At 40.7% G+C, this 55783-nt stretch overlaps 3 protein-coding genes across 3 annotated transcripts; all 3 read left to right on the top strand.

The window, feature by feature from the left end:
• Positions 1-1802: 1802 nt before the first annotated feature.
• Positions 1803-21534, top strand: LOC308105430 (ATP-dependent RNA helicase DHX8). The gene is made up of 23 exons (XM_080456150.1): positions 1803-1996; positions 3638-3723; positions 3810-3882; positions 4412-4506; positions 4866-4972; positions 5947-6330; positions 7048-7192; positions 7567-7764; positions 8586-8673; positions 9691-9788; positions 10636-10783; positions 11206-11387; positions 12454-12648; positions 14482-14667; positions 15310-15520; positions 15976-16157; positions 16908-17048; positions 18243-18398; positions 18682-18819; positions 19002-19130; positions 19240-19436; positions 19608-19787; positions 19958-21534. Exons 1-23 carry the CDS (start codon positions 1888-1890, stop codon positions 20175-20177), a joined length of 3648 nt encoding a protein of 1215 aa, XP_080312276.1. The 5' UTR covers positions 1803-1887; the 3' UTR covers positions 20178-21534.
• A 1397-nt stretch (positions 21535-22931) lies between these two features.
• Positions 22932-47670, top strand: LOC308105431 (ATP-dependent RNA helicase DHX8-like). The gene is made up of 23 exons (XM_080456151.1): positions 22932-23064; positions 24272-24357; positions 24440-24500; positions 24862-24956; positions 25706-25812; positions 26088-26393; positions 27109-27253; positions 28151-28345; positions 28508-28595; positions 28714-28811; positions 29447-29594; positions 32205-32392; positions 33117-33311; positions 38485-38670; positions 39092-39302; positions 40293-40474; positions 40786-40926; positions 41797-41952; positions 42385-42522; positions 44405-44533; positions 44797-44993; positions 45337-45516; positions 46226-47670. The coding sequence occupies exons 1-23, from the start codon at positions 22962-22964 to the stop codon at positions 46443-46445; spliced, it is 3555 nt and encodes a 1184-aa protein (XP_080312277.1). The 5' UTR covers positions 22932-22961; the 3' UTR covers positions 46446-47670.
• On the top strand, positions 36008-37087 carry LOC308105433 (calcium homeostasis modulator protein 5-like). Its single transcript, XM_080456154.1, has 2 exons — positions 36008-36481; positions 36659-37087. Exons 1-2 carry the CDS (start codon positions 36146-36148, stop codon positions 37010-37012), a joined length of 690 nt encoding a protein of 229 aa, XP_080312280.1. The 5' UTR covers positions 36008-36145; the 3' UTR covers positions 37013-37087.
• Positions 47671-55783: the final 8113 nt, after the last annotated feature.

Genomic DNA, 55783 nt, shown 5'->3' with positions numbered 1-55783 from the left:
TGTTATCCAGTTGGTGCTCAACACATTAAGGGGGAGTTCTCATGACTCACAGGGGCTATTTGACCTAGTTTGCCGGGTTCATGTCTCAAGGAAATGGCGTATGCCTATTTACCGCCTGAGCACAACATCCCTCCACATTTCACATCTAAGAGCCATGTAAGAATTTCAATAAATTCTTCATTACACCACATCAAATTATATAGGCCGCCTGATGAGGCTAGACAGAATTTCGCTTTTGTTATGCATGCTCTTGGATCTTCACAGACATTATATTAAATAAAACATCAAATGAATTTGCATATTTGCATGCTTCTGTATTTGGTGTTGCATCTCGGGTACATTTCCATCACAGCCTTTTATGGGTCTAGATTATTAAATATTAACATAGTTATAAAACAAGCGTTCAGGATACTCATAAAAGATAACATTTCCCCTATCATACATTAGTTGCAATGGGCCTGGTCTGGGCCTGGTCTACAAGATGCACTACACCACAAAGACACCCATGTACTTGTCAAACTACTTAAAAAACGTCAAAGATGTCCACAATCACAACAACAGAGGGAGCTCCACAAATCACGTTCAACCCAGATTTGGCTCAAACAAGGGGTTACATTTGTTCTACTATGCCACCAAAATGTGGAATGCCCTACCAACAGTCATAAAAAAAGTGTGAATCCTTAATCTCCTTCAAAACCGCTCTAAAAGAGTACTTACAGGTGGCTGCAATTCGGAACTGGCCCCTGTAAAAAGTCAAAGCCTTGATTACTACAATTTTTTATGATGTTTTTGCATGGTATTGTATATCTGTCTGTCATTAAATGTTTCGATGAATTGAGTACGCAGGGCCCCAATGGAAACAAGCCACATCGCTTTCTTGGGTATAATCCTCTTAGCAGACCTTTTATTGAACTGTACTTCCCTGTGCTTTTTTTTGCAAACTGCTAATAAAGTATTCAATCAATCAATTAGTTATAACTTTTAAATAATGATAATCTGCTTCATAAAGTGATGGTGGTCCAGGAAATGATCTGCGATTATGTTGAGTGGAATACTACATTTTGGAAAAATAAATAAAGGCTTTGAATGTACAAACAATGTTTGAAAACAAAACCCCCCCCCAAAAAATCCATATGTCCACAAGTCGACTGTGATTTTTGTTTTTTGGACCAAGAGTTTGGCGCCATCTTGTGGCGAGACTGACGACCTGACCAAGGTATATAAAAAGAAGGTACAGACATATAATAATTTTTCGTCGGCTGGGAGCCAAACTGCAATACATTGGAGTCTATGAGAGCCATATGGTGGACCAGCTCAGTAGAACAAACACTATTTCTGAACGACTGCGGCCTGAAATATTCGGCCCAGGAAAATAATAGAAACCATATTACACATTGTTTTCTGCTGTGTAGCTTTTCGATGTGTACATGTACAAGTTTATTGAGCTATATGACCCATAACAGACGACGTCACACTGGTTGCAAGCGTCATACTGGTTACAAATGAAACCCATTCTGTCAGGTTTCGCTAGGGCACGCACGCAGCACTAGCCAACACACAAGAGGGGGTTGGGGTTGGAGTGCGCTGAAACCAGCGCACCCGAAACAACAGGTTGAGAATTGATTGCATGAAACAATCACCTGTGTATCCAGTCTCAATGTTGGTAAACAAATAATTGGTCTATCGGAGGCATTTGAAAATTGTGTGTGGCAAGTGGCAACAGTCTGGCCACGCGAGACTACCTTGAACCTGACGCAGGCTGAGGCACTTCCGTAATTGGGAGGAAGCGGAAGTGGCCCGTTGACGACGTTGCTCAACAAACATGGAGGCCGTTGTCTGAAGACTGTTCACAGTGTTCAGAACAAAACAACAACTCGTGGAGACAGAATGGCAGACGTCGGAGTGGACGAGCTGCAGCAGCTCGAGTACCTGTCCCTGGTGTCCAAGGTGTGCACGGAGCTCGACAACCATCTCGGAATAAGTGACAAAGACCTCGGTAAAGGACTTTTACTTTAATGTAATAGAAAATAAACACATTGTAGTCGTCGTAGCTTAGCCACACAAAGCTAGCACGTTAGCCACTGCTAAAGAGGCACAATGATACAACTAACCTTGTTAGCAGTCTAGTAATGCACCATATGAAAACTTTATGAATAGCCATGTCCCGTTATTCATGTCCCTTTGTATTTACTGTAAATATTAAATAAACATAAACACGCAGTAGTTTAGCCACATAAAGCTAGCACGTTAGCCACTGCCGCAGTTAAACAACTAACCTGGTAGCAGTCTATTAATGGACCTGAACACTTTATCAATGTTCATGTCCCTTTTGTATTTTATGTAAATAAACGCATAAACATAAACACGTTTAGCCACAAAGCTAGTAGGTTAGCCACTACAACTAACGTCAGAGAGTAGTCTAGTTCAATGGTTCTCAAAGTGGGGTCCGGGGACCCCCAGGGGTCCTTGGGAGGGTTCCAGGGGGTCCCCAGCAAAATGATGGATAGTTAGGAATCAAATGGACCCTTATGGGTCTGTAACTCTTGAGAGTGTATGGACCCGTCAGTTCAAATCAAATTAACACTGATTTTTACAATATAAATTGTGGTTTTAGAGATTGAAATGACATTAAATGGGCGTCCGTAGCCTTAACGCATGTCAAACTGGGAACTGGGGGTCCTTGAAATAAAAATGGTTGAAAAACCACTGCTAGAGCCGTAAAAATCTTCTCTTATGGGCGTCCTTGGCATATCTTTTCAAATGGGGGTCCGTGGGCTAATAAGTCGTGTCAATTTGGGAGTCCTTGACATGAAAAAGTTTGAGAACCACTGGTCTAGTTCAATGAACGATATGAAAGCGATTTAAAGTGATTTAAAACAAAAAAAGAGAGGATATATTTCAACAGTGTAACGTTAACCCAACACCGTTCTGCCTGTCTTTTACCTGGTGTTCAGAGGTGCGGGGGGGGGGGGGGGGGTTGTTGAAAACCATTGGTGGAAAAAGTATTCAAATGTTTTACTTAAGAAAAAGTATCAATACTGCATTGTAGAAATACTCTGTTACAAATAAAAGCCTGATAATTGTAATTTACTTAGTAAAAGTACAAAAGTAATGGCATCAAAATATACTTTCAAGTACCAAAAGTAAAAGTACACATTATGCAGAATGTCCAGTGACACAAAGCATATGTATAAAATGTATTGCAATCTTTTGAAAATAACAGATCTAGAAGCTTGTAGATCAGCTATTTTCAAATAGCCAAAGTTTGAATGGGGCTAAAGAGGTTCATGTATGTTTTGTAATAATAATAATTAAAATCTACAAAACGTTTCCAAATAATTGTAGTGGAGTAAAAGTATTGAAAATGGGAAATACTCCAGTAAAGTAAAAAATACCTCAAAATTGTACTTAAGTACAGTACTTGAGTAAATGTACTTAGTTACTTTACATCACTGCAAAATAACTACAATGCAACTAACGCCAGAGAGTAGCCTAGTTTAATGAGCGACATGAAAGCTTTCTTAAAGGTAATATTCATGTCCCTGATAATATTTCAACAGAGTAATGTTAGTCTTATTTACCTGGTGTTCAGAGTGTTGGTTGAAAAGTTATCAATGAATGTCATTATTGTTTTCAGCTGAATTTGTCATCAGTCTTGCGGAAAAACAACCGACATTTGATGGCTTCAAATCTCTTCTGCTCAAAAATGGAGCGGAATTCACTGTAAGTGAAATGCTAGTAAACACAGTTATTATCTCTTTATGTCTGTCACATATAACTGAGGAACATTATGCTCTGATCATTTTTAGGATTCTCTCGTCGGCAATTTGCTTCGACTCATCCAAACTATGCGACCCCCTTCCAAAGAATCTATCAGCAAAGGTGAAGTATTAACTATTAATTAATTATTATTATTATGCATTATGCCCTGCTTATAAGAACTGAAACGGCATAAAGGGTCCAGCAAGCTACCTAAAAAAAATATATTTTCTGCATATCAATCCCCCATTGTCAAAACGAGGATAATAATTTAAAAAAAAATGGCAAGACTTTATAATGACCAAAAAGGCAAATATTTGATTGCATTAAAGTAGACAAGACAGTTCTTTAGGCATCCGGATGGCGCAGCAGTAAAGTTCTTGCCCACCACCATAGAGACTGAGGTTTATGTCCTCCATGGTGCCTCCCGCTCCGGCTTGACAATGACCGGGCACAAACACGTACAACAAACACAACTGATCGTTGGCGGTCATATGGAAGGGGAGGTTGATCTCTGTTGCAGTATTAGCAACTCCTACAGGTCTTTGTCATTGATTTATGTGTTGCTTATACTCGTTTGTAACGCCGTTTGTTATTTGTATATGTATTTTCATTTCTAAGAGTAAAATAATTTTCTGATGTATTCTTCCAGCATATTCTGAGGAGGAGTTCAAACCAAAATCGGAGAAGGACAAGTTAAAGGAGTTGTTTCCTGGACTGTGCAGACCAGACGATCCAGCCCCTAAGGTAAGTTACTCTTAACACTGTCTGATCATTCATATTGGACTTATTACACTGCTTTGTTAAGTTGAATACTCCGTTGTGATTGGGCAATCAACGTATTTTGCGGACAGTTTTGTCCTGGTACCAGACCGTTTTCCTCATGAACAGACTGATGTTGTCTCTGTCACCATGTCTGTAGGGCTGTCACGATTATGACATTTTGCCATACATTATTTTGCTCAGTAAACTGCATAAATAGCCTTTGTGGAGTTAAAAACAAATCAAGCGGACGGTAATACTGTTCAACAGAACAAAGCGTTAAAACTTCAAAAGCACAATTAATTGTCACAATTAATACCCTTTTCTCTCTTTGAATCTCACAGAAGCTACTGGATGAAGATGATGTGAAAGTAGCAGCAGATTGCATGAAAGAGTTGGAGATGTTTATGCCCAGTGTCAGTGCGTCAGACTCCAAAAGCAGCAAGAGCAGGTAGCAAGATGTTCAAGTCTTCATTTACAGTTGCTTGAGAAATTGGTTCTGTCGTAGCTGTCGAAAGTTATCAGTAATAGTAGGTAATCACGGCCTAGTAATAGGTCGGTGTTGGCCTTAATATGTTCGGTATGAAAGTTCAAGAGATGGCCTGCACAGTATTTTCTACTCCACAGACACCTTTGAAGCAACCAATGCTTCGATCTTGTCAAGTATCTGACAGAACATTGTCTTTTTTTGGGGTGTTTGTGGAGTATTGTATTGTCTATCGCTCTCTTTCAACCCAAGAATGTTGTACTTGTTGGAGATCGAGAAGAGTGGAGTTATTGTTGTGGTTATTTACCGTCTTGATATTTTGTATGGTCATCTGTTGTAATTAAGGACAGTGGGGATGGTGTGATGGGGTCAACGCAACCTGTTGTATTTAGAAGAACTAGACCTGGGCCGGACCGCTGGCGTAGCGGTCCGGGCACCTAGGCTCGAACCTAGGCTCGAACCTGACAGTGTGTCGCAGGTTCGAGTCCCGACAGCCATTGCTGCGTGTCACTCCCCATCACTCTCCCCAAATCCTGTCAACCTACTATAATATCAATAAAGGCATAAAAAAGACCAAAAATACATCTGGACCAGATTTTAACTAACCAGTCACTCTGGTGTATAAAAAATGAGGAGCCAACTTCCTGCATTTAAAAATGTTCATACTTGTCTGTGATACTGCCTAAAGCACTACGTTTTTTTGAAGGCGGTGCAGCCGTTTATATACGTTTGGGGTGTGTGCGCACGCTCGCTTGTTGTGTGGATGTGTGTGCGTCCATAGCATGCATCCAATTTACATTTCTCCATCAAAGAGCATTTCATCTCATTCTACTCTCCCGTAGGTGAAATGAACCATAATCAGCCTCATGTGAACTCATGCGTCTCAAAACGTCAAAACATCCAGAGGCCTGATATTTCTCATGTCATTTGCCTCCCAGGTCAGACAAGAAGAGGCGACACAGCAGGAGTCGTAGCAGAAGCCGAGACCGGGATAGAGACCGAGAGCGTAGAAGACGTCACCGTTCACGGTCCCGCTCCAGATCGGGGTCTCGCTCCAGGGACCGTGACCGTCACCGAGGTGACAGGGAGCGAGACAGCGATAGAGACCGCAGCAAGAGGCGAGAGCGGTCGTCCCGGTGGACTGAGCGATCTCCAAGTCCCCGCAAAGAGAAGGACCGAGAAGTGGACAAAGACTCTAGCCACTGGAAGGACAAACACGTGGACCGGCCTCCACCAGAGGAGCCCTCCGTGGGGGACATCTACAACGGCAAGATCACCAGCATCATGCAGTTTGGCTGCTTCGTCCAGCTGGAGGGACTCAGGTCAGCGCCTATACATACAATGTGGTCATTATGGAATGGCTCTGTAACAGTGTGGGAGGAGGCTGATGCATAATGCATCAATATCGATAAGCCTTCGCAGAATACAGTGAGCGTCTATTGAGGGTGTAACACGTGTACGCTGAGAATTTCAAACGGTCTCCCAGCTTCTTTAACGTTCTAGATTGTTTGAAAACAGCATTACTAGACTGAGTATAATAGGGCTGCTGCAGTTCATTGATTATGTGGATGTGTCGTGCACCAGTGGGCAATCCCAGTGGCAGACCTCCGACCTGCCCACTTTGAATCAGCAGTGAGAAGATGTCTTCTCAATCAAAACAAAAGGCCATAACGGGGTAAACACTATTGTTTAGAGGGAGGTTATGGACTGTTAGACCAGGAACCAATTTTATACACTTGAATATCTATGTGTAACTGTGTGTCCCAAAGACATGTTATCCTGGAAAAGTTAGCTTACTTAACTTACATCCAGTAATTGAAAGGAATTACGTTTTCTAAGAAAGAACAACCAGTATCTTAATTATGTCAAAAGGAAACCTCTCCAGGTAAGGTGTTACAGATATATATACTGTAGAAGAAGTTTGCTGAAGAGGGATTTACACATAGCGTAGCAGCATGTGCACCTTTGTCTTTTCCATATTATTTTCCCCTGGCTTTGGAACTACTAGGGAACTCAATCGAGTGTTGTTCTATTTCTAGGAAACGATGGGAGGGTTTGGTCCACATTTCAGAGCTGCGTAGAGAGGGTCGCGTGGCCAACGTGGCTGATGTAGTCACCAAAGGCCAGAGAGTCAAGATCAAGGTGCTGTCATTCACCGGCTCCAAGACCAGCCTCAGCATGAAGGTAAGACAGCCAAACTGACTATAAAGCAACGTTTTTTACTATGAGAAGGTGACCACTACATGATTAAAATACCACTTTAACTCAATATACTTGACCGGGCTCCCCCAGGGTTTTGTACTTGCTCATGTACTTTTTCCATCTACACTAAAATTCTTCACCATAAATAGCCTATATAAATTGTCACTTTAGACAATTTGTGCAGATACCATGTATATACTTATACTGTATGTTTGTTTGTTTACTGTTGAGTGAGAAAACAATGTTGCACATTAAGCAACTCATCTGGGGACCCCCCAAAATAATGTAATAATAAATGACCTAGAGCATACCTTTACTGTTGCCTGCTAACCTCCAAATTCTCACCTCCCATTCAGGACGTGGACCAGGAGACGGGCGAGGACCTGAACCCCAACCGGCGGAAGAACACGGAGCCTGAGGAGACCTCCATGAGGAATCCTGACCGGCCCACCAACCTCAACCTGGGCCAGGTGCCCGAGCAGGAGCAGGACGACACCCTGGAGCGCAAGAGACTCACCAAGATCTCTGACCCTGAGAAGTGGGAGATAAAGCAGGTGGGATAGCACAGCGCTGGCTTCATTCATCAGCTGCTCTTTGGTGGTGGTGTGTGTAAATAATATTGGTCCACCAATATGTGCGTGTGTGGTCAATAAAGCCAGAAGCCTGTAATTACAAAATGGTCTCATCAGTTGTGCTGAGAACAACCCACAGTGGCACTCAGTGTGCTACAGTGACATAACGACCAATCGGCAGACGGGGACATTTATACAGTTAAGTGGCTGTTCTAATGCTTTTGTGTCCTCAGTGGGTTTGTAGATCGATCGGAAGTAGATTGAACCAGATTTTTAACTTATCCCAAATGTAAGCTGTTCCACAGCCTATGGATGTGTAGTGGCAGTTGTGGTCTCAAGTATGCACATTAGTTCAATGGGGTGCATACATGCATCACTGGGTATGGACTAGTCCTGCTTTAATACACAACTCAATGATGTCTCCCCTTGTTGGGCGTCTCTGTGAAATCAGATTTCTGCATAATGCAGGTTAGAGAGCGGAAGCAATTGAGCGTTTCGATAATGAATTTCTAACCACCTCAACCCTATACTTGACCAGAGTCCCCCAGAGCTCTATACTAGGCGCCTTCTTGTTTTTGCTCTACACTAAATATCTTCGCAGATCTACAAGCTCATACCAGGACACGTCGTGAGCTTGTAGATCTGCTATTTATTTTAACGATCGCCCCCCAGAATAGGGATGCTGGTCTTCTATACTTACCCTACTCGCATATTGTGCTTCACCCTCTTAGCTGTTTCTTTTACAAATGAACGCGTAACATGTTAACGCTAGTTAAATGTGCCTGTTTGTCTTGTGTCCTCAGATGATTGCAGCCAACGTCCTTTCCAAAGAGGAGTTCCCCGATTTTGATGATGAGACAGGCATCCTTCCCAAAGTGGACGATGAAGAGGGTAAAACATTGAATTGGAGCTTTGAATCTCTTGTTGTTTTGTTTTTCTTCAGCGAAGCAAACTAAGATTTCTTCTCTATAATAAATATTGATTCGATCTGGTATTGAATCTTTTTTGAGAGTGGTTGTGGGTTAGAGCCGATATATATCGACCATCAGCACCTGCAATAGACCCCACCCCAATAGTGATTGTCCAATGCTAGCTTTGCAACAGCAATAGATGGAGACAGTGACTTCCAAAATGAGTCTTGAGCTAAATTCCAATACCCCAACTTTCACACTCGCGTCCTTCACTCACGCCTTAGCCCCGAGCCCCGAATTCAACACACCAGAATAATGGAGCTACGTACTTACCTACTACTATACTATTTGTAGTTTTACTTAACCTGCGGTACATGAACACTCCGGGGATAATGTTGTTAATGTAGTTGATTGATATTAGATGCGGTTTCTCCCTCTTTCTTTGAGAGTGATAAACTTTTGACTGTATTTTGTTTGTTGAAATAGCAATGTCATGCGCATATTTGTCCAGTGCATACTGCAGGCCTGATGATATAAAAAGCAAATCCTTTATATCCTTTTATATCCCAATGCAAACCAACATGAGTGCTGGCCAAACGAAGGCTGTTAGTCCAACCTAGGGGGTGGAGCGGTGGGGGGCAGAGCTTAGTGAAAGGTCTATTATGCAGCCGATGTGTTCTAATTTGTAACCACTGTCTACCTGGTGTTCCCATATGGTCATGTCATTATAGGCAAAAATGTTCAAAAGTTTCAAAAATAGCAGATCTACATAACACATCGGCTATTAATGAATCTTATATTTTTTGAAATTCTCTGATCAGTAACAATTGTTTATTTATTTTAACAAAATATCGGTCAAAACATATGTAATTGGTGGTCTAGGACTCTCCAAAAACAGATCGCTATCAGACCCACAAATCTGGCGTCGGTCGGGCTATAGTAATGACTATATTTGTTAGAGTTGTGATACTGATTGACTTTGCTGTCTGTTGTTCAGATGAAGATATGGAGATTGAGCTGGTGGAAGAGGAGCCTCCATTCCTGAGGGGACACACCAAACAGAGCATGGACATGAGCCCTGTCAAGATTGTCAAGGTACTGTACTGGCCAATGTACAGGTACACTGTGTGGAAAATATTGTGTTCACGTCACATGATGCATTCTAATCAGGGAAATTGTTTGTAGGGGTGTGTGTGGTGTGCTGTTTTAAAGAGGTGGCCTGAATTGTGATTGGCCATTGCTAATTACACCCCCCTTGTGTATAGTAGTAGACCACCACCTGTCTCAGTGCACCACCTGAAAGTGAGGAGTTTTACCCGGGAGGGCGTAACTGATGGAGGCACATGCTGTCCCTCTCAGTTGCCTGCTGAACAGGCGCCCAACAAACATGAAAACTCGTTGTTAAAAACCTATGTGATCAGTGTTAAAACTAAACTACATCAATAAAATTAATATTAAAACATCTAAACTACATGAAAGTGCATAACAGTATCGGTCAATGTTGCAGCATATATGGCTTCAAGTGCAAAATAGCATAACAGTATAGATTAGCATACGTAAGTCAATCATTGCCTTTCATAGGCCCGTTTTCAGTAGCCACAGGCCACATATAGTCCGTGTATTATCTCAGTGCTTGTTCATAAGCCTGATGGCAGCCAAGTAGAAAGTACTCCCCAGTCAACATCGCCCTCCCTAACTGCTTCCAAACTGCGAATATGGCTAGTTGTATTTGTTGGCGGCGACCGTGGATAAATGGAACCCGAGTCTTCACTTTGGTGGGCATGGCAGGAACTTTACCCCTGCAGCCCCCCCCCCCCCCCACCTGCATGACACTTGACGCTATTTTAGTAGAGTATGTCTCATCTCTAGGCTGTTAACCAGTCAAAACGTCACACAACCCTGTATAACATACATATACCTATATCCCTTTCCTGTCATATAGAATCCAGACGGCTCCCTGTCCCAGGCGGCCATGATGCAGAGTGCCCTGGCTAAGGAGAGGAGAGAGCTGAAGCAGGCAGCTCGAGAGGCAGAAATGGACTCCATCCCCATGGGGCTCAACAAACACTGGGTGGATCCACTGCCAGACAGTAAGTCCCTTTTTAAACATCAGCTTGATGCTCATTTGAGCCTCTTGTCTAAATTATTATTTTTTGTTATTGTTTTTTTCTAAATCTTATTGTCATTTCTGTGTTCTTTATCTAAAACACCACAGTTCAGCTTTATGTGTGTGACATTAGACTTCCTCAGCAGTGGCAGGTCTGTGGCCCTGAGGGGGGACCAGTGCTGGAGATATCCATCTGTGTCTTCCTGTAGCCCTCTAGTGAGCCGGATGCAGCAGTATGTGCCATAGCGCTGTGTGTGCCCACCATGGCCTGACAGGACCCCATCATCCTGCCAGACCCGGCTCTGACTCAGCTGCTCAGTGGGTTGATAGAATGATAGGAGGGGGGGAACACTTAGTCAATGGTTTTCATTTTTATCAAGCGAATTTCCTCTCTCTGTTATACAGCTGATGGAAGGCAGATTGCGGCCAACATGAGAGGCATCGGCATGATGCCCAACGACATCCCAGAGTGGAAGAAGCACGCCTTCGGGGGCAACAAGGCCTCCTACGGAAAGAAGACCCAGATGTCCATTCTGGAGCAGAGAGAGAGCCTGCCCATCTATAGGCTTAAAGAACAGCTCATTCAGGTCAGTAGTGAATTAAAGCATTGAATTAAACATAATGAACCCTAGCATCCCTATTCTGGGCATGGCATAATAGATGAACATTATGTTCATGTAGATCGGCTATTTACGGCGAAGAGTTTTGGTGTATAGTGAAAGGGGGGTGTGGGGGGAGTATAGAGCAGTGGTTCTCAAACTTTTTCATGTCAAGGACCCCTAAAATGATATGTATTAGGCCGCGGACCCCCATCTCAAACATTTTGTTCCAGGGACCCACAGAGGCAAATATTTGAGTTAAAAATGTTGTCTTAAATAAAATCACACCCTGTGTGAAGTGGGCGGTGTCTTCCTAGCTAACCACAATACTGAATGGAGTCAACCAATATATATGCTTTGATCTGAAAGAGCCACTTAGTGTCAGCATGTGTCTTGCTAGCTAATCACAATACTGAATGGAGTCGATCAATCATGTACAAAAGATAAATACATTTATACATTTACAAAAGATAAATACATTTATCTTTTGTAAAACACACTTTTTAATCTACAAAACCATAACTTAAAAAAAACAATAATTTGTTTTTTTTAAGTTATGGTTGCTTATATAGGGCTATGCACATGTGTCATGTGACACTGGCCAATCACATAGGGCTATGCACATGTGTCATGTGACACTGGCCAATCACAGTCCTGAATAGATTGTGATTGGCCAATCACAGCGCAGGATAATTGTACAAACTTTTAGGGCCGGTTTCACTGCCCAAGATATTTGTACATTTTTCCAAATCTCACTTATAGGGGCGGTTTCACCGCCCAAAAATATATATATCCCAAGGTTTGCACAAATGTTGAAGATTTAAATAAAATTATTGTGACGCTATATTAACACATTTTGCTGGGGACCCCCTGGAACCCCCTCAAGTACCCCTGGGGGTCCCCGGACCCCACTTTGAGAACCAATGGTATAGAGAACCCGGAGATATAGAGTTTAAGTGGTTAAACAGAAATGTTATCGAGAGAATGCTTGCTTCAGTAAGAGTATATGTTGGGTTTTTTACACGAAGGCTGCTTCCTTGTCCTTCCCTTCCAGGCTGTCCATGACAACCAGATCCTGATTGTGATCGGAGAGACGGGCTCCGGCAAGACCACCCAGATCACCCAGTACCTGGCTGAGGCCGGCTACACCACCAGGGGCAAGATCGGCTGCACTCAGCCCCGCCGTGTGGCCGCCATGTCTGTGGCCAAGAGAGTCTCTGAAGAGTACGGTTGCTGTCTGGGACAGGAGGTGAGGGAACCTCTCTCTGTATATCATACATAGAACTAAGGCTGAACGATTAATCGTTTTCAAACCGAAATCGCGATTTGAAACCACGCGATTAGCTAATCGCAAAGGCCGCGATTTTTTTATTTTTTATTTTATCATAATAAATCATTTTAATATTCATATTAATCCCAGAGCACCCGCGGGACTTGTGTCCTTCTCTCCAGAGTGGCTGCCTGCCTCTCTCAACAGGGAGCGAGAGGGCAGCGAGCCCCCCACCCCCTCTCGCTCTGTCCCTTTCTTAGGTCTCCGTCGGAACGGCCGTGTTGCGCAAATCCCTGATGCCGCGCGTAGCGGTAAAACATTATTTTCGGTGCGACACAAGTAGTGTAGTAGTAGTGTTGCTCCTATCTATGTTTGTTTCTGTAAGTGTAACTTATATTTTTCCCATCATTATTAAACATTACTGTTGGATTCTGTGATTCAATGTAAACAATACGATAGAAAGCACTTCCTGGTCAGTGTTGCCAGGTTTTGAGAGAGAAATAAGCAAGCAACCCTGTCTATGAAAACAAGCCCAAAAGAAGCGACTATGAACTGAATCTTTGTCACTTATGTTATGTACAGTGGTGGAAAAAGTACTCAAATGTTGTACTTAAGTAAAAGTATCAATACTGCAATGTAGAAGTACTCTGTTACAAGTAAAAATTGAAAATGTACTTGAATAAAAGTACAAAAGTATTGGTATCAAAATGTACTTAAAGTACCAAAAGTAAAAGTACTAATGTTTGAAAATAGCAGATCTACAAGCTCACAACGCGTCGCATCACGGCGCGTTGTGAGCTTGTAGATCTGCTATTTTCAAATAACCTAGGTATAAAATAGGGCCAAAGTGGTTAATGTAGGTTTTACAATATTATAATTTATATCTGAAAAGTAACTAGTCACTAAAGTTTTCAAATAATTGTAGTGGAGTAAAAGTACAATATTTGCCTCTGAGATGTAGTGGAGTAGAAGTTAAAGTATTGGAAATTAGAAATACTCAAGTAAAGTACAAATACAGTACTTAAGTAAATGTACTTAGTTACTTTCCACCACTGCGTTATGTATTCGAGTTTTTCACTTCCAAGTAGTAGTAGTAATACAATGTACAGTAGGAGAGGACTTTGCCTTGTGAGACAAAAAAGTGTTACATTTTAGTTGAATGTTAATCTACATAAGCTAAATACTGGATATCAGTAAATATGCTTCTTTAGCCATAAGTGAAATACCTACTTATTTCACTGCTGTGAATTGTTAACACAAAAAAGGTAATTATTTGTTTAATTTTATTTGTATTTATTGAACTTCATTTCAGAAAAAGCTTCTCTTCTTGAGCCATAAGTTAATAACTTAACAAGTTCAATGTTGGGTTATTTACAAAAATAAGCTATTTCTATTCCAGCTAAATGTTTAAATATATACATGGGAAAAAAAGTACTTGGAAGATACATGTTGGAAGCAATGAAGCAATTCATATCTTTTACTTCTCATCCTTATTTATTAGGATCTAGAACAGTAAATAAATATAAAATATAAATAGTATGCCATTTGGTAATGTTCCATTACTTCCAATTACTTTTTAAACGTACACAGTGAATACTAAACTGAAGCTTGACTTAAAAAAATGTTAAAGAATTTTTTTTTTTTTAAAGAAAATTTTAAAAATCGCAATCAAATCGCAATATCAGTCAGAAAAATCGCAATTAGATTTTTTCCCAAAATCGTTCAGCCCTACATAGAACTATATTTGTCTTTCGCTGTTGTGTGGCAAAAGAAAGTGCAATAGATGGCTGATGAGTGGTCTTTGTTCTCCAGGTGGGATACACCATTCGTTTTGAGGACTGCACCAGCCCCGAGACGGTGATCAAGTACATGACGGACGGTATGCTGCTCCGAGAGTGTCTGATCGACTCCGAGCTGGGACAGTACGCCATCATCATGTTGGACGAAGCCCATGAGAGGACCATCCATACTGACGTGCTCTTTGGTCTGCTCAAGAAGGTACGCAAGGTGTTCTACAGTATCATTTCTGCAACAGCAGAAGTATATCGGGGACTGAAATCCATTTTTCAAAATGGTGTGAATTCCCCACTAAGATGCATTAACCTTAGGCTACACTCTAGGTTTTACATTGTCGCTCTACTCCAATTTAAAGGAGGTGTGTGTGTCTGAGAGAGAGCGAGAGGACAGGAAATGAGAGATGGACCGAAACTGTTGTAGCCTACAGTTTCGATATTGATTTTAAAGGTCAGTAGAAGTGAGTAGGTCTACTAATAAACATAGCAAACGGAGAGGGGAGGGGTGCTCGTAGAGAGAGGCAGACAGACGCTCTGGAGAGAGCGCCAGCCAGTACAGAGTCCTGCATTCTCCTCGGCTCTTATTACTGTATATAACACATACACTTAATTTGCGGTAATCCATTAAAATATGCGCAATTCTCGCAATCCCATGCCAAAATGCAGGCCCTGAATATGACTGGAAAGTGTTTCAAATATTTTCAATGGTTTCGTGAGATACATTGACAAATGTGTCTCACGAATAACAGCCAAGTATTTCAACTGCTTTTGTATTCATTCTGTACATTCTTAGGAGATGGAGATATTATAGTAGATTTTTTAAAATTACAATATTTCCCCCTCTCAGACAGTACTGAAGCGCCCAGACATGAAGCTGATCGTCACTTCAGCCACCCTGGACGCCGTCAAGTTCTCCCAGTACTTCTACGAAGCGCCCATCTTCACCATCCCTGGAAGGACATACCCGGTGGAGGTCCTCTACACCAAAGAACCCGAGACAGATTATCTGGACGCCAGCCTCATCACCGTCATGCAGATCCACCTGACTGAACCTCCAGGTACCATCTACACATCCTGGAAACAGGAGAGGTGGAAAGCACACTTGTATAGTACATATACACGTACATATCAAAGCACATAACCGCTTAAACCCTAGTGTCCCTATTCTGGCATGTCATAATGGGTGAACATTCTGTGAAAATGGTAGATCTACAAGCTCACAATGTGACGCAATTGTGTGCTTGAGCAATGGGAGCAAGATATTTGGTGTAGAGAGAAAAGAGGAAGGGAGCCCAGTATAGACCCCTGGGGGATCCCGGTCAACAAAGTACATAGGGTTTAAGTGGTTAATCCTTTGGAACATCTCATTTAAAGTTACATTCTGACAACAAATCTCACACACACAAAATATCCAACTTGCAGTCTTGACTTTGCTACAACTCCATATCACTTGAAATTTTTGCTGCTTATCAGTCTTTCACTGTCAAACCTTCACTCTGTCTCCTGTATCCAGGTGATGTCCTGGTGTTTCTGACTGGTCAGGAGGAGATTGACACGGCCTGTGAGATCCTGTATGAACGGATGAAGTCTCTGGGACCTGATGTTCCTGAACTCATCATCCTGCCCGTATACTCCGCCCTGCCCAGCGAGATGCAGACAAGGATCTTTGACCCTGCTCCTCCAGGCAGCAGAAAGGTAAGCTGCGTCTTGTCCAACCATACGGATTTTCATCACAAAACATTATTTAGTTGCGTTTTCTTTTCTCAATAGTAGATGGAAGGTAATCAGGCCAACTTGGTAGTGATGGGCTTGTCATGCTTTGGTGATACGTGGCTTGTTGTACCTGTGTTATAGAAAAATAGCATTTTGACCTTTCTTTGCTTATTTTTTGTGGCACCTAGAGCAAATTGGAACTCACAAAATATATTTACTGAAGCATTTCAGTTCCAGTTGTATATCTTGAGGTACTGATTTTTCAATGTCCCTTAGTTCTTTTAACTAAACCTCGGGTTCCAGTGTAACCAAGTTCAAAATCTAGTGAATGTTTATGTTGTACTATGTAGCTGCTGACTAGCTATGGTAAATTGACTGCATTTATATTGTCAATACTCATATGCACTTTACAATGTACTTTACATTCACACATTCACACACACCGCAATGGTGGAACTCTTACACATTACGTTTTACATGCGGTACACATTCACACACTGACCGAAGAGGCAACCATACCAATCACCAACCCGCTCATTGCTTGCAGTGCAGTTAAGGGTTCGGTGTCATGCTCAAGGACATGCAGTGAGGAACTGGGGATCAAACCAGGAACCTTCCGGCTCCCAGACAGCACCACTGGCTGAGCCACTGCCGCCCAGCTATAGATTTTGTATTCATGTATCACTGTTTAACTGGAAATCAAACACTGAAGGACCATTGATTTTTCTTCAGGTGGTCATTGCTACCAACATCGCAGAGACCTCTCTGACTATTGATGGGATCTACTATGTGGTGGACCCTGGCTTTGTCAAGCAGAAGGTGTACAACTCCAAGACTGGCATTGATCAACTGGTGGTGACTCCAATCTCACAGGTAGGAATCAGTCAGCGCAACATGTTCACCCGAACATCCTCTTAGGCTATGGCATCACAACTGCTGGCGCTACATAAAGAGGGCAATGTGTATCAGTTGTTTTAATAATCTAAACGTGTTTTATTTGATTGATGAATGGCCCAAACAACACAGTTTACAGAGAGCACCCCACCCCAATCTGACAACGTTGTCAGCGGTCTGTCTGATACAATAACCTAGTTAAATTATTAGATCATTAGAAACTGCAGCCGCAATGATCAAAGCTCAGGTCAGGATTATATTACATAAAAATGTATAGATTAATAAGAATTAAATTTGCTATGTCTCTGAAACAGTAAACTTTATAACAAAAATAAATTACAACTACTAGGCTTTTAATAAAAACTGCTGTTTTAAATAACATATTCAACTCTTTGAACACAGTTAGATGTTGGATTGTTTGTGCCTGTAAGAGTGCATGAATAAATCCACTAGTGAGCTTTAGATGTGATAGGCACCTTAACACATTGGGTGCCAAAACCGTATATATACGGTTTTGGCCGTACTAACGTTTTCCCTTCACAGTACCAGGAGATATCATTGTTCGAAGATTCAGACTCCAATCCACTTCCTGGTTAACTTATGACTTCAAAAGCCTGTATCTCGGCTCCTGTGTACTTTTTTTTTTTACAATGTTAATTTAACTATTTTCAACTGGCTGCAACTATGGAACGGATTACCGAATGTTTTTAATTTGTTGATTGTACGAGACCTGTATGTGTGTAATGAGGGGATCACCGTGAGGACGGTGATCACTGAAAATATTTTGTGACTACTTGAAAAAGGTTCAAAAATGGTAAAAAATCCCGGCACTCAACGTATAATATTTTAATAAACCTCTGGCACCCCAAGTGTTAATTTAACTCTTGAGTTTAATATATATATTTTTGTTAATGTTTAGTAAGATGCAAGAGTCATGACGGTACTTTTCAAGGGTTTTAGCTTGCCACAAGCTGGTATAGTGTGTCATTTCTTGTTTTAATACAAAGCATGAGCTATAAATGCCTTGTATTTGTTTTGTGTATCCGTCTAAAGTTTTGCTGAGCAATCATTGAGCTTATTTGATCCGGGGTGAAGACAGTCTTGCTGGTTCCTGAGACTGTATTGATTGAACATGGCTCTTACTACAGTCTCATTTAATCCTACCTTTCTCAGGCCCAAGCCAAGCAGAGGGCAGGCAGAGCCGGCAGAACAGGGCCTGGGAAGACTTACAGACTGTACACTGAAAGAGCCTACAGGGACGAGATGCTGACCACCAACGTGCCTGAGATTCAGAGGACTAACTTGGCCAGCACTGTGCTGTCTCTCAAGGTGAGTGCACTCTGTCTACTGCTTTGCGTTTTAACTTGACTAAATAATTTTGTTCACAAATTTGATATTTAGATTTCTCTAAGTACATTACTTTACCAGCCTAGGAAATACTGCAAGCAACTTTAGCCGTAATTATGTAAATCTGTCTTTATCATGTCTTAGATTTTTCTACTGCATTTTGTGAGGTTGCCTTCTTATCTATGCCCCACTATTTGTCACAATGTCTGAATTTACTCTCTGGGATCAGTAAAGGTTTTAATCACTTCCTGGTTTTGTCCACCAGGCCATGGGCATCAACGACCTACTGTCGTTTGACTTCATGGACGCTCCTCCCATGGAGACACTGATCACAGCCATGGAGCAGCTCTACACACTGGGAGCTCTGGACGATGAAGGTCTGCTCACAAGGCTGGGGAGAAGGGTAAGGAACACGCATCACATGGAAAAAGCAGCCAAATGGCAAAATAAGTTGGAAATTAATATGTCCGTAAAATGTACATCACTTGATATTGCATTTCTAGGATTGATCAATTTTGAGTTCCCAATGTGTTAATGGCCACATTTGTTTTGTTTTGTCTTCTTTCTCCCCCATCTGTCTTCAAGATGGCTGAGTTCCCCCTGGAGCCCATGCTGTGTAAGATGTTAATCATGTCTGTCCATTTGGGCTGCAGCGAAGAGATGCTCACCATCGTCTCCATGCTGTCTGTACAGAATGTCTTCTACAGACCCAAGGTACACATGCCAGGGAATGTCACAGTCTCGATGAGAGATGCGGGTATAGAAATCCATAAGTAATTGATTTGTAGGTTGATAAAACATTTTGTTACTCTTTGTGATTCAGGACAAGCAGGCCTTGGCTGACCAGAAGAAGGCCAAGTTCCACCAGGCTGAGGGAGACCATCTCACCTTGCTGGCCGTCTACAACTCCTGGAAAAACAACAAGTTCTCCAACCCCTGGTGCTACGAGAACTTCATCCAGGCACGCTCCCTGCGTAGATCCCAAGACATCCGCAAACAGATGTTGGGCATCATGGACAGGTACAGAAGCTCTTAAATCATCATTATGGAGAGTGATTTCTTGTCTTTAACAACATACCCAAGATATTTTTTCTTCTTCTTACAAATGTTTGTTCGCAGAAGTAAGAATGTCAAAAGTGGATAATTATTTTCCAGCTCTTAGAAACAATTCCCCATTCCTCTCCTCCACAGGCACAAACTGGATGTGGTTTCATGTGGGAAAGCCACCGTCCGGGTTCAGAAAGCCATCTGCAGTGGTTTCTTCAGGAACGCAGCCAAGAAAGACCCGCAGGAGGGCTACCGTACCCTGATCGATCAGCAAGTGGTCTACATCCACCCCTCCAGTGCCCTGTTCAACAGACAACCTGAGTGGTACAGCAATTCATCATGAACCTTTTTTTGCAAGAGAATATGTATGCAAGTTGTAGCTGTAAAAAAATAAATGGGAGTAACATTTTGTCACTGAGAGAAGCAAGCCTCTATAAGTAAAGACGGCACTTCTAAATGTCATTCTAATTTCCGAAATGATTTATTTTCCACAGGGTTGTGTACCATGAGTTGGTGCTGACCACTAAGGAGTACATGCGGGAGGTGACCACCATTGACGCTCGCTGGCTGGTGGAGTTTGCACCGGCCTTCTTCAAAGTGTCCGACCCGACGCGCCTCAGCAAGCAGAAGAAACAGCAGCGCCTGGAACCACTGTACAACCGATACGAGGAGCCCAACGCCTGGAGAATCTCCCGCGCCTTCAGACGGCGTTAAAGCGCTGGACATGATGAGCGCCGGTGGCTAGAAAGACATGGACACAATCCTATACGTGCTACTATGTCAAAGACAGCAGGATACCACCCCGTACCTGCTATTACTTTAAAGACACAGCGGGGGGCATTGGAACCTTCTGATTGATATCTGTATGTTCCCGATTCTAAACCTCGAGTTCTCCATTCACTCCTGTTGGAACTGCTTACCCCACACCATTTTTTTAAATGTCTATTTTTCCATTCTCAACTACCATTTTTATTGTTTTGGAAAGTAGTTCCCTTTCTTGGGCTGGGTTTCCAACATGTGTCTTAGCATTGAGTCTGTACATGAATAAAGACAATGTTTGGTTTAGTTTCAAAATAGGGTTGCACAATTAATTGCAAGTAATCACAAATCGTGAACTTTTTGTTTCGCAATTATGTAATTGTGAATCTTGGCAATTCATTAAAATGTGTTAATTTGGTCAGCTGTTTTACATTATCCTGGTCTCCTCACCGTTACACAAGGTTTAATATAGCCAGAACAATGTACAACCCATCTCACCTTTCAGGGTCACAGAGTCACGATAAAATCAGTGGCCATTACATACTATTTGCTAAAGATCATAATGAGGCATTATCTTTATGTAATAGAAAATAACCTTTTCCCACCAGAAATCAATAATTGTGATGTGATCACAATATTCAGCCAAATATCATTTTAGTCATCAACTTGCAGCCTACACTGACATGCCACGGCGAGCAAACTGACATCGACTGCCAGCCATGTAGCCTGTTGAGTGAAGTGAAGCCAGCCCTACATCCAGACAGCCTCATCATAGGACACTGCATTACATCAGGAAAGGGAGAAGAAGACAATTGGTTTTAAGATGAGTTTTCTATGAGAAGACATTACATACGTTTTATCTAGCACTGTTTTATACTTTGTTGTACTACGGTGTCTCATGTGAAAATAGCTGATCTGCAAGTCGACGTGTTGCATCGTGGCGTGTTGTGAGCTTTTAGATGGGCAATTATTTGATGACAATTTTAGCTTACGACATGCCCAAAATGGGGACGCCAGGTTGAAAGTGGTTAAGGAAAATGTTGCAGCAGACTTGTTTATTTTTGTAAATAATTGTTGCTTAATGTCATGCATAATGCAAGGCCTTTTGGTAGATGACAGAAATTGTAACGGGACCTGAATGCCATTTGTCAAGTCTTTTGGTGTAGGGAGTTGAGACAGATTACATCTTTTTATATATTTTGTAATACAAATGGCACTAGCAAGTGACTAGCAGTATTTCTATAACATTCTGAGATTGCTCTTGTCAGTGGAATTCTGAAATGTGTCATTAAATATTGAGTCTTATGTGTGATTTACTGTGTATTTCGTGATCATTTGTTTTAGATGTTGTCCCTGTTGGGCAGAAACCTTGCATTTCCATATTTAAACTTTGTGTTTTGCTAAATGAATGCCTTCCTCCTACACAACTACAGTCACAGTGTCACAATAAGCAAAAAATAACTGATCTATTAGAAATAATTAATTTAATAAATATTTTTATAAATATTTGACCAATGAAAAGTAACTTAGTAGCTTGTGACTAAATAACTACATTGGATCCATTGGAACACAGGTTATGTTTTCCCATTTCCTGAGAAGTAACAGTTTTGGACATGAGAGGTTTCTACCCCGACAGCAACCATATGGAACTTTAGGTTTCTGTCTGAATTAAAACACCAGATACTCATTACTACATTTTACTGCTGTATAAAACATGCAAAGTTGTGTGCTTATATGATAACAGACCAAGACCTTTATTTATGTCCCCACAGGCCACACATTCCCACCTTTATAAAGCAGTATAGCTGCATTCATCCAAGGATTAAACATTCAGCTAATTGTCAATTTCATTTGCATCAGCTTTTAGTTGTCACTCATTCTCACTTTTGACTTTTAGTTACTCTCAGTGGTGTAATTCAAGTACTGTATTTTGAGGTATTTTTTACTTTACTGGAGTATTTCCAATTTTCTGTACTTTTACTATTCCACTACATCTCAGAGGCAAATATTGTACTTTTACTCCACTACAATTATTTGAAAACTTTAGTTACTAGTTACTTTGTAGATTTTGATTATTGTTACAAAACATGTATTAACCACTTCAGAAAATAGCCGATCTATTTAGCTATATGCAAAAGATTTTTATACATTTGAAAACTTGTGAAATGGGACATTCTGCATAATGAGTACTTTCTACTTTTGGTACTTTCAGTACATTTTCATACCAATACTTTAGTATAATTTAATTCCAGACTTTTACTTGTAACAGAGTATTTCTACATTGCAGTATTGATACTTAACTTAAAGGGATATTTCACTTTCAAATAAAAATAAACATAAAAAAATATATGAAAAATAAATGAAAAAAGTTATGGGAAATTCACGGCCCCCTCATAGAATGCCCTTCTAATCTAATGCATGAGGTGGCCGTGATTTTTCCATTACCCTTTTATTTAATTTTTTCTTTTCTTTTAATATTTATTTTATTTGAAAGTGAAATATCCCTTTAAGTAAAAAAAATGTGAATACTTTTCCACCACTGGTTCCTCTACTACATAAACGTAACAATATTGCCTACTCTATAAAATACACATTATTGTCTCTCGAACAGTTTTATTGTAACGAGTCCGCCCACGGGTAGAGGGCAGCAGCGCTTCGCCCAGCTGGTGGTGTAACAGCTGCAAAACAAAGCAAATGAGAAGAGAATGACTTCCGGGTTGGTAAAGTAAACAGAAAAGAATGGCTGCCTTAGAAGAAATAAAGCGTCTTGAATATCTGTCTCTGGTGTCCAAGGTGTGTACAGAACTGGAGAATCACCTGGGAATAAGCGAGAAGGATCTTGGTATGTTTTGTCGTTTTGTTTCGTTTTTGTTATTTGTCTAAGCTCGCTGCAGCTAACTGCTAGTAACTAGCATTTACTGCATCCAACCTACAGTATGCTAGTTTAGCCATAAGATGCAGGCCTATCTAAGGTTTGTAAGAGTTTGTTCAAATGTCTTTACTAGGACAAACCCCTTGAGATGTACCATCTCCTTTTCGAGGTGGTCCCAAGTCCCAACATAGATACATATTGCGCATCACAATCACTGAATACAAAAAAAGAGAGACAAAAAAAGTAAACATGCCCTGTATACATACACCAGATAAACAATAACAAAACAATGGCCATATTAGGCAAAGAGTTAGGTGAGATTGGATCAACAATTTACCATCAGGTATTGACATTGGAGAGAGTAGGTTTAAACAGTACAGTAGGTTCAATACAGTGAGTATAACGTGATTATTACTACCTCATGATAACAAGAGCAGTCCATTTCAAGGTAAGAAGACAGGGCATCACCATGCTTTAACATAAAAATGGATCTAATGTCAACCGGTAAACTATTCCAGTCTGAAGGAGCTTTAAACATAAAGGCTTGTTTACCAATTGCTTAATCGATTAGAGGGACAGTAGAGCTGAACAGAGTGTCTGACTTGATGATTAGTAGTAAAAGGCACTAGATATTGTTGCAAGTAAGAAGGGTGATTCAAATGAATACGAGTTAGATATGTTGAAGCCAGTGCTTATGTCTTCTTAACGTTTAGATATGGCCTTTGAAGTGTCATACATTGTACAGTGATGGGTGAGAAAAGGACATCCAAGGACAAAGCTTCAGTGTCTATTATATGCTGACAGTGTTAAGTGGAATACACACTGTCTGATTTTGAGGCATTTTGATAGACCGCATCACAATAGTAAAACATTTGAAGTATTAGTTGCACAGTTAGTCTCTTACAAACATTGTAGCAATATCTAGATCGATACAGAACATTGATTCCAAAGTTAATCTTATGGTCTATCTATATGAGATTTAAATGAGAGTTCCGAATATACACCAATATATTTAATGTCATCAATTTTATTCAGAGGAGTGCCTCAGTGCCATCATGAACCGGTTTTGGATTTGAGTTTCTGTCTCGTACCAAAAATCGTGATTAGAATAGCGTTAAACATAGAATCCACGTTGTGTTATCAATCATATGCAAATCAATATGGCTTTCCTTTGCAGCTGAATTCGTCATTAACCTTGCCGAAAAACACGATTCATTCGACGCATTCAAAGCCGTTCTGTTGGAAAATGGAGCAGACTTTACAGTAAGTGTGCAACATCTATTGTGTCACATGACATTGTAACATTGTGTGCGTGATTTTACTCATTCCATGTTTCCTGTTACAGGATACCCTTATTGGCAATTTGCTCAGACTTATCCAAACCATGCGACCATCTACAAGTAAAGGTATGGCAACATGATGTTGTGTCAAACCTACAACAGCAAAATCCTCAGTGTTAATTTACCTTTGACAGCGGGACACATTTACGTGACTGCAAAGACGGAACGGAAATGGGGGGAGGCGGACATCTGCTGTAGTTCTTTTCTCATTTTCAGTGCTTCCGTTGCATAGACTGTATGGCAGAAACATTTATTTTGAACTCTGTCTGTCTCCAGAGACAGACAGAGTACATTTGTGTACTCTAGAGTTACACATGGACAAATGAACACTTAGGATTTTACTGTGATGTACTGTGAATAATGTCAAAACACTGTTTTCTTTTTATCATGATTAAATGAATGTCCTTTCTGGTGATGTGTGTGACAGCACCTCCGCCAGCGAAACCAAAGACTGAGAAGGATAAGCTGAGAGAAGCATTTCCTGGTGCATGCAGGCCAGACGCTGCTGTGTGGCAGCGTGAGGTGAGCATCACTGACGGAGTTAGGGCTGAATAAGACAAGGAATGACTGTTTTTTATCAATTATGAATGGCGTATCAAAATTAGTATTACAACTCTTGTTCAATTGGTGATTTTGTTTTTTATGTCTTTTATTTTGGTTAAAAAATACTTTTTAAAGGAACACTTCACCCATTTTCAACCTTATCTTCATATAATTGTGTGGATCCACTAATGCTCTAATGTGGATCCACTAATGCTCATTATGAGATTATCATTATGAGATTATCAGAAGTGGGCTGTGGACAGTTCAGAAACCTTCCTACCAATGACATCAGTGGGGATTCCAAGCTGATGGAAACTCAGCCTTTGTCCTCGTGGAAAGTTGGAATGTCCCTGGCAGACCAAGGACCGGAATGGGTGGATGGGTTTTGATATATAACGGAAGTGGCTAATGTCACAGAGGTGGTACCATCTTATATTTTATAATGAGAATTAGTGGGGACCAGTTATAATTTAGCCGTACCAGGATTTAGGTGTGTCCTGCCTTAGCCAACTACCAATTCCTCTGCCACATACAATATTCACAGGTTTGAAATAATGTTGAATGTCATCCCCTTTCTCTACCCTTTTTTTAAAATTTTTATCATGCTTCAGTTATTGTTGTGAAGTAAATTTTTATCTCCTGCTTAAATGTTTTTGATTGGCCGGTTGATTTTAGTAAGAGATGCTGTGATGAGCATTATTTTTTTAACCACTTCCTGTCTCTGCTAGATTGCCTCCAGGCTTCCCGATAAAGAAGATCAGATGGTTGCAGCAGCCGCCATGAAAGAGTTGGAGATGCTCATGCCCAGTGTCAGTGGTACAAGCTCTGACAACAGGTGAACCCGAAATACCGCTGAAACGATAGCTCCACCATTTCAAATGATTGAATACCATCACATTAAAACGCGTTTGTGAAGTCCTTAGTTGACATTTGTACTGACTGAATATTGTGACTAGATATCATTTTATACAAGAGCTATTCAAAGTCCAAACTAACAAAACACGTAGTTCTGACCTTGTTTTGAGATTTTTAAAAACCAAGTTACACATTAATTGTATCACTGGACTGAATACGAATCACCTGACTCCGGCCGTATCTTCCGGCCCTCAGGACGGGCAGGGACCGAAGTTGGGAGAGAGACGGGGACGGCGGGCACCACCGGTCCCGTTCGCGGTCCAGGTCGCAAGAACGAGACAGAGACGCCAGCCACAAGCGCAGGAGGAAGCGGGCGTCCCGCTGGAGCGACCGCACGCCGAGTCCACGCCAAGACGAGGACAGGGACAGACACGAGGACCGCTGGAACGACAGACACGTGGACCGGCCGCCGCCAGACGAGCCGGTGGTGGGGGACATCTACAACGGCAAGATCAGCAGCATCATGCAGTTTGGCTGCTTCGTTCAGCTAGAGGGACTCAGGTAAGTCAGAGTTGCCGGGTTGCCTCTAACTACTCCTAAGCCCAAGTATCTCTACACTGTTTTGTGCACAGCAGTGGTTCTCAAACGTTTTCATGTCAAGGACATAATCGTAAATATTTGGCCATGGACCCCAATACAAGATTTGCATTGTAAATCTTTTTCAAATACCGGTATATTCCACATTGTTCCAAATCTTTCAAGTTTTTTTGAGATTTTACAAGCTCACAATGTGTTGCATCGTGACACGTTGTGAGCTTGTAGATCAGTTATTTTCAATTAGCCAATGTATATATTGTTGAACTGATTTTGATGCCATATTAACAAATTTAGCTGGGGAACCCCTGGAACCCTCCAAGGATCCCTGGTTGTCCCCGGACCCCACTTTGAGAACCACTGGTGTACAGTATGTGTGCTTGCTTCACACATTTATTTGTACAAAAGTGCTCCCAATAATTTCCAATCTAATCTGATCACCCCTCATTATTTACTATTGTCTCTGCTATAATGTGGATTTGAACAGTGTCACCATTATCCTAAATGAACAATGCACGTTTGATGTCACTTGTCCTTCAAAGTTCTAAAACGCTGAGCTAAGGTGTCGGCCTTGTTTTTGTCCTCAAACATTTAAAAACATTCTAGCATTTCTTTGCCTGCCCTCAGTCTGACTATGACCGCAGTGTTAGTATAATGGGTTAATTGTGCTGATATCTTACAGAAAACGCTGGGAAGGTTTGGTGCACATCTCTGAACTTCGCAAAGAGGGACGAATAGCTAACGTGGCTGATGTTGTCACCAAAAGTCAGAAGGTCAAGGTCAAGGTGCTGTCGTTCACGGGAACCAAAGCCAGTCTCAGCATGAAGGTGAGAATGTAATGTGTTCATTATGCCTTAGTCTAAAGAGTCTAAATGCATAATGGAAGACAAGACACACTTGATTGCAGTCTTGATATACTTTTTGTGTCTATAGGACTCCTATGAAGTGAGTGCTCTATTTTTCTACTTTTGGTATTTCATCTTTCGCTAGAAGCACCGTCCCTTGGATGAAAAGACACTAAATATTGTTGTAGAGCACATTTAGTTTGAAAACCATTGTAAAACTACCAAGTAAACCAGGTGTTAGTGTCCAGACCAACAGTCATGTGTTAAGAGTCAATTATGTTGCAACATCCTGTGGTAAGTGGTCATAACTGTTAGCAAATTGCCTGGAATAAAATAATAGTAACTAGAGAAATGAATGTGTTTATTGTGCTCAGTGGAGCACATACTGTAACTTCGCTACACTGGGTGTCCAGTCTGGCATCAGTCACTATGACATGACTCCATATTTGGGCATAGTTTCAGCCCGATCCTGCCCCCATTCACTTCCATTATGTAAAATTGTGGGAAAATACATGATGGTACTTCCTTGGCCTACTGGCAGCATGCACAGGACATTTGGCGCTGATTGGTCCTGTGGTTTGCTAGATTAGCCCCAGACAAACTGTAATAATCTCCACCCTTGCCTTTGGCCTGGTGGAGATACAAAATAAATAAAAACACTGTTTATGATAACCACTGCTGACAACAAAGAGCATCCCCACTGGAACCAACATATTTATGTTGTAACTATGTTAGCTAAGCTAGGCAATCTTTTCTTTCTTTTTTTTGTGGATATGTAGAAATGGGGGCATTTGAAAGAAAAACTAGTTTACGCAGTATGAGTCAGTATTCCAGATACTGTGCATGTAAACATAAGAGTGTCGCTGTCCCCTCTCTCAGGACGTGGACCAGGAGACAGGGGAGGACTTCAACCCCAACCGGCGGAGGAACCAGGCCCTCTTTGGGACCGGTGATGAAGCCATGAGGAACCCTGACCGGCCGGTGGAACCCAGCCTGCTGGAGCTGGAGGAGAACCCCACTGAGCGCAAGAGGCTCGCCAAGATCACCGACCTGGAGAAGTGGGAGATCAAGCAGGTAATCCACTGAGCGCGCCGAGGCACAGCACAAATCCATAGATATTTAGGTTTCATTTGAATATTATCCGTGGTGAGCTTGGTCAACATGTGGTTGACCAAGCGTGGTCTTTTTAATCCATCATTAAATTGACATGAGCGAAACTGTGCCACCCCCACTCAGATGATTGCAGCCAACGTTCTGCCTAAAGAGGAGTTCCCCGAGTTTGACGAGGAGACGGGGATCCTCCCTAACATAGACGATGAAGAAGGTACAGAGTACAGACAGTGTTATTTTATTTTATTTTGTAGAATGTTCAGCAGATGGTAATACTGCATAGAAACTATAAAGAGTGGAATATGATGTATCATTCTGACCATGTCCAACAGATCAAGACCTGGAGGTTGACCTCGTTGAAGAGGAACCACCGTTCCTGAGAGGACAGACCAAATTCACCATGAACTTGAGTCCTGTTAAAATTGTCAAGGTATGTTGATCAACAGTCCAACTATATATATATATATATATATATATTAGGGGTGGGACGATATATCGATATCGCGATATATCGCGATACTTTCTCCCGCGATAACTAATCGATATACTGCCGACATTTTTTATTTTTATTTTTTTTGATTGTTATACGTTGTTTTTCCTACTCTGTATTTGTGTAATGATGATTTTGAACTGTTTGGTGCTATTTTATGTGTTTATGAATTGAATACAAGGACTATCGTGATATATCGTTGGTGAAATTTCATGCAATATATCGTGATATCGCAATATATCGATATTTTCAGATATCGTGATATATCGTTGGTGAAATTTCTTGCAATATATATTGAATATCGTGATATCGCAATATATCGAATATCGTGATATATATTGTTATCGTGGGCCTAATATCGTGATATATATCGTATCGTGAGGTACCCATATCGTCCCACCCCTAATATATATATATATATATATATATTTTTTTTTCTTCATTTTTGACAAATGTAGCTAAAGACTATTGACTCAATATGAGTTAACCATTATGATGTGCCACTGAACAACCTTCCATATCTTTTCAGTTTCTGCACACTTTCCTCTCCTTTTCATTATGTCATTGTGTGTTAGAATCCAGACGGCTCGATGTCCCAGGCGGCCATGATGCAGGGTGCCCTGTCTAAGGAGAGGAGGGAGCTGAAGCAGGCAGCTCGCGAGGCAGAAATGGACTCCATTCCCACGGGTCTCAACAAAAACTGGATAGACCCCATGCCCGACTGTAAGGCCCTGGATCATTATCCACTTGTACAGTACCCTAGCATCCGTGTTCAGGGGGCGAACATTTGGTGAAAATGGCCAAGCTCTCAACACGTCACATGTTGTGAGCTTGTAATCGGCTATTTTTGCCAAAGAGATTTGGTTTCGAGGGAGAAAAGGAGTGGGCTTTGGGGGACCCCAGTCAACTACGTATATAGAATTTAAAGCACAATTACACTTTGGCAGAGGTTTGGCTTGTGTAGTTACCTTGCCATGATGCATCTCCAAATATTGGCGAGATTTATTGTGCCGTATATTAGAAATCGATATTCCAAAAATAGCCGCCTTATTGACTTACATTGCACCGTGAAACAGACCACACAAAGCAGTTTGAAGATCCTGATCCAGTCTGGGTCTTCTTCCTAATGCAAATGGCAAAATCAACATGAAGTTGATGATAAAACAATTTCATGCTGGGTTTTTGTGATGTTATATATTATTATATATTATTATATAAACAACGCATATATTGCGTTGTTTTTGTGCTAAAAGTCAAGAGTAACTTTGAGACCTGTTTCACTGTGCAGTGCAAGTCAAACGAGGAGACTATTTGGGATGATCAATTTCAGTAATCAACAGAGCAAGATATCTCACCAATATTTGGAGTTGCATCATGGGAAAGTGACTACACAAAGGAAACCTCTACCAAAGTGTCATTGCGCTTTGAGGTTAATCCCAGCATACAGACTTCGATGTGGCCAGTTCTAATGAGGGTTTAATGGTACTGTGGTACATGACATCTCCGGCTGGTAGATCCTACCAACTAAACAAATATAGTCTTGACTCTTGCTTGACCCGAAGGGAAGCCCACAAGTTCAGCATGAGTTGAGTCAACTTCCCAGACGCACACATTATTACTGAGAAGAAACTCATAAAAAGGAGGAAAGCAAACACAATGGTACATATTTAATCTCAAAAGAAATAAGAGGTCACCCCAGCCTTCATCCATCCTGCGGAGCCAGATGTCCTCTAAGCTTTACAGTAGCTTTCACCTGGAAACAGTGACAGTGACTTTAGGGAACCATTAGAACCCTAGACCAAACGGTTTCTGATTAGCCGTCCATGAACAGACGGGCACGCCCGCAGCACATTTTCCAGCATGAGTTGAGTCAACTGTTCCCTTACGCTTATTATTGCATACAAGAATGTCGTTAAGAGGATGAAAGCAGTCACAACGGACAGATCATATGTAGATCTGCAGGTAATTAATGGCAAAGAAAAGTCTCCCATCACTCCCAGCATCCATCCATCCATCCTGTGGAGCCAGTGCTCCTCCAAGCTGTACAGTAGCTCTCCCCTGGATTACCATGCCGTGGCTGGAGATGATTATCTGCCTTCAGGATGACTTTTAGAGCAGCTTGCGGAGACATAATGTGCTGCATGTCTGCGTCTTCCATAGCCTGAAGCAGAATAGGAGATTATACGAGAGAGAGAGAGAGAGAGAGAGAGAGAGGTGGGGGGTGAACCGGTTCCTTCCAGCCCTGGCACACTGGCTCTGACTCATAGTTTAATACAAAAGGCAGCCTGTTTGGAAGTTAATTATCAGGGCTGTTCGTCTTGGTTATACAAAAACAGTAGTTTGCGGGGGGGGGGTTGGAAGGATCCTGCCGGAAGGTTGCATTGGCTCTAATTCAAAAATAAAAGATGGAATTTGTAGTGATAAACAGGGGGGAAATCAATTCTCTGCATTGACCCAACTGTGTCTTACTCTGAGGGAGTGTCTTGCTCAGGGATATTTAACCAGTCGGCACAGCTTGTGGAGGAGCCCGGGAACAAACCGGCGACCATCCGATTCCCCCGACAGCCGCTTCTGTTCTTACCACGTCACAGATAAATAACTTTTGATTTACGATTCTGTCCCTATCGGGACGTAACTCGAAACGGCGCCGAAGTGGACTTCGCAACGTTCGGCACGGCGACTGGCTTTGCCTGAGGTCGCTCGGCGTTTGCCTCTCGTGGCCCAAGTATGCTTCAGACGACGGGCCTCCGTTGTTGCTGTCCGAAAACAAGTGCTCCCTTACGTTGCACCTCCTACGAAAACGATATAAGCCCCCTGGACATAACGCTAGTATGTCACAGGGACTTACCCCTAAACCAGCCCTTAACCCATTGAGACCTGGAACGCATCCGTGTCACTTTTTGATTTGAGCTAAAAAGCATTATTTTACACTTTGGCTATTCAAAAATAGCAGATATACAAGCTCATAGCGCGGCACCGAGTGCCGCGCTATGAGCTTGTAGATCTGCTGTTTTTGAAAATTCGTGAAAATGTGTGTAAATCTTTGAATATATATATTTTTAAAGCGAACATTTTTAACTCATCATCTTTGCTTCTGGGGGTCCCTGGAACAAAATATTTTGAGATGGGGGTCCGCGGCCAAATACATATACATTTTGGGGTCCTTGACATGAAAAAGATTGAGAACCACTGACATAGTAACATAAGTTTTTTTCAAAAAACTGTTAGGAATTAGATTAGATTGATTAGTGACACTAATCACAAAGGTCACTGAGCTGATGACAGGTTTGCTTTACACTTATTTTATGCCTCGCTCTCTCTTCCCCCATGCAGATGAAGGAAGGCAGATTGCAGCCAACATGAGGGGGATCGGGGCAATGCCCGTTGATCTTCCAGAGTGGAAAAGATACGCATTCGGGGGTAACATAAACACGGTGTCCTACGGCAAGAAGACCGAAATGACCATCCTGGAGCAGAGAGAGAATCTGCCCATCTTCAAACTCAAAGAACAGCTTGTACAGGTGCTTTTTAAAATGTTATGTTCTAATAGCGTAAAAACCTTACTAGAACGACGTCGAAGACTGATAGAATGTACGTGTGAGAGACATGGAGGGAAATCTTCGAATGAGCAAAGGTCAGTGGTCCGTAGCCCCAGTCCACCAATCCATTAGAACAGGGGTTTTCAACTGGTGGACCGTGGAGGTATTGCGTGTGGTCCCTGATCATGCATTCAGTAATGTGAAGATGTGTCCGTGGACAATTGATTGAGGAACAGTCTTATAGAGGGTTATGTGTATTTTAGTTCTTATAACTATAATCATACAGTGTTATAAGCTGATTATAATGTATTATAGACATGGGATGCATAGCAAGTGTTACCAAAAACACTAATCTTAGCCCATATCCCCACCCAACACAGCAATGGTCCCCTGGTTGATTCTTATTCAGGGTGGTGGTCCCTGGTTCACCATCAGTTGAAAACCCCTGCATTAGGGGTCCCCTAGCTATAGTAAGGAACCAAATGGACTCTTAACTCCGAAAGTGTACCGTATAAATTAAGCTTAATGAACCCTTTGGCTCCATTTTGTACACTCTGAGATAAAAATCTTATCAAAAAGCGGTCTGTGGCCTAATGCATATCCTTGAAATTAAAAAGGTTGAGAATCACTATTAGAACACCCAAGGACATTTATTCTATCAACATATTTCTGCCTCCAATCAAATCTTTTTTTTGTCTCTTTACAGGCTGTCCATGATAACCAAATCTTGATAGTAGTGGGAGAGACGGGCTCCGGCAAGACCACCCAGATCACCCAGTACCTGGCTGAGGCCGGCTACACGGCCAGGGGCAAGATCGGCTGCACTCAGCCCCGCCGTGTGGCCGCCATGTCTGTGGCCAAGAGAGTCTCTGAAGAGTACGGTTGCTGTCTGGGACAGGAGGTGAGTGAACCTCTCAGACTGTACACTAGATGAGAGCAGCCTTTTAGCATTGTAGTCGGACATTTTTTCCCCCTCTCTGTTTAAGCATCGTGTTAGCAGTGTCTGTCAATACCACTTTGGACCAACCAGGGAATTTAACGTAAAGTAAATGTTACTTGAAGATTTTCACTTGACATGCCCCAAATACGGACAACAGGTTGAAAGTGGTTAACTGTTGCAGCCCTATTTAGTCTAGGACCTAAGATATGTATGCACTTAATTTAGGAGAGAATATCTCAACTGTTCTTTGCTAATATGACCCCAGGGAACAACTTAGAATCAGAATCAGCCTTATTGTCACATCACAGGTTTACAGAAGTAAAAAAGTGGGTGAAATTCGTTTTCCTGCATAGTTCCCATTGTATCGTTATTTCCATAGAAAAAAAGAAGGGGAAGAAGAAGAGGTGGAGGGGAGGTCAAGTGGAAAAGGAGATCAAACAACAAATAGACAAAAGAACAAATAAAACCAAACAAGTGCAGGGACAATGGTGTTGAATGCTGAGCTGTAGTCCACACATTTATTTTAGGAGAGAATATCTCAACGGTTCTTGGCTAATATGACCCCAGGGAACAATTTAGGAACTGAGTAATTCTCTGTCCAGGACGAAATAATAGAAAATGCCCTTTTTAAAATGACCATACCCGGTGCACTACTTCAAACATGGCTCTATCTTCTAAAACTGTTGGAGGTGCTCAAAATGTTCAGAATACTCTGTTTTGGGAAACCTAGAGTGTAACATTTCAAATGTTATATTTTATGACAGAACAGCTAAAATAAACTACTAAAAATTGTCAACTTATTAAAGTCCAGGCCTATAGGAATATTCTTGTCCCAGGGCATGCTCTAGTGATTTAGCAAGGGTGCCTGAGCCAGCGGCCTTCGGGGTCATCATAGTGACCAAATCCAATATGGCTGCCAGGGTTTTGGATGTAACGTTTGAACCACATGAGCTACGAATGCAAACTTGGTGTCTGAATCATGTTTTTTGACAATTACAAACATGTTCCATTGCTTATCTTTATGATTTTAATCTATCTCTAGGGGACTCTTAATTTGCTTATCACTAATATGGCCACTATGTTATGAAACAACCAATGTATCTTATAGATGTAATTTTACTGAAACAATAGAATGATTTAAGAGTAGAACTCATTCCTAATGATACAGCTACAGCTAGTACAGTATATGCAACAATGCTCAGCATAAACTGTAATACTATATACAGTAGTATTACTATTCTATACACCTTTGACCAGTATGATATCATACTAGTTCATACAGGTTTGGTTTAGCTCAGGATAGACAATTCATATTTTTCCTGTCCTTTATAATTGTGTAGGCTACATGAGAGAACATTAAACGATAACGTAGATAGATACAGTGAGTGTGTCCTACTACAACACTACAAGGGACATTCAAATATAAAGTTGACATGCAGCGGGGATATCATTGGAGGCAGCTGTGCATAATTGATCAAATAAGCAACACATTGCAAGTATTTCAGTGCTGATTAGACCACCTTACATTGTGCAACAGAGCCATATGAATATGTTTTTAGCATTTTAAATTCCATATCATCCTTCAAGAAAACAACATATGATAGTTTAATTGACGACATCAGACTGCGTGCTGCTGTACAATTCTGTAGACAACTTTAGTCGGCATGAGATCATTAAATGACTCACCTGCTGCTATGTAGGACGAAAGAGAACACACTTGTTCCAAAGTGTGTTGGCCTACATTCATCATAAATATGAAGTTTAATCCATGTCCATGACCAGCGGAGTGGTAGCGGTTCCGGTAGGAGACACAAAGGAGACTCTTTGTGTCTCCTACCGGAACTGCTGCTGGTCATCAAATTATTGGCTTAGGAATGCGACAAAAGCAAAAAAATATCCATGAATTCATGTCTCCATGGGGTAACTAATCGAGGTGAACTATCCCTTGAACTATCCCTTTAAAGGGAGGGAAAGGGTAGAAAGGACTAAAGAAATTGGTATATATTTTGGGGTGATTAAGGAGTTAACACATTAAAACCGGGAAAAAGCATCAAAAGTAGCAGATCCAGAAGCGTGAAACGTGGTGTGAAGCGACGCGTTTCGAGCTTGTCGATCTGCTACTTTTGATGCTTTTGTATTTGAATCCTGAAAAGTAACAGTTTTAGACGTTTGGTTTACACCTGACAGAGACCATTTGTCTGCAATCAATTAATTGCATAAAATAGAGGGGGAACCCAAATGTACTTCTAAATTAGGTATTCTAGTGTTTTAGGTCTTAATTTTGTTCTTTGCTTGTACGGAATGACAATACAACTCCTTGAACCTTGAATTGGTCCACCTCTCTATTTCACCAGATCACCAAAAGTTGCCAAAACAGAAACTGAAACTAAAACGGAAGAGAGCCAGAGGAAAAAGGGTGGGAAAGGGTTGGAAAGCGTGGGCAGAGCGAGGGAGGTATAAAGCCAGAGCTAAAGGGCAGTCAAAGGAAGTTACACAGCAGATGTCAACTCACAACCATCATTGTATGGAATACAGATTCTAATCTCTCCTTCTCATGTTTTCATTCACTTTGCTTTACTTACTTAATTTCTATCTTACATTGATTTTTGTGGAGTGCATCTGGAAACATTCTCATCGTTAATATGGATAAGTTCCAACCCTTCCTGAATTTCTTCATGACACAGAAGACCATCATTGGTTACGGTGTCATGGCTCTGATAACCGTCGGCGGTGAGCATATCTTCTCCGTGGTCTCCTTTAATTGTCCCTGCAGCAAAGAAAACTTTTAATATGGGATGACTTTCCTGTTTGGTCCGGCGGCAGTGCTTCTGATTCTTGGCCTTTTCTTCAGCACCAGACTGTGGTGGATCTACACAGAGTGTTGCAACCGCAGGAGGGTGCAATGCAAATGGCAATGGGAAGACTGCAAAATCTTCGTTCGTGCCAGTGTTGTCCCTATAATATGGCTGTGTGCAGCTCTGTTAAACGGCACCATTTACGAGTGTTCTGCCAGCGGCATGAAAGGGTATTGTTTAAACAAGACAGAACATTGTCTTCAGGAGTTGGTCAAACTGCCCTGCGACAAATCCAATGGCAAGGAGCAGATTCTAAGGTTCAGGGCACACTCACAGGTAAGCACTGCTCTGCGTCTTGAATGAAATGTGGGCATTAATTTGTGAAGCACAAGCACAGATTGTGCAGGATTGAGTTAAAATATCAGATTAACCTCATCAGCATAACATTTTCTTTATGTCCATTCAAGCTTCAATGCTAATATGTAAGCGGGTGCTCTTTCTATTCATCCACAGATAATGGGCTGGTTGCTCATTATTGGAGCTGCCATTGTTGGTCTCCTTGTCATTTGCTGCACAAACTTCTGCTCTCAGGAGAACTATCCCCAGCGTGCATACAAGAAACACTATGCAGAGAAAATGAAGGAGCACTTTGATGCCTTCGCTGTGGACAATGCCAGCAGGCTGGCCAAGAGCCAACTCCAGAGCTTCTTTGAGAAACACCCGGACGCGTTTCGTAACCCCACCAATTGGGAGGACATCTCACCTTACAGCAGGCTGATTGGAGGGGATACAGACCCAGAAAAACTGAAAACCATAAACACAGAAAACCTGGGGATAGACAATGAGATGTTTGAGACACCAACATGAGAGCTCAGATTTACGCCCTACCACCAGACATCGAACGGCTCCCCATCCTCATTCAAAACCACTGTAAAAGAGCACCTGTCTACAATTTACAACTGGACCTAGTTAAATATGTCTCAGTTATTACTATCATACTTTCATGTACTGGGCTGTTATTGTATCATTTGGGTTCTACTCATAATATATCGTTTCAATAAAATGACATCTGTACACAGGTTATTTGTTTTCTCCAGTTTGATCTTAACTCATTCCCACAACTCTGCACTCAAGCTGGATGAAACTTTTTTGGTATAGTGGCCATATTTGTAATAAGCAAATCAGAGTGCTCTAGATAGATTAAATCATAAATATGAGCATTCCAATTTGTTACTAATGCTCAAAAAGCATAAAATAGACACCAAGTTTGCATTTATAGCCCATCTGGTTCAGAAGTTGTAGTTAAAACCTTTTTCAGGTGGTGGCCTGGGTTACATAAATGTTGGTGCTTTTAGACTGATTCACACAAAAATATCCCTATGGCCCTGGACTGTAATAAGTTGGCAGTTCTTTTTGTGTTTTTTATGTCATAAAATATTTGTCATAAAATATCAAATTAGAAATTTTACACTTTTCTATGTTTCCCTAAACATGAGTATTCCTAACATTTTGAGCACCTCAGAAAATCTGTAGCTCCAACGGTTTAGCAGATAGAGCCGTGTTGGAAGTAACGCACAGGGTATGGTCGTTTTTCTGGTATTTCGTCCAGGATAGAGAATCGCTCACAGTTCCTAAGTTGTTCCCTGGGGTCATATTAGCCAAGAACAGTTGAGATATTCTCTCCTAAATTGAGTGCCTACATATCTTAGCCAGGTCCTCTACTAATTAGACTTCACGTCTATTTTTGATTAGGGTGATCATACGTCCTCTTTTACCCGGACATGTCCTCTTTTGGGGGGCTGTCCGGCCTGTCCGGGTTTTTTTTATAAAATCCTTCAAATGTCCGGGGTTTTGAGCGTTTGGGTAGCGTGTACTGTATCTGTGTATCAGTAGGGGGGAACGTATCTTAGCAACAATGTTTTTCTGGCTTGTTTTTGGAGATGTTTCCTTATTTCTCCCACGAGACTTGGCAACACTGCTGACAGTCTCCAGCACATATGTCAACAAGACACATACACACACACACACACACACTGGACAGCACGGACATCGCGCTGCTTGTCATTCATTGAAAAAAATCTACACTTCTGGAGTACATTTTTGGAACCAAATTAACCGAATTAAGGTTACAAAACACCCCCAAAAATGTAACCAACCCAACCCGCAAATTTTCGTACGCGCCGGAAACTCATGCGTGAGGTGTCCTCTTTTTGGGAATTCAGAATATGGTCACCCACATTTTTTTTGATACCATATTTAAATACTGTATTAATTTTTTTTTAAGAAAAATAAAGAAATGTCATTTTTATTAACTATTGCTTCCCTATTTTTCTTTTGAGGTGGGCTACACCATTCGTTTTGAGGACTGCACAAGCACGGAGACGGTAATTAAGTACATGACCCATGGTATGCTGCAGAGAGAGTGTCTCTTAGACCCTGATATGAGTCAGTACTCCCTCATCATGCTGGACGAGGCCCATGAGAGAACCATCCACACTGACGTGCTGTTTGGCCTGCTCAAGAAGGTATGCGTATGATACATGCGGTAGTTCAACTGTACTGGATATGTTTGAGGAAAGCTAAATAATGTTCCTATGGTGTTTTACTGATGTTTAGTTGTCGATGCCCATTGCACAGATCAGTCAGAAGATAATCTTTATATGAAATGCCTGTTGAAAATAATGGTGTACCCAGAGTAACTAAGATATTGTACAGTCCCAATTATTTATGGACAGTTATGGATAAATGGATAACATTTGTGTCCCTCCAGCCTTCTTTAGAGACACATTGAACACCTAAAACATTTAGTCCAAAAATAAATTCCACAATTCTATTCACATTCTATATTATCCTCTCGTGTGTGGAATCGTTCTTAGAGAGTGATGCTGAGTTCTAATTCCTTTGTCCATATGAAATCAAATGTAAATACCGCACACTCTCTCTTAGACTATACAGAAACGTAAGGACTTGAAGCTCATAGTGTCTTCGGCCACACTGGACGCCGTCAAGTTCTCTCAGTACTTCTACGAAGCGCCCATCTTCACCATCCCTGGAAGGACATACCCGGTGGAGGTCCTCTACTGCAAAGAACCCGAGACAGATTATCTGGACGCCGGCCTCATCACCGTCATGCAGATCCACCTGACTGAACCTCCAGGTAACATCTACATCCTGGAAACAGGAGAGGTGGAAAACACACTGGTGTTCCACGTTTGTCATTGAGACCAAGGGCAGGCATACAGCCGTGCCCGAGGTTGGATAAGAAGATAAGATGGGCAATGACGAATGCAGAATAAACCTTAATTAAACTGAATTGGCCGGGGTCCCCCAGGGTTCTATACTTGGTCCCCTCAATTTCCCCTCTACATCAAATTAGAGCATTTAACCATATTATGAACCCTAGCGTCCCTATTCTGTGGGCTATTTCCAAGGGGTGGGACAGGCACCCGCGGGCACCCAGGCACCGCGGCTTAGGATTGTGGTCAGTGGGGGGACCAGTGGCTTCCAATGTAAAATTCGAGTCACTTCCTGACTTGCCTACGTAATTGGTGACGTTTGGAAATACGAGTCAAATGGGACCGTGGCCAGACTGAGAAGCGAAGTGAGAAGAAAAAATCATCCGAACTGAGCGAATCAGTTTTTTCTTGTGCCCAGAATAGTGACGATAAAATGTGACAAAAATAAATGCAAAGTTTAATACCCATAAAGGCTACAAATGAGGTACTGTTTCAATTTACAAACTTTAACATCTTATTTATAATGAAACATGTTTAAATTAATTGTATAGTTTCTTTTGCTCTGGTAATCCACTCTAAATCTACCCCTCCAGTTGGATTAAGGTAATCCAGATTTTTTGGGGGGGATCAAACTGATCCCAATCCTATGTTTTTGTTTTGAACTACCCGTTTTCAAGATTTGGTCCAGATTAAAGCATGGATTTGATTTATTGATCTGATCGGATATCAGAGTGATCCCAATCCAGATTTTGGGTTTTGAACTACCCAAAATCCAAATCTGATCAGATCAGAAAGTTTTGAACTTGTTGGCCGGGATAGGGTTTAAGTGGTTAAGTGTGCAGGCTCCCTTTTAGTTTTTCAGGCTTCCAAAAGCTGTAGTCAAACCTTCCTCCATCTCCTCCTGTGTCCAGGTGATGTTCTGGTGTTTCTGACCGGTCAGGAGGAGATTGACACGGCCTGTGAGATCCTGTATGAACGGATGAAGTCTCTGGGACCTGATGTTCCTGAACTCATCATCCTGCCCGTATACTCCGCCCTGCCCAGCGAGATGCAGACAAGGATCTTTGACCCTGCTCCTATAGGCAGCAGAAAGGTAAGGTTAGGGATGGGAAAGAGCTAGGGATGGGTCATGGGTATCATATAAATATTTTCCATACTTGATTTTGGTTAAAATTTGATGTCTGCCACATGCTGTTTCCAAAACACGTTGTTGGTAAATGAACGCTGACTTAATTTCAATACATAGAGTCAGTTATTATATTTGACCATATATATTATATCCCAAGACCTTATTAAATCCTTGATGACGGATAAATCAACACAGAACCAGTCTCAACCCTGATTCTCATACCTTTTCTATAGATTTCAGTTCTATCATTCTCCACTTTGTTCTCTTGCTTGTAGGTCATCATTGCTACCAACATCGCCGAGACATCTCTGACCATTGATGGAGTCTACTATGTGGTGGACCCTGGCTTTGTCAAGCAGATAGTGTATAATTCCAAGACTGGCATTGACCAACTAGTGGTGACTCCTATATCACAGGTAGGCTAGTTTAACAGGATGCTTAACTTCATGAATCAAGGTACTTTACTATTATCTTACTTAACTCATTCACTGCCACTGACGTAAAAAACGTAATTTGTCCCGTTTACCAATCCTGCCACTGACGTAAAAAACGTAATTTTCTTTTTTTGAAAAAAATTATTATTTTTTTTTTTTAGTTTTTTTTAGTTTTTTTTTCAAATTTGACCCAAAGACCAAGGAGATATGATTTGTTAAAGATCTACACTCCCATCCACTTCCTTGTTAACTTAAAACTTAAAAATTCTGTATCTCGGCTCCTGAGTACTTTTTTTTTTAAATGAAAAATCTCTGGCAGTGGGCAAACGCGGCCAGCAATAATTGTGGCAGTGAATGAGTTAATGGCATAACCCATTAAAACCTGGGAAAGCATCTGTGTAATTTTAATTTCTTTGGCTATTAAAATATAGCAGATATACTACAAGCTCATAGCGTGTCACTTTGTGCCATGCCTATGAGCTTGTAGATCTGCTATCTTTTTTAAAATCTTTTTTTTTGTGCAAATATCAGGTATTTTTAACTACAATCTTTGCTTCTGGGGGTCCCTGGAACAACATATTTTGAGATGGGGTCGGTGGCCAAATACATATAATTTTGGGGGTCCTTGATATGAAAAAGTTTGAGAACCACTGATAAAGCGATTTTTCAGAAAACTGTTAGGATTTAGAAGACATTTGTAGAATCGGCCTCAGGTCTTAATGGGTTATTGTTGTTTTTAAACCATGCATCTCCAATTTGTTGAATAGAGTTAAATGTGATCAATATAGTCTTAAGGGTGCTGTTTTGTTTGACTAATACAAAATGGTAAACGTTTATCTTTGTATTTTTCAGGCCCAGGCCAAACAGCGGTCAGGCAGAGCTGGTAGAACAGGCCCAGGAAAGTGTTACAGACTGTACACGGAGAGAGCCTACAGGGATGAGATGCTTACAACCAATGTGCCCGAGATCCAGAGGACCAACTTGGCCAGCACTGTGCTGTCTCTGAAGGTACACAGTACATGTTACATAGGATTGGTTGACATGACAATATTTTAGCTAAATTAAATCTTAATTAGGATGTCTGGGACATTCAAAAGTCTTTAGCTTAGTTTTCCATTCTTTGTCTCATTGCACTAAATGTAAGGCTTTGTAAACCCTCTTTATGTCTACCAGTATCAATATCACTCCTGCACTGATGTTTCTTAAGACAATTCCCGTATAGCTACTGTGATGCTGATTCTTATTCTGTAGAAACAGAGGAGGGGAAAGCAAGTCATGACAGGATTTGATCTCACGTCCATCACTGAGCCAAACTTTGCTGAACTACGAGTTCCGCATAATTAATTTGCCGTTAGGTCTGCAGCTATCGATTATTTTCTTATGGTTAGTCTGTCGATTACTTTTTCAATTACTTACTACCTGCTGTCCTTTCTTCACCAGGCCATGGGTATTAATGACCTGGTAGCGTTTGACTTCATGGACGCTCCTCCCATGGAGACGCTGATCACAGCCTTGGAGCAGCTCTACACACTGGGAGCTCTGGACGATGAAGGTCTGCTGACGAGGCTGGGGAGAAGGGTAAGGAACAGGGGAACATCCATGTTGCGTATAAGATTTGTGAACACATCAGGTAAATGTAACTGGATATGCTGAAGACTTACTATATAATGGGGAAATTCTGAGATGCAGTCAGACTCACTACTTTGGAAGCAGATGTCAGAAACAGAACTAAATAGACTAGAGGACATCCTAAAATGTCCCATATATTGTTCATGACAGCTGAAATAATGTAATCTATTCTGGGGGGAAATAATGTTATAGAAGCAGAAAATGCAACAAATATGGCCTTGTTAGATCTATTTACCCCTTAGGCTTGTCAGAAGCACAGCACACTTGGGTGACACAGACAAGTTGTTAATCATTTCCTGGAAATGCCACTTAAAGCCATGTATTGCCCTAAGTAGGGCTAAACTATTTTGGAATAAATGTCGGGGAGAAAAAACCTGGAGATAATATCTGATAAACCAACATGGTTGAATTTTTTTTTTTTTAAACTGTTACCATTAGTTTTCTCACATTTTTGAATGGAACCAACTTCTGAATCAAAAGAGATTATTGTCCCAAATTGGTAATTTGGTTTCCTGCCGTAAGGCATCAGACACAATCAAGACACATGGACACGTACAGTATATAGTAGAGATGCGCGGATGGCCTCTCATGGTCATCCGAATCCGCATGTACAAATTAATTATCCATCCGTTATCCAACCGCAATAATTATATCATCCAATTTTAATATCCGCATCCGCACCAACCGTTTTTCCCGTATGTCAAAATATTATTATTTTCTGGTATTCCCCGTTAGTTTTAGTATTAGTTGTGCGATGCGATCACAAAATGCATTGATTTAGCCTATGGAATGTCGGTGCGTCTTTTTTCTTTTTTTTAAACCGGTGCTGCGCTGAACATACAGAGCGCAATGCTCTGCTGCGCTGAACATACAGACTCTGTGCGGCATCCAACATACAGAGCGCACTGCTCTTCAGCGCAGCACAGCAGCACCGGTTTAAAAAAAAGAAAAAAGACGCACCGACATTCCATAGGCTAAATCAATGCATTTTGTGATCGCATCGCACAGAGGCTGCTCTACACACTCACACAGACACAAGCACGCAGAGATTTAGCTATTTTATGGATAGATATCATTAATTTATTTACCGCAATATTTCACCCGCGGTTTATCCGATATTAATTAATAATTATATTTGATTGACCCAAATCCACCCAAACTGCGGTTAACTGCGGCAACCGCGGCTAAAACCGCGATCCGCGCATCTCTAGTATATAGGGTGGCTGTGGCTCAGGAGGCAGAGTGGCCGTTTGGGAACCACAAGGTTCCCAGCTCAATCCCTGGCTGTTCCTGTCTTTGTGTTGAAGTGTCCTTGAGCAAGAACCCCACTGAACGCCTAATGAGCAGGTTGGAGCCGTGCATGGTAGCCTGCACCATCAGTGTGAATGTATGGGTGAATGTAACAAACATCGTAAAGCGATTTGCATAAAGGCGAAATAGAAATGCAGACCATTTAACATGTCAAGAAAGACCCAATGAATGAATGGTGTAAAGCAGCGGTCTTCAACGTTTTCAGGCTGAGGACCCCCTAGCTGAGAGAAATGAAGCAGGGACCCCCTCTATATTGTATAAAATTGTGTTTCAGATTAACTTTTCTTTTTTCCCTCTACACCAAACCTCTTTGCCAAAAATAGTCAATCTACAAGCTCACAACGCCTCGCGTGAGCTTGTAGATCTCCTCAAAATAGGGACGCTAGGTTTCAAGTGGTTAATGTAAAACTCATATCACACAAAGATTTGGTGGCCTCCCTGTAGTAACTCTAAGGACCCCCTAGGGGTCACGGACACCCTGTGCATGCACTTCATCGTGGCTTGTGTGTGTGTGTTTCAGATGGCTGAGTTCCCTCTGGAGCCCATGCTGTGTAAGATGTTGATCATGTCCGTCCATCTGAGTTGTGGTGAAGAGATGCTCACCATCGTGTCTATGCTGTCTGTACAGAACATCTTCTACAGACCCAAGGTAATGCACAAAAAAATAATAAAAAAAATACCACTATTATCTGTTGCCTCTAGCCTCCAGTGTTAGCTGTAAGTAATGCTAACTAGATTAATTTGTGAATGGGCTACTACTGAAACTGAGAAGAGCGTAAAAAGAAAACCTGTTTTACTTGTTATCAATAACATGGCAAAGATTAAAAACACTGAAGGCCAGTGATGTTTAAGCTCCAATGTGCTGTGGAACAAAGGGAAAACGGTAAAACAGTCACATTGTTCTTTCTACAGGACAAGCAGGCCCAGGCTGACCAGAAGAAAGCTAAGTTCTTCCAGCTTGAGGGAGACCATCTGACTTTACTGGCCGTCTACAACTCCTGGAAAAACAACAAGTTCGCAAACCCCTGGTGTTTTGAGAACTTCATCCAGGCACGCTCCTTAAAGAGAGCCCAGGACATCCGTAAACAGATGATGAGCATCATGGACAGGTATCCCACACCGGACATGTGTCTTGTTTAATTTAAATCTTGCAGTTTTTGTTTTTTAAATTCAATGGTATTCATTGAAATGTTTGATGGGGAAAAAAAACTATGTATACTGTATATCTATGGTAGGTGGCTCATGTACATTTAATAGACAAACTTTTGACCCGCAAAGACATTTTATTAAAGCTTCACCCAGCTGATGGCTGCTCAGATGGTCATGATGAGCGCTCTGGGACAATTGGACATGTATACTGGGTGGACTGGGGGTTAATCTGTGACCTTCAGATTAGAAGAGGGCCTTCACCCATTAAACTATGGCACCCAAATGTGGCTTCACCTTTCTCAGACATAAGCTAGATGTGGTATCCTGTGGGAAAGCTGCCATGCGGGTCCAGAAAGCCATCTGCAGCGGTTACTTCAGGAATGCAGCCCGCAAGCACCCTCAGGAGGGCTACCGTACCCTGATAGACCAGCAGGTGGTGTACCTCCACCCTTCTAGTACACTCTTCAACCGACAGCCAGAGTGGTGAGTCTACGCTCATTCCATGATGGGAGGGTTTGGTTACATTTTTGTAAGAAGCAATGTGATGAAAACTAATGTGATTATTAGCTGAACATTGGTCTGTTCAAATACGTTAAAGGAGTAGTTCACCCAAAAAATTACTTATTTTCTATCAATTACACACCCCATGAAGCCTTGAATTCATGGTGAGATTTTTTTTTTTTTGTCGCATTCCTAAACCAATAATTTGATGACGGTAGGAGACTTAAAGACTCAGTAGTAGACTCAAAGAGTGAATTCAAGGCTTCATGGTGTGTGTAATTGATAGGATGAAAGTCATTTTTGGGGTAAACTAGTACTCCTTTAAGATACCTTGAGATAGTGGTACACTGATTGTCTCAAGTTGTACCTGTAATCAAATGTTTTTTTATTTGACACAAAATATTGCTATTTTAGTTTCCCTCCCTTAAAAAATAAGTTGTCATTTTTTCCACATTCTATAATCCAAGTTGTCTTTACTTGTCGGCTTGATAGATTTTTGTTTTTTTCTGATTTTTCTGATCTTAAACCCCCTTTGGATTTCTTATTGTTTTTATCGAAATTATTTTTTGACATTTTCACAAGTTTTTTTTTTCTCCCTTTCTTTCTTTACCTCGCATCTGTGCCCTTTCATTATGGATGCAAATGAATCATAATTTTCACCCATTCCCCTCTATATGATCCGGTTCCCCAGGCTAGTGTACCATGAGCTGGTACTGACCACTAAGGAGTACATGCGTGAGGTGACCACCATTGACCCACGCTGGCTGGTGGAGTTTGCCCCGGCCTTCTACAGAGTCGGCGACCCGACACGCCTCAGTCGACAGAAGAAGTTACAGAAACTGGAGCCTCTCTATAATCGCTACGAGGAACCCAACGCCTGGAGGATCTCCCGCGCCTTCAGGCGACGCTGATCAACCGCCTTTTGCAACTCTGTTACCACAGGGACATACAGTGGGTTCATATTGAGAGCTGCCAGCTGACAACATTTTGGACCCTTTTCTCTAAGCAGTGTTTAAGGTCATGAAATATAATTTATTTTCCTTTTGTTGAAGTGATACTGTCCTTAATTGAAACTGTATCCAGTTGTCAGTGTTGGTATACTCTATGAAACACTAGTTTTGACGTTTCACTTCAAACAGGGAAAAAATACAAACATGGCTATTGACTACATTTCATTTGTTCAGTGTCACCAACTGGGTCTGAGACCGTTTTCTGTTAAATCTGAAACATTATTTTCCTCCCAACATCAGTATAGCTCCTCCTTGTTTTATTTTTGTTTTTTTTTATTTTATTTCTTTACCTTAAATAGTTTTTTTTGTGCTTAGAATCACATTTGTGCTGTTTTAAATACCGGATGTTTTTCTCTGATGCCAATTATCTTCTGTTTTGTCTGTGCACACATCAATGCTAGGAATGCTTGTTCCATAAGCTCTCTACAACCACAGATTATCAGAATGGAATGTGATGCAGAACAACGGAAGAAAGAACTGCTTGAAGTCTTCTTAGAGTAGTAATATTGGTCTTTATTAAGCAATCTCTTTAACCACAATTATGTTTATGGATGAATATTTTATACAGTGTGTGTGTGTGTGTACATAAACTCCTCACAAAAATTTTGGAAACTTAACTTCGGTTGATTATTTCTCCCCTTCAATACCAATTGGTATTGTATTTTATATCGTTTTTTATCGTTGATTAGTCCCCATTACAACGAGGTATAACTTGTAAGGATTGTGCAATCGTGGAATGAGCAACACAGTTAAACGTGTGGGTAGGGCCCCAAATGTTTTGCCAAAATCCTCCAATATGCTTCAGTTGGTAATCACGCTCGTTTTGAGCGACCTGACAACACGCCTGTGACATGCATACATATGTATATGTATGGGGCAGCGCTGGCCTAAAGGTTAGAGGAGCGCACTTGTTGCTGGAAGGTTGCCGGTTTGCTTCCCTGGACCGGCTGGAAAGATCTGGATGAGGAAGTGAATGGTCACAACTCACCCTACCCCCATCACCACTGAAGTGCCCTTGAGCAAGGGAGCTGCTCAGTGGCCGACAGTGTGGTTGTACTGGTCAGTTCCCAGGTTTTAATGTACAGGGCGTTGCTGAACTACCCTGGGTAAATAAAATAAAACAGCGTATATAAACACATTCATCCTGCCTTATTGCCAATGTTCTCATCAGAAGGCTTGTTATATTCAAAAATCACGTGTGTGTGTGTACAGTATATATATTATAGTAATTTGCAATTAAAGTGTGCTGTAGTAGCATCACATGACATGGCACATGGTTAAGCTGTTGATCAAAACGGTTACGAATTATAATTTCCACCACTACTTTATTACTTCTCACAGAGTCATCTCAGCTGTCAGCTCTTATGCACAGCTTGACAATAGCTTGACAATGGCCTATGGAAATCCATACTGCCCTGCCAAGCTAAAGAGCAGTAACTACGAAAACAAAAAACACTGAAAAATGGGATTCAAAGTGATTCAACTGGTCAGCCAAATGAGATATCTGCATATAAGTGATATTACACTAATTGTACATCTGTTCTTGAGGTAATTGTTTACCTCTCAAAATCACAAAGGCTAATTTGACCTTTGGGATACACAAACAAGTCGGTGTGTCCAAAAACGTAGTTACTGCACTTTGGCTTGGCAGGGCAGCATAGGTCCCAGTTTTTTTTTAAATAAATCCCACTATGAAATAAATAAAATCCACAATGAAATAAATAAATATAATGATATAAATAAAAGACAATTAAATAAATGTATTTATTTATTGCATTGTTTATTTCATTGCGTTTTTTATTTATTTCATTGTTTATGTATTTCATGATGCCACTTTTAGCTATTTCATCAAGTCCAGTAGTAATACTCAGTCTTTCAGCAGAGAGTTTTCATTGTCAAGTTTTGACAGCTAAACTGCAACTCAAAAGCACTGAAAGACAAACACGGGGTCAAACAGGAAAGTTACATAGTGAAGCTTTAAATGCTGGAGTATTTCAACTTTACTAACTGAACGCTATTGCTAAGAGACCCATGTTGAGGTTAACTGTGTGATGGTGTGGTGGTCTAATGGTCTGAATTTCACCACAGAGAGTCTATGTTCAAGTCCCAGTCCTTTTACTATTATTGTTCAGCGCTGGAGTACTTTGAAATAATAAAGGTCAAACTACAAATGAACAACTCGAAAGCACTAAAAGACAAATCTGGGGTAGAACGGTAAAGTTACATGATGCAGCTTTAAATGCTGACATATTTCAACTTAACTAACTGAGGGCTAACATACTAAAGAATGCTTCAACAGCACTAAGAGACATCTGTTGAGAGTGACTAAGTGATGGTGTAGTGGTCTAATGATCAGACTCTCAACACAGACATTCTATGTTCAAGTCAGTCCTCCTATGGATCAATGCTTGAGTATTTCAACTTAACTTTATTAACTGAAGGATAACATACGAAAGAACGCTTCAACAATACAAGAGACATCTGCCTTGAGTGATTGAGAGATGGTGTAGTGGTCTGATAAGGCTCTCAGCACAGAGATCCCATGTTCAAATCCCAGGTCTCCTAGTTCAATGCTGGAGTACTAAAACATTACTAAAAATTATGTTTTAGTAATGTGCATGAGTAAGTTCCTTTAATTCCTTTAAAAAACTACAAAACATTTTAAAGTAAAAAGTTCAAGCATTTGTGTCCACAGTAAGATGAATTATAAAAAGTGTGAATGGAGTTTCTAGGTGAAAGTGTTTTTTTGAGGTGCCAAAACCTGTCATCGACCTCCATTATACATTTCTGAACTTTTAAAGGAGTATATTTCTAAAACTATAAAACATTTCAAATATTCATGTTCAGGCAAACATGCCCACAGTAAGATGAACATTTTAAAGTTTGAATGGGGTTTCAATAATTTGTAGTTTTTGAAATATTTAACTTTAAGTGCCCAATGCATTGTCAATGGCAATGGACATTTAAACAGATATATTCCAGTAGGTAGTGGTAATGCAACAATTACGGATGCTAACTGCCATAAAACACCAAAGTAGAAGAAGAAGAGGATAAATATGGTTTATGTTGTCCCCAAATTAGAGCCAGGGTGAGGATACTGTATATCAGTATGTAACCCTGTTAAAAACAAGAAACTTAATGTGTTTGGAGCTGGGGTTTCACTCAGTATTTGTACCATAACCAGCTGACCTGAATAACATACAGCCTATTGTGGTGGGTTGTGGTGAGTACTAGGCCTGTCACAATTATTACATAATCGTCAATTCTTTTTTAGATTATAAATATTTAACCAGAGAAAAGTATACTATTTACGCGTCAATACTGATGCGTGTAGTGACACCGTTGTTTTGTATGACAAAGTATGATCAAGCTTCAGCGTACGAGTGTTCAGAAATCTGATTAGAATTTCAACTCATTTCAAACCACTTGCAAGTGCCTTTCATTATTTGGGGGGAATGACCATCAGTTTCATGGAATGTCAATGTACAATGTTTCTTATGTCTGAATAGCTCTGTCGGAAGAGCTCTTGACTCTGAACAACAAGGTCATGTGATCGAATCCTGGAAATGGACAATCAGCATGTGAGCAATCTGTCTCCCTGGGATCTAGTGCTGTAACAGGCATTGACTCCTGTGTTCTTGGCTGTTGCTAACAATAAAGCCCACTTGTAAAGTGCATGAGCTAAATTCCTTTAATTCATTTGGGGGAATGACCCATTACGTTCATGTAATGTCAATGTAAAAAGCTTAGTGTGCTTCGGTAGCTTAGTTGGTAGAGCTCTTGACTTCAGACAGCAAGGTCATGGGATTGAATCCCAGCACAGGATACTTGGCATCTGAGCAATCTGGCTCCCACAGGATTACTAACTTTTTTCACCTTTAAATGGTCATTGCCATTGACAATGCATTGGGCGCTTAAAGTTAAATACTTCAAAAACTACAAATGATTTCAAAGTACAAATCTCAAGCATACATGTCCACAGTAAGGTGGAATTATTCAATTGTGAATCAAGTTTATAGGCTAAAGTACGAAGGAACAGCGAGGTTCACCTTTAAATGTCCATTGCCATTGACAATGCATTGGGCGCTTAAAATTAAATATCTCAAAAACTACAAAACATTTTAAAGTAAAACCTTCAAGCATTTGTGTCCACAGTAAGATGAATTATAAAAAGTGTGAATGGAGTTTCTAGGTGAAAGTGTTTTTTTGAGGTGCCAAAACCTGTCATCCACCTCCATTATAAATTTCTGAACTTTTAAAGGAGTATATTTCTAAAACTATAAAACATTTCAAATATTCATGTTCAGGCAAACATGTCCACAGTAAGATGAACATTTTAAAGTTTGAATGGGGTTTAAATAATTTGTAGTTTTTGAAATATTTAACTTTAAGAGCCCAATGCATTGTCAATGCAATGGACATTTAAAGGGAAAAAGTACAAACAGATATATTCCAGTAGGTGGTGGTAATGCAACAATTACGGATGCTAACTGCCATAAAACACTAAAGTAGAAGAAGAATAAGAAGAATCTGGTACATTCTATCACAAAAAAATACTATTATTATATCAGTGGGGGAAAACATTTCACTAATTGAGCAACTATAACACTATACAACATAAATATTCCATGAATAATGATGTTGTCAGTGCCGTTTATAAAGCCCTGCATTGACCTTTTTCGGTAGTAGGCCACAGGGCTCTACTCTTGTACAAAAGCCAATGGATGGTTTCTTTTGATTGACCAACTATTGACTTGATTGTTTTGATTTTGTAAAATGTCAGGCATAGGGACCCCACTTTGAGAACCACTGGCCACCACAGAATACAATTTCTCACTAAATCTATTTACTAAACCAATAACCAGCATATATGTAGTGTGCTTGCTTGGGTTGCTCATTTGGCATTTGAATCGTACTCTGTTAAGACTGGGCTCACTAGCTCAGTCAGTGTATTGATTGATTGATGTAGTTTATTTAGTAAGACATGAGAATAGTACATGACAGTACATAACAGTACATGGAAGTACAAATTCACAATACAAGGTCTACTAAACTGGAACTCTCATCACTAAGCTTGTTTAAGATGAGAACCCCATGCACACAAATCATGATGATATATAAGAGGCAGACAGATATACACACTACTATACAGAATGTCATACAATCAGCTTTCAGGTTACTGGTATGAAGAGAGAAAAATATATATATATGTATACAAAAGAGGAAAATGAAGGGGGGGGGGGTAGGTTAAGACTTGGACAGGGGCCATTTTCGAATTGCAGCCTCCTGAAGGTGTATCTTTAGGGCAGTTTTGAAAGTGAGTAGGGTTTTACACTCCTTTACGTATGATTACACAATGTCAAAAGATAAGATAAATAATCAACTAAGTCTTCTTTATAATTTGTTGTATAACTGTTGCATTGGCATTGATTAAAAATTTTCAGGGCTGGATTTTGTCACCTCACTGTAATTACCTTATTTTTGGCATCACAGATACAGAAGATAATAGTCTTCCTGAGTTACTTAGGCTACAGGTTCAACGTTGCACAAAGAAAAGGGGGAAACAGCGCCCCCTGCGACGTCCAAAACGGACGTCCAAACGACGTCTGAGTCAGTACCTCAGTCAGTAAATAGACTGAGTGAGTGAGGTCCGACTCGGACGTCGTATGGACGTCCGTTTTGGACGTCCATACGACGTCACAGGGGGCGCTGTTTCCCCCTTCTTTTTTTTACATGGGTTCCCAGTTTGCCGTATTTGTGCAACGTTGAATTATGGGTTTCGTATGGACGTAACGTTGTATGGACGTCATATGGTTGGTGCGCACTACTACTGTGCGTTGCAAAATGAATAAAGAAATAGTTGAATATATTCCTCCGAATATATTCCTAGTTGAATATATTCCATAAATTCCACATCAATAAATCAAATATGATTGTTATTAACTAACTACCATAAAGAACATAATGTAAAGCAGGCTAAAATAATTATGTCAACAAGGCAGGGATGTTAGCTGGTATTATTATTATTATTATTATTATTATTATTATTATTATTATTATTATTATTATTATTATTATTACTATTATTATTATTCATGAGTCACATGACTATATATATATATATATATATATATATATATATATATATATATATATATATATATATATATATAGAGAGAGAGAGAGAGAGAGAGAGAGAGAGAGAGAGAGAGAGAGAGAGAGAGAGAGAGAGAGAGAGAGAGAGAAATCCCAGTAATTGAAATCCCAGTAATCAGTAATCCCATCATCTACAAGCTCAATGTGAGCTTGTAGATCTGCTATTTTCAAATGGCTGAAATGTATACAGGGCTGAAGTGGTTAATATATGTTCTGTAATAATAATCAAAATCTACAAAGTAACTAGTTACTAAAGTTTTCAAATAATTGTAGTGGAGTAAAAGTACAATATTTGCCTCTGAGATGTAGTGGAGTTTTTAAAACTCCACTACATCATATCCAATGTTCAGTACTTTTAAAAAGTACTGAACATTGGATATAGTTTATAGGCCTACTCCAGTAAAGAAAAAATACCTCAACATTGTACTTAAGTACAGTGCTTGAGTAAATGTACTTAGTTACTTTACGCCAACGGACGTCCATAAGACGTCCCACTGTAACCATCAAAAAGACATCCATACAACAACGCCGACACACCATTCATACGAAGTCTATACATCCGGGGCCTGTTCCTCAAAAGGTGAATTAAAAAAGCCTGGCCTTAAGCCAAATCCAGGCTTGACAAAGTCGGGTCCGAAAAGCCTCGTTTATTCCGTTCCTCAGACGCCAAGCCAGGCTGAAAAGGAGCAACTTTGTCGAGCTAGGCTATGTCAAGCCAGGCTGTGTCCAGCCAGGATAATGAAGCCAGGCTACATGGGCGGCGATTCGCCGACGACGTATTTCTATCCACCTGTTTCCGCGGGTAGTTTCCTGATGTGTGGGAAACTTCCTGCGGGGGGACCGGAAGTAGGAAGTAGCGGCTCAGTGTGCTTATATTTGCCAGCAGAACGTAGCTGTAGCGTCACTGGTCGCATAGCCTATGCGACCAGTGACGCTACAGCTACGTTCTGCTGGCAAGGGGGGGGGGGGTGGTGTACTGCGACGGGGGCCGGGCCGGGACGGGACGGGACGGGGGGGGACGGGGGGGTTGACCGCGACGGGATGAACGGGGGACGGGACAAGACACGCAATAACCCTACATTTGCAAGACCACTTTGGTAGAGATTTGGGTTGTGTAGTTACCTTGCCATCATGATGTAACTCCAAAGGTGGACAAGAAATACAAAATAATTTCTCCATTGACTAGAAATTGATAATTTAAAATATGCTCCTTATTGACTTACAAAGAGGCTCCTTTAAACCTGTAACTAATAATTTATATATATATTTAAATATATGTATTTATATATATATATATATATATATATATATATATATATATATATATATATATATATATATATATATATATATATATATGTATATGTATGTGTTAGACATTTTTTTATAATATAAAAAAAAAAAAGTAATATATTATCAAACATCTAACAACAATATGAACTATAGTGTTAACAGAGTGACAATGACATATCACATGAGTCATTGTGAAACAATTATGATTCATGGTCACACACTATTTCAGTAATATAATTAAATTGATTATATCTTATTGTATTTATTTCATTTTATTTGAATGCAAGGTCATTAAAATTAGTCCATATTCAAACACATGTGTTGAATTAACTGTGGAAAAACTTGAAGAACAAGGCACTGGATTAAGTAAGCTTGGCTGTTAGCCTGCTCCTGACCAGGCTAACTTCACAGCTAAATTGCCATGGTAACTAAGCTAGGCTTGCTTCAATTCTCTTTTGAGGAATCGGATAAGGCTAAACTTAGCCAGGGTGAACTGGCTAAACTAATCTTCAAGATAATTCACCTTTTGAGGAACCGACTCAGCTCTTATCCTGGCTAAATTAAGCCAGGATAGGTGGTAAAGCCAGGCTTTAGCTCTAATTCACCTTTTGAGGAACAGGCAACAGGTCAGACCTCAGTAACCACGAAAAACCCAAAAAACAACCAGACATCTTATACAACGCAGATACGCCGTCCATATGACGTGTACACGACGTCCAGCCAGGTTAGACCTCTGTAAGTGGTCTCAAGTTGTTGCCACGATACCTGCTGGCTGAAAAAAAGTCAATGCAGGGCTTTATAAACGGCACTGACAACATCATTATTCATGGAATATTTATGTCGTATAGTGTTATAGTTGCTCAATTAGTGAAATGTTTTCCCCCACTGATATAATAATAGTATTTTTTTGTGATATAGTGTACCAGATTCTTCTTATTCTTCTTCTACTTTGGTGTTTTATGGTAGTTAGCATCCGTAATTGTTGCATTACCACCACCTACTGGAATATATCTGTTTGCACTTTTTTCCCTTTAAATGTCCATTGCATTGACAATGCATTGGGCGCTTAAAGTTAAATATTTCAAAAACTACATATTATTGAAACCCCATTCAAACTTTAAAACGTTCATCTTACTGTGGGCATGTTTGCCTGAACATGAATGTTTGAAATGTTTTATAGTTTTAGAAATATACCCTTTAAAAGTTCAGAAATTTATAATGGAGGTGGATGACAGGTTTTGGCACGTCAAAAAAACACTTTCACCTAGAAATTCCATTCACAGTTCAAAAATTCCACCTTACTGTGGACATGCATGCTTGAGATTCTTTCTTTGAAATCATTTGTAGTTTGGGAGATATTTAACTTTAAGCGCCCAATGCATTGTCAATGCGGCAATGGACATTTAAAGGGAAACGAGTACAGGCTACTAATCCTACATACTTACTGCTAGTAACCCCATTCATACTTTAAAATGTTCATCTTACTGTGGACATGTTTGCCTGAAAAGGAATCTTTGAAATATTTAATAGTTTTAGAATTGTACTCCTTTAAAAGTTCAGAGATTTATAATGGAGGTCGATGGACGAATTTGGGACCTCAAAAAAACACTTTCACCTAGAAACTCCATTCACAGTTCAAAAATTCCACCTTACTGTGGACATGCATGCTTGAGATTTTTTATTTGAAATAATTTGTAGTTTGGGAGATATTTAACTTTAAGCGCCCAATGCATTGTCAATGCGGCAATGGACATTTAAAGGGAAACGAGTACAGGCTACTAATCCTACAT

The sequence above is a fragment of the Gymnoscopelus braueri genome, assembly GCF_963280865.1.
Source record: "Gymnoscopelus braueri genome assembly, chromosome: 17".
NCBI lineage: Eukaryota > Metazoa > Chordata > Actinopteri > Myctophiformes > Myctophidae > Gymnoscopelus > Gymnoscopelus braueri.
The sequence above is the reverse complement of the archived record's forward strand: the minus strand, read 5'-3'. Positions and strand labels throughout refer to the sequence as shown.

Bases quoted from the DNA above. Each gene is read 5' to 3' on its own strand.
- LOC308105433 (XM_080456154.1), top strand. From the start codon at position 36,146: ATGACTTTCCTGTTTGGTCCGGCGGCAGTGCTTCTGATTCTTGGCCTT. The intron at 36,482-36,658 runs GTAAGCACTGCT...ATTCATCCACAG, and splicing joins GGTTCAGGGCACACTCACAG to ATAATGGGCTGGTTGCTCAT.
- LOC308105431 (XM_080456151.1), top strand. From the start codon at position 22,962: ATGGCTGCCTTAGAAGAAATAAAGCGTCTTGAATATCTGTCTCTGGTG. The intron at 39,303-40,292 runs GTAACATCTACA...TCCTGTGTCCAG, and splicing joins CCACCTGACTGAACCTCCAG to GTGATGTTCTGGTGTTTCTG. The intron at 40,927-41,796 runs GTAGGCTAGTTT...TGTATTTTTCAG, and splicing joins TGGTGACTCCTATATCACAG to GCCCAGGCCAAACAGCGGTC.
- LOC308105430 (XM_080456150.1), top strand. From the start codon at position 1,888: ATGGCAGACGTCGGAGTGGACGAGCTGCAGCAGCTCGAGTACCTGTCC. The intron at 10,784-11,205 runs GTAAGTCCCTTT...TCTGTTATACAG, and splicing joins GGTGGATCCACTGCCAGACA to CTGATGGAAGGCAGATTGCG. The intron at 19,131-19,239 runs GTACACATGCCA...TTTGTGATTCAG, and splicing joins ATGTCTTCTACAGACCCAAG to GACAAGCAGGCCTTGGCTGA.